At 40.1% G+C, this 72,089-nt stretch overlaps 2 protein-coding genes across 3 annotated transcripts in view; both read left to right on the top strand.

Moving 5' to 3' along the window:
* Window positions 1-7,789, top strand: part of EIF3B (eukaryotic translation initiation factor 3 subunit B) — a 13,304-nt gene extending 5,515 nt beyond the window's left edge. Inside the window, exons 6-19 of the mRNA XM_075179546.1 lie at window positions 1,514-1,671; window positions 1,825-1,956; window positions 2,041-2,107; window positions 2,746-2,792; window positions 2,877-3,087; window positions 3,211-3,283; window positions 3,867-3,989; window positions 4,115-4,193; window positions 4,302-4,440; window positions 5,238-5,363; window positions 5,757-5,834; window positions 6,134-6,242; window positions 6,574-6,686; window positions 7,341-7,789. Of these exons, the coding sequence (XP_075035647.1) occupies window positions 1,514-1,671; window positions 1,825-1,956; window positions 2,041-2,107; window positions 2,746-2,792; window positions 2,877-3,087; window positions 3,211-3,283; window positions 3,867-3,989; window positions 4,115-4,193; window positions 4,302-4,440; window positions 5,238-5,363; window positions 5,757-5,834; window positions 6,134-6,242; window positions 6,574-6,671 (1,440 nt within the window). The 3' untranslated portion in view covers window positions 6,672-6,686; window positions 7,341-7,789. The remainder of the gene's footprint in view (window positions 1-1,513; window positions 1,672-1,824; window positions 1,957-2,040; window positions 2,108-2,745; window positions 2,793-2,876; window positions 3,088-3,210; window positions 3,284-3,866; window positions 3,990-4,114; window positions 4,194-4,301; window positions 4,441-5,237; window positions 5,364-5,756; window positions 5,835-6,133; window positions 6,243-6,573; window positions 6,687-7,340) is intronic.
* Window positions 7,790-31,086: 23,297 nt separating this feature from the next.
* Window positions 31,087-45,614, top strand: CHST12 (carbohydrate sulfotransferase 12). 2 transcript variants are annotated; one of them, XM_075179545.1, is made up of 2 exons: window positions 31,087-31,225; window positions 43,257-45,614. In XM_075179545.1, exon 2 carries the CDS (start codon window positions 43,340-43,342, stop codon window positions 44,600-44,602), a length of 1,263 nt encoding a protein of 420 aa, XP_075035646.1. In that variant the 5' UTR covers window positions 31,087-31,225; window positions 43,257-43,339; the 3' UTR covers window positions 44,603-45,614. The 2 variants fall into 2 exon arrangements, with proteins under 2 accessions (XP_075035646.1, XP_075035645.1); XM_075179544.1 differs by having other exon boundaries at window positions 31,087-31,280.
* Window positions 45,615-72,089: the final 26,475 nt, after the last annotated feature.

The raw sequence follows: 72,089 nt of genomic DNA, 5'->3' as shown, positions 1-72,089 counted from the left end.
TTGACCTAAGTGAAGAGTAGGGCTGGCAATGGACAGCCTTGTCTTGTACCGTTTTAAATATTGAGACAGTGCATTAATGGTGCACTGGATCTTTTTATAGAGCTAGTTTGCCTCTTGGGAAATCTAAGATGTCAGCAGTTTTCAAAGTTTTGGTCCTAAATGTCCATGTGATTGCATCATATCAGGTTTTTTTTTGGGGGGGGGGGGGGGGGGTGATATATAGCAAATCTAGCCTGTTAAGTTGTTTGTCTGGCGTTTGCTCCTCTGCTGGGGTCACACAGCCTGTGCTTTGGCTGGTGTCTTTACTCAGTAGAATGTGATTTGGTGCCATATTAAGTTGAAAGAAGACTTTTAGGCTTCTTTAGGGTAACGGACACTGAGTTAGTGCGAGCAATTCTTTACAAATGTTTAAGAAACAGCCTTATTGAGAATTCTTTCCTTCTGTATAGTAAGCACTCTGTAGTTTCTTAAATGGCCACATGAGGGCAGCAGAGCTTTATTATTGGGAATTCAGGCACTGAGTATTGTGATCTAACTGAAAAGCTTGAACAGTGAGATTATCTTAAGAAATTCTACAGGACTACGTCTGCAGTAGTAACTCAGAAACTGGTAATTGGCGAGATGACAGTTTGTGGTTGTTTTGTTGTGCAGAAGCCCTCAGATTGTGCTTGCTGATCTCCGTTTGTATTGCCCTGTGGAGCTGTGAGCTGGTCGCACAGATCAGCTTTAGATTTCAGGAGCTGCATTTATACAAGTGAGCGTTTAGGAGGCGGCTATGGCCCTGATTTTTCTCACTTTTATTAACTGTTTTAAATCTTTGTGTGTAACTTATGCACATTACATATACAATAGTGGATTTTTTGTGGTTTGAAGTCCGTCCTGCATTTGATAAAGTTTCTGTATACGAACAGGGGTTCTTCTTGGAAACAAAAAATGATATGGTTTGAGTTCAAGCTGAAACCTCAGCATTTACATACCCTTCGTCTTCCTTGATAGAAATAAGCAGAAGCTGTACCATAGAAAGTAGGGTTTCTCTCATAGCCTTGTTAAGAGTAGTGGTGAGTAAGGAAAGATGGACGTATATAGAGGTTTTTCAGTTACACAAGAGACATTAGAAGTCTTTGCTTTAGATGATAGAGCTGCTCTCACAGAACACTGCTCAAGCTCGGGTAGGACAGGATTTATTAGCTATTTCCAGTGTATCCTAGTATCTTGCACTCTTGAACGTACACTCCCATGGCCTTGCTAATCGCCATGGGGGGGGGGGGATGTAGTTTAAACATTTACTTTCCTACTATATCAGTGCTTTCAAATAGATAGCATCCCCTGTTTGAAGGTGTATAAATTGTGTGTACCAAGATCACCTTGTTCATTTTGGCTATTGGGACACTAACAGTATTATATCTCATGGAATCTGAATAAAATAACTACCAGCTATAGAGAGCACTTCTCTAAAGGTTCTTCTCTAATACAGCGTTGGGAGTATTTGTAAACTGGTGATTTCTTTCTCTAGCGGTGGACTGAGACCTACGTTCGCTGGTCTCCAAGAGGAACATACTTGGCCACCTTTCATCAAAGAGGTATCGCTCTGTGGGGAGGGGAGAAATTCAAGCAAATCCAGAGGTTCAGCCATCAAGGGGTGCAACTCATTGACTTTTCTCCATGTGAAAGGTACGTACGAGCTTTATAAAACTTGCTTTTATTTTAAACCTGTGCGTTCCTGTTTTGAGTTAAATATCTAAACTTCAAGCTTTCCTGTATATATCCGAGTGTTTAATGAGATAATCTATTGTCTGACATTTCTTGGAATCTTTTCCTTGTTAGGTATCTTGTTACATTTAGCCCTCTTATGGACACTAAGGATGACCCCCAAGCCATTATCATCTGGGACACGCTGACTGGGCAGAAGAAGAGAGGATTCCATTGTGAGAGCTCAGCACACTGGCCAATCTTCAAGTATGTCGAGTAATTAATTTGTTTTGTTTTTTTAATGCGTTGTTTTTATTTGATTTTCATGGATGTTTATCCTATCTCTCTCAGGTGGAGTCACGATGGCAAATTCTTTGCCCGAATGACCTTAGATACACTCAGTATTTATGAAACTCCTGTAAGTATTTGTCTTTTGTCTACATTAACACACTTGTGTGCAGAGGTCTTGATAAGGTGGTTTGCTTAAAGTGGGACTAATATGATTTTATGAATACATAGTGCGACTGTGTTAATGTATGGGGTCATATTATGGATGGTTCCTACCTCCGGCGTTTGTGAAATCAGTGATGTCTAATGATATTGTGCAGTAAATGTTGAAGGAGAGTAGAATAGCAGTAAGTGATTGTAGCAACCTTCTTGTTGGGACTTTGTAGCAAAAGGTAATGAAGACTGCTCTCCAGTAGAGGAGTAAAAGTAAAGGAGTGGTAGATGTACCCTGTCCTGTAAAACTTACCTTCCTTGTGCCTCCAGTTTACCACTGTTTTCAGTGGTAGATAGGAGTAAAAGTGTTGAATATGGAGTTACCTGTGACCAAATCTGTCACCCCTTGTTTGCTTATTTCCAACATAAGGAGATTTGTATCTCTAGTGATTAGACCTAGAACTGTTCCTTTTCATTGTAGACCTGTGGCAAAAAGTACACCTGCTGCTTTGGCAGGAGGTAGTAAAACTAGTAGAGAAACAAATCTAAAAAGCAGTACAGTTGTCTACACTGGACCAGCAATGCAGTCTTATCTATTTGTTATTTGTCTTGTAGTCCATGGGCTTGTTGGATAAGAAGAGTTTGAAGATAACTGGAATAAAGTAAGTTTGTTCAGCAGTATTACTGTGTTATCACCCAGCTGTTTCTTTCACCAATATGAATTAAAACCGAGTGTTCTTATTTAGAGATTTCTCGTGGTCTCCCGGGGGTAACATCATAGCGTTTTGGGTACCAGAAGACAAAGACATCCCTGCCAGAGTGACCTTAATGCAGCTCCCATCCAGACAAGAGATCAGAGTCCGAAACCTGTTTAACGTTGTGGACTGCAAGCTGCACTGGCAGAAGAATGGGGACTACCTGTGTGTGAAGGTGGACAGGACGCCTAAAGGCACTCAGGTAAGTGCAGTTCAATATCGCAGACGTTATCTGATGCTTCTATGTTCATATATTGGCACTAAGTATATGCGAAGTATAGTGAGCAGTTCTTTCACAATGCTTACTCCTGTCTCTTATTCATAGGGTGTGGTAACCAATTTTGAGATCTTCAGAATGAGGGAGAAGCAAGTTCCAGTAGACGTGGTTGAAATGAAAGGTAAGATATATTCTTTTTTTTATTTTGTAGTTTACTGAGGCCGTTGCAAATATGTGACTTTTGCCAGTTCCCCTTTAACGTTTGCCCAAAATGCTATTATAACCGTCATGTTACCTGGTTGAAACACCAGTGACCTCTTTAAACCTCATAGTGATGATGAGGGGCTGTCTCCACTGCACAGCCCCTGTCCGCCTCACATGCAAGTCATTTCTGTTAGGTCTGTGCTTACATGGGGATGTCGGAGATCCATGTCCTTAATCCCCCAGACTCCTGACACCTGCAGAATACGGGCACCTAACGAAAGATAGTTTTCAATGGTCCTACTAGTTTGGGTGAGGTAAGGGCTTATGTTCTTTTTAATGAAGCGTGATTAGTCCAATAAGAAGTTAGCAGAGAGAGAATAGGGAGGAACCCCAGAAACACTTTGGTTTGCCCATAATTATAGAATGTTACAGGATAACTTGTGCATGTATGCATCTCGGCACTGGGTTTTCAGTCTATTTGGGAATCATGTTACATTCTAATAAAATTATTTCTCTGTGCTGGAAGTCTACAATTGTGTGTTTTACGTCCCTTTCTGCAGATGGCATTATTGCCTTCGCCTGGGAACCCAATGGAAGCAAGTTTGCTGTGCTTCATGGAGAAGTCCCTAGAATATCCGTCTCTTTCTACCATGTCAAGAACAATGGGAAAATCGAGTTGATAAGTAAGTCCTCTATTTGTGTTCATTGTGTTTGCTGCTCTAGATGTTTCTCCTAAGCACTTCAGTACATGTTCGTGTGTGATGTATATGCTCATGGTTTTATCCCTGGTTTGGGTTTTTTTCTCCAGAAACGTATGACAAGCAGCAAGCCAACACAATCTTCTGGAGTCCCCAGGGGCAGTTCTTAGTCCTGGCAGGTTTGAGAAGGTTAGTACAAGACCTGTGTTCTGTTGTATTAAGCTCCTAAAGTGTAAAGCAACATGAAGAGTGTAAAAGGCTGGTATGCTGATGCAACACCTGTTCCTTGTCTTACAGCATGAATGGAGCCCTTGCTTTTGTCGACACATCAGACTGCACAATAATGAACATTGCAGAACATTATACAGCCTCCGACGTGGAATGGGATCCAACAGGCCGTTATGTTGTCACTTCAGTGTCCTGGTGGAGCCACAAGGTAAGAGGTTTAACCCTTATTACCGTATGTTTGGACATTTAAGGATTTACTGGTCTATGACGCCTAAACATACTATTCTAATCCTACAATTGCACATTTTAAAGACTGGCTATGATGGTGCCTCTCAAGGTGGCTGGCACAACTGATTTTTTTAATTAACAAGGAGGAAATACTTAGTAGAATACAGTGCTGCTAATGGCAATTCTTCCAGAGCAATGAATGTGGACAAGGCTTTCTTGGAGTATGTATTCTACCACTTACACAGGAAGTTGCTCAGAGGAAGGCTTGAAGGCTTAGTCTAGTGATCAGTTGCCAGCTATGACCAGCACTGTAGCTGTACTCGCAGCCCATTTAACCACTATCACACAATTCTAATAGGTGTCTGTGTCAGTTTCCATATTTCAAAGGACTCCCACTCTCCAGGTAAAACGAATGGTTACCTCCGGTGCAGTTGGCTGGAATGTCTGTTACTTATACAGATCACTGATTTATCTATAGTGAATGTTGCTTGTGCACTCTCTGTAACACCAGCTGCACTTGGAACACGTCCGGTGCTCTAATGAGTTCACCTACGGCATAAAGATCAATGATCTCTGTAATTACGTATGTTCTAGTATGGCTTATGCAGCTTAATGCAAGAACAAGTCCTTGTCCAAATTTTTAGCCACCACAGAGAAGCAACCATTTGGGGTGGCGCTCTGAAGTACTCTTTGGAGACACTTTGTGCAGATGTCTATTTTTACATTTATTTGCTCTAAAATTTTTTAATTTTCCCCCTTTTTATTTTTTTTATTGAGGTTGATAACGCATACTGGCTGTGGACATTCCAAGGTCGCCTTCTCCAAAAAAATAGTAAAGACAGATTCTGCCAGCTTTTGTGGAGACCGAGACCCCCAACTTTGCTAAGTCAAGATGAAATAAAGGTACGTAAACACTTTTAAAGGCTAAATAACTTTTATTTACTGGGCTCTTTGGATCCGACAAACTCCAGCAGCACTTCTAGTGTCTCCTGTTCCTCAGTCCTACTTTGGTGTGCTTTTTAATTTGGAGGGGGGTATTAAGTGTCATTTTCATGTGCATAAGTTTGAAGCTCATATGAGGGAGTCTGACAGCCTAAACAAGGCCCGACGGCCAAGTTCATCTAATTCCAGACAAAACTACTTTTTTTTTTGTTTAGTTTGAGTTAGCCTTTAAGCTTCTTTGATGGGATTGGTGGAGGTTAATTGAGGAGATAAGTAAGTGTGTGTGTGTATGTGTCTATGTATATATGTATTCATTATTATATTTTTTAATGGGTATTTTTCTTTGTGTTACAGCTAATCAAAAAGGATTTGAAAAAGTACTCCAAGATATTTGAACAGAAAGATCGTTTAAGTCAATCCAAGGCTTCAAAGGTAAGATCAAATAAAGTGATTTCAATATTTCGTGTTTTTCATTAGTTGGCTATTGCTTGCTAACTATTAGACTTGTACTTTCTCATAGCATGTCCTATGACACACAGTATCTTCTGTTCATTATTGTTTCTGGACCTGGTATGCTCAGAGGTGCTTTTACTAGAGGTTTTACATTTGTAAGCGCATGTTATATTGGTAAACCTCTTTGCTGAAGAATATTACATCCACTCTTGTCATTCAGTTTCCAAACAAGGATTTTAAACTTTTCTCACTTTCCATTTCTCTTTTGTGTTTAAAAGGAACTGGTAGAACGCAGAAGAACAATGATGGAAGAATACAGGAAATACTGTGAGCTGGCGCAGAAGCTGTACATGGAACAGAAGGAAGCGCGTCTGGAGCTCAGAGGAGGTAAGTCCTTACCATGCCTGTACATTAGTAGGTGTCTTGTCGTAGTGACATGTTGCATTGTTTGCCAGCAGGACATACTATTAAGTGAAAGGCAGAGGCTCCTATGCATTGAGTGACTGAGAGCTGTTTGTTACCACACTGTCGTACAATTTGGAATTACAAGCCTTTGTTTAATGTTAATAGTTCTTGTGTAGATAATAGAATAGTAGCTATCTAGTACTTTCCTATTTGACTGAACTAAATTTTTTGCCATTATTGAGGTTTAAAAACATTTGATCCCTTTCAGTTCCTCATCTCAACTTGTTTTTCTCTCCCTACTTGATCATGTTAGGAGTGGACACAGACGAGCTGGACAGCAATGTGGATGACTGGGAGGAGGAGACCATTGAGTTCTTTGTCACTGAGGAAATTATACCACTTGAGGAGTAATCTGCTACAGCTCTGGTGGGTTATTCCTTGGTTTTGATACTCTGCTACTTTTTTGTTTCATATAAATTTGTATGGAGAGTAATGTTCTGATTCTCCTGGTTTGAATCCAACAAACAGTTTAATGCATTCTAAAAGCTTAGTGGCTTCAAAGATGAATCAGCCAAGCTGAATGTAACATATTAATGTTGCAGAATTATTCCCTTTTATGTACATGTTAGATGTCCCTCCAGTAGTCGTGATTGTAAACATGACCTCTCCTTTAACGCTGCAAAGTAGCTCAAGTTATTAAAGGCACTCAAACATACAGAAAATGCTTCATTTGATGTAGTACAATGGAAAATGCTAGACACATTTCTTATTCATCCATGGTGAAAACTGTGTGTACAAAGTGCGTGACGAGGTTGGGCACTAATTTACTGGAAAAAGCCTTAATTCCTCCCCTTGTGACCGCCATTTGCCACCTGTGTAACCTCAGTATTATTAAGAGGTGCGTGTTGCAAGCAGCCATGGTTGTATCTTCATGGAAGTAAGGGTAAGTCTTACATTAAACATATTATACAGTCATCTGTAAATATCTACAGTAAAGGTTTTAGAAAGACTAAGTTGGAATGTTAATTTATACATATAGGGATATATTTTATTAACTTTTTTTTTCTTCTCTTCATTCAGCGTTTATAGTTTCTGCATCAACAATTATCTACCAAAAGTCCAAAATTCAATCTTAGTCCTTCTCCTGCGACCTTGAATGGACATAATTCCTTTTTGAAGTTGTGCCTTTAATCTTCATTGGGGGATCGTATAAAGAGCGCTACTTTTTAATCTCTTAAATCTCTGTACCGCCATCTGATCCATCTCCTGTTCTGTTGCTGGTACACCCACCCTGCCTCACCATGACTTTGCCATCGGAAGATCGACGCACATTGCTTCTGCTTCTGAAGAGCCTTTTCTACTTCCCTACTGAATGGACAGACAACAGTTCTAACTGGCAGATGAATAGTAAAGATACACTTGTACTTATTACACAATTTAGTGTGTTGAACCAGCACTACAGTGGACTGTACCCGCCTCCATTCAGATTGCAACATTGCAGGATTAAAGATGGAATTTCAAGAAAATTATATTTAAAATGTGTGTTTTTCTGTCTCCATCTCTTATCACAACACACTATAACATAAAAGGGCACCACTGTCCTCATGTCCTTTAAAATGTAACTTTCATATCTCTGCATCTATATCAGAAAGACAATAATATGTGTAGCAGAGGTAGTAAATCTAATTCTCCAGCTGCTATAAAAGTGTACATTGCTGTCTGGCAGGGGGGGACAAGCACACCTACAGATTGCGCCAATGGTTGGTTTAGTCTCGTAGGTTAACAACTGGAGAGCCACAGGTAGTCTAAGCTTGGTGATATGGGGGAGGGAGGTGGCTGGCATCTATCCTATCCAAATCTACCTTTTCTTTTTTTGGTTTGGAAGATTCTTTTTAAAAATATAATAAAGTGCTGATCAATAAGTTCAATCATTGACATACAGAAAACACATGACAGGTAATTGTTTAAAATGCCCAAAGGCTGCTGGGCAGTGCACAAGTAGTTTTGGTAATGCCGTGCTCCCAGATTTCGGCCAAAACTCATTGACTTGTCGAATGATGGTAATGTTTGCATAGGAGCAGGGAGGGTTGAGCGAGGGGTTTCATTTCAAAGTGAAATAGTAGGTGCGCCTAGTTTTCTGGAGCAGTGCAAATAAAAAAACCAAAACTCCCTTTTTGGATTGTGATCATTGAAATGATAGCATTGGAGGTTGGATTTTGTTTTTAAGACCATTCTCTCCTGGGTGAGGGTGGAGCGTGGCCATCTGTAATCTGAATGAACTTAAATTTTGCACAACTTCATACCTGAGCCTAATTTTGTGCTTTTATTATGTAGAAACGTTTGTAAGTGCACTTGGAGCTTTAATTAAGTTCACACACAATTGCCATTTGTAATAAAGACTCCCGATGTTCCCTCACACTCATGAATATAAGTCATAAATAAAAGTACACAGTATTGTATTCGCTTTCTAAATGAGACCCATTGAAAGAGTGTCTTCTAAAAAGATCCAAATTGAAATAATTTGAGGCTGGAAATTGCATGCAAAGGAAATGAAAGTAATCAGCAAAAGAACAATATGGTTTTGGTTAATTTGGTTGACTGGCAGTTGACACATGTAGAATAGTTTGTCTACTAGAGTGATTCTATTAACTACACCCAGTGGAGACCTAATATTCATAAGAATGTAGCTTATCTGTGTTCTAGAACTCGGAACGTATGAGTATCGGGTAAGATGGATATTGGGCAATGCTTCAGTCATGTCACTGGCTCCTTGTAAATGAATAGGTTACATACGGTTTCATGCCACACAATGGCTGCCTTCACTCTGCAGGTGGCAGGTTCACTTTTAGATCCAAATTCAGACCCATTGTCAATTTAAAATCCCTGAATATACATCTGTGGGTGGACATATACAAGATGGAGGTGCTCAGGTCTGTAATCTGCATGGCGTGTGGAGGATGCCTACCGACATGTCCCAATCTGGGAGAGGCACCGGCACCTTCTCAGGTTTGCTGTACAGTCCCAGCACTTACAATTCTGGGCCCTACCCTTCACTCTATTCACGGCACCAAGTGAGCCACACTAGTGGTTTACAAAGCATTAAGTGCTCATGAATACTGTATGTAGTGAGGAGGATGGTGAGACAGCCGTTCCTTCACAAGGGAAATCTGTCAGCAGGGGGAAGTGACCGCATGGCAGTATGAAGTAAACGTCGCTGGCCGTCATGAATCTGGGGAACAGCATTGGAATGGCCATTTCAGCTAAGGGTAGTAATACATTTTTAGTTTTTATGGCTGAACAGCACCTGGAATCAGACAGACATTACCTCCTCCATGAAGGCAGCCAGTACTGGCCGGGCATAGATAAGGGGAGGGACTCCTCATTTTTGGCGGGCTTTAACGCAGGGAGTCAGTCTTATTACCCAGTGACTGGAAGGCAACATGCTCTGTAACCTCTCACTGTGCTCTTCCTATATTGTTTGGTTACTCACACAGGTATATCTGTTCCTATGCCTTTACCACTGGTTATTACAATATGATAGGCACTTTGTTTTCACACTTAGGGGACTACAAGTACTTTTGCTTAGAATTGGGGGTCTCGGTGAAATATAAATGTGATTGGGGACAATATAATACTGTAATCTCAGTATAGAGTGTCTCAGAGTGTAACAAACAGATTGAGACTTTATCTTACTGTTCTCAATATAGTGCATGTCAGTTTGTGACAGTACGTTTAAATCCTGTTTCTTTTTAAAAATAAATAATAAAATTAATTATTGGTGTGGGATCGGTGTCGGACTGGGGCATGAAGGGCCCACCGGAGGACTGCAACGCTAGGGGCCCACCAGAGGGGGTGTGGCCAGCCATCATAGAGGCGTGATCAGACACTAGTGGGGGGAGTGGTCAGCCCACGAAGGACAGCTAGCACCATAGTGAGTATATAAATAGTGCACAGTGTTGACCTGCCCCTTAGATTGGCAGAACAGTCACCAAAAATCGGGATTGTCCCACTAGACCAGACTTGTAGTTTCACAACACCTGGAGTGCAACAGGTTAGCCAAGCCTGCACTAGACTCAGAACATTTGACAGACTGTCCTACCTGTTCTTGTCACTTTTACCATCTGTGGCTGCTGGTTTCTTTAGTTGCGGCTTGTCTGTATCCTGGAATGTTGAGGGCCCTATTTCGAAAAAATAATGGGTACATTTAGAAAATTCCAACCAGCCTCGGCATTAAATTAATAGTATTCCCATTTAATAAATAACCTGATACTCTCCCTCCAAACAGTCCCAGCAATAAATTAATAGCATTTACATTTAATACATCCATTTCCCACAACCATTCCCAGCATTAAATAATATTCACATTTAATAGATAGCCCTCCTCCCCACACTCAGCCCCACATTCAATTATAGACCCAAAACACCTCAGCATTAAATTAAAGGTCCCATCACCCCCTCCCTATAGTTTAGCATAGGTAGCCCCCCTCTCTATAGTTTAGTATAGGCAGCCCCCCTCCCTATAGTTTAGTGTAGTCAGCCCCCCTATGCCACACAGTAGTGCCCCCAAACAATATTATGCCACACAAGAGTGCCCCCAATGTTATCCCACACAGTAGTGCCATGTTATGCCACACAGTAGTACCAAAAATTCACAAATGCCACACTATAGTGTCCCCAATTCATATTATACCTGCAATAGTGCCACCCAATATATATATATATATATATATATATATATATATATATATATACATATATATATATATATATATGCATACAATGTGTGTGTGTCATATATATATATATATGACACACAGTGATAGCACAAAAAATATATACAATTGGCTGAAAGCTACTTACCCACATGTTGAGTGTAGCAGCCTCCCTGCTCCTTGATGCTCCTGGCAGCCTCTCAGGCACCCATCAGGCAGGCAGTCAGCTGACAGGGGCCGGGTCACATGATCGCAGATGCGATCGCATTTAAAGCAACAGGGACGCGGGGGAGGACAGTGGGCTCCTTAGTGGGGACAACGGGTCCCCAGGGACAGATCCGCCCACTTTTGAAAGGGGGTGTGGCTGTGAGGCAGCAGGGCCCACTGGTGATTTTTCCGGTATCCCGGTGGGCCAGTCCGACGCTGTGTGGGATTAAATTTCAGGTTGTATCATTTACAATATCAATGTCTGAGAAAGGGACTTCCAAGATAGAGGGTTCTGCTGTAAAGTCTGTGCAAACATTATGCCATAGTTGCCTACTCTTCAGGAATGTCCGGGAGACTCCTGCATTTTTGGGAGTTCTCCCAGGATCCCAGGAGAGCAGGGCAACCTCCCGCATGCCTGTCCTCTTCGTTGGTGGGGCGGGGCTAAACGCATCATCTTGGCCCCGTGCCCTGCTGTGATAGGCCAATATTGGTACTGTTTGACAGTGGGTGGGGTCTAGCGGAGCAATTCGCGTGGCCATGCCCCCAGGACGGAGCACCCTCCCGGACATCATTCTGTTGGCAAATATGCATTATACTTGTGCCAAATGTAATGTAAAATTATCTTGTGGACTGGCTCATTTAATAGACACACACTGGGAAGTTGTTTGTGGTATAACTATTTATAATAAACTGTTTAGTTTTCAGGACAGGTTTTACATGAACAACAGCAACGTATTAGAAGATTCTCTGTACAATAGAGTACATTGATATAATACAGAGTGATAACACAGTCACGCATTGAGTACCAGCGCTACCTGCTGTCCCTCCAGTGTAATCACTCAAAATATCCTTCCTTTATTTTCTGGTGTGTAATTTGCTGCGCCAAGTCTGTAAACGGGACTTCCAAGACTATAGAGTCCGCAGGCAAGTCTGTACCACACTATACTTGTACCACATGTAATGCAAAATGATCTTGTAGCCTCTCATCTGGTACCAACCTTGCAGAGGCTGTAATTACGAAGAAGTGCCGTTACCACCTATGTCATACAGTGTAGTAGGTGCTAATTTATTTTTGGTGCCCAATTGTACTGTACTCAGTATTGGGTTTACCCAGAGTGCAACACACAAGTATACGCCTTGTATATCCTTGCCCTGTGTCTTTTTATATTTCCCATAGTTGTCTTATAGCTTGTTTTATAATTAAACATAGCAGATATGACTCCTTATTGTATACGGTTATTGTATACTGTATGACGCAGTTTAGATTATCCTTTTCTCTTTCCAAGACTGAAGGGCCGCTGGAAAGTTGATGCAACAATGTGTGATTGAACAGATGGGCAAGCACCACTGCTGTATATATCCTTCTTAGAACATTGAGCGATATGGCAAAGTGAAGAAGATGTTACGGCAGATTTGGGGTGAAGGAAAAACTTTAAATCTGTTCCTGAACCAAGTATGCAAAGCTACTGTCATTAAAATGTCCTTTCAGTCGTAAGTGCAAGTATAATGAAGTATATTTGTGTAATCAACAGAGTGTTGGTGCATCTATAGTCATTTGCTTCAGGCCATGCAGTTGATAAAGAAAGGAAACTCAAGAGCCAACTGCCGCCAACAAGACGTTTTTCCGCACCCATTCCATTTTACAGATTACTGTGAAGCAGAGGAGCTTGGGTAAAGTGCGGATGGGCAGGACATTCATGTTTTATTACATTGTACAAAGTGTGTCTGGAACCGGTCCCATTATAAGTCCAGGATGTGACTCAAAATGACCCGAAGAGCCTGCTCTGAGCTTGCACAAAATCCAAGTCTCATTGTGTTATGCAAAAGGCCGTGTGCATCTCCACACAGCAAGGAAGGCTTCCGAAAATAATCCCTCTCCACCGTTATCTCATCTCAATTATCTGGTTCTGCTATAGCAGATCTTGTTTCAGTGCTGCTCTGCATGTGAGGAGCGCTGGCATTTTGATAGGACCGCCTTCACTCCGCCCAACTCCCGCTCTTTTTATGCCCAGTTTTCTGCTCCTCTACAAATGCCGCCATCTTGTTCTGTAAAGTCACACACGGTGGAAATCTAGGTACACTTGTATGAAGGCAAGTCCAAAGCTGCTCTTATGCAGCGTATATATCCCCCATTATGTTTATCATTGACAGGGAGTCTTAAAACTCAGCAATATACATCTGCTGTTCACCAATCAAGGATATCACTGTATCTGCCAATTTTTGATTGCTATAAATGTTAACACTGTGCAATCCTTGTCAGGAGTCCTTTACTCTTATGTAAAGTGGTTCATCAGCTAAACGATTTATTTTCAAGATGTATTTCATGTGTGGAGTTAGGACTATATTACTCACTTACTATGTACACTCTGAGGGGAGACATGTTGGGGTTTCCTACACTAAGTGGTTTCTCTCACAAAATGTAATGTAATGTATAGTTAAACAACACAACATCTATCCATCTTTCTTCTCTTTCACCAACTGCTCTCACCCTCTCCTTATCTGATTCTCCCCTTATCTCATTGTAACTTCTGCTACACATCTGTTCAACTGTGATAAGTATGTACATCATCTACCACCTCTCCTAATCTGACTCTTCCCCATCTCATTATAACTTATCTGTGCAACTGTAGTTGTTTAACAATATGTACCCAGGGCCGGGGCTGAGGTATGTGATGCCCCCGTTGAATCTAAAAATATTGTAAATTAACATTTGTTCACATCTACAACCTGGGGAGGAAACTGTATGCCTGGACCCCCCTCCCCACCAAAAGGGCAGATTTATCTTCTCTGGGGGCATAACAATCTGTTATAACCAGTTAACAATCTGTATCCAGTTATCCAAGAAAACACAACTAGTAGCAATGCAGCCAATATTACTTATCTAAGCTCCCCTCACCCACAACCCCTCACCCATGTCCATACTGCCCAACATTTGTGAATCATGACTGTGTGCCCCACCGTGAGAACAGGGTGTGCTCCCGCTACGCGGGCCTTGGCCATGTCACATGGGGGGCATGCCCAGAACTCTGGGGCGCCCACAGCACCCTTCCCTAAAACACCCCTTCCATGCAGTAGCAATACATAGTGGGGCATACTTCCTAACTGTCCCTCAATTGGTACCAAAGCCTTTTTACATGGGACATTTACTTCAAATGGGGACTGTCATGCTTATATTGGGACGGTTTCATCACTTTGATGCTTGTATTTAACAAATATTGACTAATAATAATAATAAAGGTGAGCAATATTAATATTGCTCACCTCATCAATTTATACACTTTGATAGCTGGGTTAGTTACTTACGGTGGTGATGATGTTAATGGTGCAGATAACACCGACAGTGACTTCATAGACAAAATATGCCCGAACGTGACTTCAGTGACATTAAAAAAAATCTAGACTTCCCTTTTTAATGACAAGAGAACTATCCGTTCTCAAAGATCCAGATCAGAAGTAATAACGGCACTGCGTTTTTACCATTTGAAATGGCGACCGCCATTTGAGAAGTTTTTAAAGTGGCAATGCTGGCTGTGATGTAAGGTAAGTGAAACGGGTAGGGTCAGGGTTCGGTGAGGGATCGGGCTAGGGTTCGCGATCATCAGCTAGAATTGCTGCTTTAAAAACTTTTCATATGGTGGTCGCCATTTTCAATGATGTAAAAACGCAGTGCCGGTATAACTTCTGATCGGGATCTTTGACAAGACAGTCGAATATTTCTATTGTCACTAAAGAGGCAAGTCTGGATTTTTTTAATGTCACTGAAGTCACGTTCAGCATATGTTGTCTATAAACTTGTTGTCGGTGTTATCAGCACCGTTAATTAGTACCCCACCCGTTACTTCACGAACATACACATACAACAATTACATTCATCAACTACAATACAAAGCTCATGGGGACAAGTATTTACTCACTTTTGAGGAGGTGCAATAAAGCAATGAAACTATGACAAAACAATTTGTGATCTTCGGAGAGCAATGTCTGGGTTGAAGCTTGAAGGGGATCCTCTCGGGGACGTAGAGATTGCAGGGATTTCCAAAATCTGCCCTCATAGTGCTGAAGAGGTGAATATCATTAGACTCATGTCTACTGCCAGCTTGATGAGTACTTGCACTATCCTTATGCAGTGTTTATAATTCACCACTAGTCGTCGCTGTCTGCAAGGTAACCATTGTTAATGTTTGAATAAATTATCACAGTTCATACTTATGTGATCGCAGGTGTAGTGTCCCTGTTGTAGCTCTTACACACATCTTAGAAGGTATAGTGGAGTAATTCATTAGGTGCAGCATAGAGTAGAATTATATTCCTGTTTGTGTGCTGATGTGTGGCTACATCTAGCTTAGTCTTGTGCAGACCTACAATATGTGTAAAGACATAGGGCTTGATTCATAAAGGAAAGTTAAGCAAAAAATTTAGTAACTTTTCTTACTCAAGTTTTCTGGACAAAACCATGTTACAATGCAAGGGGTGTAAATTACGTTATTATTTTGAACATAAGTTCAATACTGGCTGTTTTTTTTTTATGTAGCACACAAATACTTGATAGCTTATTTGTACACTGAAATTTAGTATATGATACAAATGTTCAGTGACAATTCCTTTCGTGTAACTGAGTCAATCAGCTACTCTAGTTTATTATGTGGTCAGATTATATTGTCCAGAAACAAATGTACATAAAAATTTAATTCAGTAGTTCATTGAATATCCACGGATTTATTCAATTGGTATTTAGATAGCGATCCACTGCTTATATCTTAGGTTAGAAAGGTCCCACCAATGCAAAATTACGACTTGCTGTGTGATAGTACAAAGCACTAGTATGTACTGTCATTTATTAGTACACTTTAGAACATGAGGACAGCAAGGTGGAAGAGAGAACCCGGGAAGTTCATCACACAGAGGAATAAGTACGTCATCTACGCTGCAGCTTGCTGTGTTTCGGACATCATAATCAGCTCCAACATAGTTACAAGTGAATAACTTGAAACAAATGAAATGAGAGCACTGTTCACAAAACCCTAAAATCAAATATTAGAAAATATGTTATTAAAAATAGAAGACTATTATTATTTATGGGAAAATACACTTGGTACTATTTTATATGGATATTAGTCAGCAGAGTTCTATGAACACACATAACAGCAGCTTTTCTAGAGTAACCCTGAGCTGACTACAAATATCTATAGCAATCTATAGTCGGAAGGTGCATTATTCAATATCATACACAGGTTTTCCTAATGAACACTGAAGAGTTTATCTCACAACTAATCATTTATATATAGATAACAGAAATAATAAAATTCCCAGGCGCAAATGAAATAGATAAATATTATATATATGGTAAACAGAAAGTTTAAAATATTTATTAAAAACTACCAGAAATGAATGGTACCATAAAAACAATTAAATTAGGCCCGGACCTGGATATACAATCATATAATAACATCCACTGGAATATATCCAAACCACATGTGAATGTGATAAAACATAAGAAAAATGCCTTACATCCCTATGATGCAAATACACTGATACAATCAGCAACTCAGTAAAGCACACAATAAAAATATGACAGAGACTCGTATAACTGAGGCACTAGTTGTATGCCACAAAAAGAGCACAATCTATCACAGTAGGCACAGACCAGTGTACAAACAATGTCCAGGCAACTCGTAAGTGGCTTTAAGCCTATACAGAGTGTAATGGATGCTGAGAGTTTGTAAATGCTTTAAATGCGGGTAGTTTATACTTCATTCATTTACTATCCCTGAGGAAGCCCTGTCGGGTGAAACGCGTAGGTGTAAATGCTTTAAATGCGGGTAGTTTATACTTCATTCATTTACTATCCCTGAGGAAGCCCTGTCGGGTGAAACGCGTAGGAGATCCTGTTCATTTATAGACTATTTCATTCTATCCATCATCAGCTACATGCTGAACTTTGCCGTTCTGTTTTGCCAGTGTACTACAAATATCAGTTCATAGCTCCTGTGGCCGAAACGCCAATACTGTATCTCACCTGCAGCCCTCTCACATGGTGGTCTCCATTTCACCTACACCCCCTGACCGGGAGACAGACAAGGAGGGGGGGGGGGGTTTGGACTACTTCTCTCCCCACAGTGCACGTTCACAGTTCTACCAAATGTCCCATCACTCACGTTCACATCTTTTGAAGTACATGCTGTTAGGATTTTTAACCCTTTCTCTATGCGTGTTGCTGTCATCTATCGCCCCCCTGGTCCACAAATGAAATCTATTTAATTTGCGCCTGGGATTTTTTTTATTTCTGTTGTCTTTATCGCTTAGAGGTAGGGGTACTGCCTCTATTCACACTCCCTATTAGGCTGCATTTACATTTACACATCTTTAGGGAAGCGCAGTATTGTACTATTTTATTTATATATAGATATTTACAGGAGAATATTAACATCACAGTGTGTCATAATAATTATAATCTCTAAGTGGGAAACACTGTTTAGAGAACACTTCCACTTTTGGAGATTATACACCTGTATATTGATTGTGGGACCCCTGTAACAATGGATAATCCATAGAGAACCTGCAGAACTCTCCACAGGAGAGCACCTGCCTCCACTACTTCATGCTACCACCTCATTTCCCTGACATAATAACAATTGAAAGTCCCATTGTAGTTGCTATTTGTGCTGGGAGTTTTATATAACTAGTCCATGAAATACCTTCCTAAACAGAAACAAATGCTAAAGCCACATAATGCACCAAATGAGATTACCTGTAAAGATTGATGAATAATTAATTACAATAGTAAAACAAGTTACATTTGAAAGACACACATTTGTTTCTACGGGTGCTAAGCCCTCAGATTCTTACCTCATTCAACAAAGGATTTTCCAATATGCTTCCAATTATGTTATTGTTATCATCCTTAATTTTGTATTCTTGGTGGAAAAAGGATATGCTCATAATGACATAATACAATGCAATACACATGGAAACAGGCCATGAGACACAGTTCATTAAATATTTAAAAGGATTAAGAAACAGATTGCACTAATTATTTGGGTATGTGTACAAGACCATTCTTTGTGTAAGGCAGAGCAGACGTTTGAAATCGGCCCCAGTTCCTAAGGTTTGGCCGGATTCCAGATGGAGATCCAAGAAATTTACTTTTAATAACAATGTTTTTTTTATATATTGTGTCTCCTGCTTTGATGGATGTGTTGTGGTTTTGTGTCCCACATAACACCTACCTGGAGATGTCCTTTTGTCGATCTCTCAGCTGTAGTTCAGACTCCATTATCCTCATGCAGTTATGATATAGATGAGATATAGGGTAGAAAAAGTGGTGCACAAACACGGATAATGAGAATAATGGGTGCAAGGGCATCTTGTGAGGTGAATAATTGATTAGAAATATATTTACACAATAAATATACACAGGCTCCGGTTGAGCACAGCAACTTCCCACAGTAATATCTCTCAATTTGTCTGGGTAATTTGCTTGATGAAGATATCTAAATTCTCCTGTATAGATCTCACACAAGTCTATGAGAGCGTGCAGCCATGCTCTTGATTTCCGAATTTCACTGAGACCAGTTTCCGCTGCCCTTTGAGATTTACCCCTCTGGGAGTTGACACATGCGCCACCATAAGACTCGACTTCCTTCTTTCATCACCATCTCTCTAACCCTCTCTTGTTCCACCCTTGACTTGGCGCTCCTTTGCCCCTCCCAGTGGAAGGACATCTTCAAGACACCTTACGCCACAAGAGGGTGCTACATTAATGATAGTTTGATATTAAATGTAATATTGATCAAGCTGAATGTTCATATTGTCTAGCTGTGCATATGGAATAAGTGAACAGGAACAGTAAGGAATGAGCAGTTGGGGTAGGACAGGGAAAGTTCTGCATTACACTATATAAATAACTCCACCTGCTCATCCCGCTGGTGCCAATTGGAAGAGAACAGGCCAGGCAGTGGAGTCAGCGCAGCAGAGTGGAGTCAGTAGACCAAAAAAGGAGGCTGAGCAGCAAGCATAAGGATTCAGTAAGCAACATCATTGTGTGTGTGACTCACTGTGGCACATTGTTTTAACTTGTTTCATGGGCAGATATTGTGTGGGACAGATGCTGTGGGGCACTTAGTCAATAAGTGGTGCTGGGTTGACAGCAGGTGTGGGCAACTGAACAGTGGCACTGGCATCAGAGTGACTGTGAAGAGGAGTTCAGCATCAGCTCACAGTGGCAGCATTGATAAGTATCAGTGTGTGGCTTGGTGTGGCACATTTTTTGAACATGTTTCAGAGGTAGATATTGTGTGTGGCACTCAGTCAAATCTATAAGTGGTCTTGTGTTGACAGTCGGTGTGTGGAGCTAAACAGTGGCACTGGCATTAGAGTGACTGTGAAGAGGAGCTGAGCATCAGCAGCAGTGGCAGCATCAGCAGCAGAGGAACTGTCATCAGCAGCAGTGGAACTGTCATCAGCAGCAGAGGAACTGTCAGCATCAGCAGTAGTGGAACTGTCAGCTTCAGCAGCAGAGGAACTGTCATCAGCAGCAGTGGAACTATCAGCAGCAGTGGAACTGTCATCAGCAGCAGTGGAACTGTCATCAGCAGCAGTGGAACTATCAGCAGCAGAGGAACTGTCATCAGCAGCAGTGGAACTGTCATCAGCAGCAGAGGAACTGTCAGCATCAGCAGTAGTGGAACTGTCAGCTTCAGCAGCAGAGGAACTGTCATCAGCAGCAGTGGAACTATCAGCAGCAGAGGAACTGTCATCAGCAGCAGTGGAACTGTCATCAGCAGCAGTGGAACTGTCATCAGCAGTGGCAGCATCAGCAACAGTGACAGCATCAGCATGAGTGGAACTGTCAGCATCAGCAGCAGTGGCAGCATCAGTGGAACTGGCAGCATCACTAGCAGTGGTAGCATCAGCAGCCAAGAAAAGTGCTAGAAACCATTCCAAGAAGAACTTCAGGGTGAGTGTGATAATAACTGGGAGGAGAACATAGCTATCTCAGGTTGCAGTCAGTGTAAGTTGTTCTCCCAAGCGGGCTGGGGTGGGGATTGTGGAAACAGCTAAGCTGACAGAGCACCCCTGGGAGAGAGTGGCTGCTGGGGACTGGGGCTGAGTTAGGGTGGGCCCACAACAAAATACAATCAGTCAGCAGCACACACCTTATCCCAGCTCTCATTACTATATTTAATAATTGCCTATGTACCCATGTGCCCTGTAAACAAGGATACAGTGTAAATAATGTAATGTGTTCTATATGTATTAGACTGGGCTCCATAAGAAAAACACATCAGGCTTACTCTAAATAGCCCTTGCACTGATCAACTTTGTATATATTGAAAATGTGTATTGCTTGCAGACAGTGACTAGCAGAAGCTTAGTAGCAGTGGTGTTGGACAGGCAGTCAACAGCAGTATGTCACCACCTGTTACCCCAGATCCCCGAACCACAGGTGAGTAACTCATGGATAACAGCAAAAGAACTGACAGCCTCGTTGGTCAAAATGCTGAATCAAGCGGCATCCTGCAAAGCTTGTTAAAAGGACTTCAAAATAACTACAAGTAGCAAATCTGTCCTTCTAAAACATGCAAATGGCAATTTACATGCGGAAACTTTGGGCAGGTGTCAATCTGCTCGATAAGTCATACTTATGCAAGCAAGATTGGGTACAGATTCAGAGAGAATGTTCTTGAGAGCCAACATTTGTAGTTTTATGATGGAACAAGATATGTCTGTGGTTAAAGTAAATGTTTGTTTCTTAAGAGTCTACCAAGAAAAAGGTCACAGAAAAGGAAAGCTAAGAAAACAGAAGACAACAAATATTATACAGTATGGCCTTGCAAAGTATTGCAATGACATTATCTGTGACACTTTGAAAGATCAGGTATAGGCTAGATACATACTGGAGAAGTTTTCGACTGACGTGTTATCTACAACGATTGTACCTACAATGAAGGTCCGACCGGTCGGGCGATTCATGCGTGCACACTATACACGATTTACCTTCAGATCTGTGCTCTTCATCAGGTCATAGTCATTTAGAGAATGACAGCACAATATACATTCATTCATTCATTCCTGTCACACTAATTAACCGCCATGTTATAGCTATCCACATGTCATAACGAATTTCATTAGCTTCTGTGACTCTGAAACAAAATATTAATTCTCAGAACTAACAAACAAACTATTTCATCTACAGCATTCTCCACATTCTTCACTGGGACATGTTCATTGCCGGCAACGGCTGAAAAGACCATGACACTGTAAACTCTATGGAGATTGTGATTGTGAGTGCATATATACGACATGATCGTAAGGTGATTGATACAAGATTATTCAACAGTACGACCAACCAAATGAAACGACAATCGACACTTTGGAATGACTGTCGTTCATCGTGTATACACACTAAGGCAATATGTGGCTTAGCAGTTGTTTATCAGGTGATTGGCCCAATTATTGGCTGGAAAACCTCCAGTGTGTACCTAGCAATATTCTACTGAGAAAGACGAGACAACTGATGTTCCTGATGTAATACATCTTGCAGTTTGTTTTCCCTTTTATAAAGATAATTTTGGCTTTGAAAGTGATGTGTTAGATCTTGTGAGAAATCTGACGCAAACGCTAAATCTATATTTATGGCAGCGAAGAACAGTCTGTTCATAGTGCATAAGTTACATAGTGAAAACTTTATTGGCTTCTGCAGAGACACAACAAATTCCATGATTGGTTCACATGAAAGTGTAGAATCTATTGCATCTGAATTCCTTTGGGTGATTATTATCAAATGTGCATCTCAAATGAGTCATCTCACAGCCTCCCATGCCTGTAAACCTATGCCCAAGCCATTAGAGAATTTAACTAGATTAAACTAATTATTGCTGATGCGCATGTCCATAAAATGTTAAAAAGTGCAGACAGAGTACTGTTACAGTGAGAAGCATTATGGCTGTATGTTACTGAGATTGGGCCTGAGTCATTAAGGCACATATGTGCTGAACTGTCCGCAATTAAGCTCTGCTTACACCCGTAGTCAACAAGGAAGGACCTCAAGCCAGCCGGGGCTGGTGGCACTATGTTAGGGGAACTCGCAGCAGGGGGTCTCCCTGCCATAATGGCAAACCAGCCCCAGACTGTTCAGTACGGGCTGAATTCTCGTGGGAGTGGGGTCCACAAAAAATATGTGCGGTCCCCCCTCTAGGGACACCCAGCCCTGTGTTGAAAGCAACATGGTTTTGCCCAGGTGCAAAATTACTCCTTTTTATGCTTTGCTCTCCTTAATGATTCCGGGCCCTTTGATGATTTTGTTTATAATAAAATAATTTGGTCACAATTAAATAAAAATTGAGAAAAAATTAAAAATGATCATTTTTATTTGTTAGGATCTTGGGCATGACATAAAAGTAATTATAAAAGTGATGTGTCTAAAATTTTGGATGGTCCAGGAAAATAGCTTTCAAATATTGTATACTTTATGAATGCACACTTTTAAAGTTTTTTTTTTTCAGGCTTACAGAACTAAATGGAGATCACTTACATCTTCAGAAATTCTAGAAGAAGTGCAATCAAGTACGGAAAAGAATATTCATCAGCCTGGTCTTCTAGTAAAGGACAATCACCCACCACCCTTAATAATTCTTAACTAGATTTGCAAAGCAATATATTGAGTGGCCAGGAGTCTTTAACACTTTTGGTAGTATCCTGTGACAATCAAGATACAGAAATAACAAAAGATCAGGCACATAGTAGCAAAAATACAAGTGACCCTTACATGATGAGGAAAAAAAAATCTAGAAATTCTAGAAAGAAAAGTATTTAAAGAAACTAGTAAAGAAAAGATTTGAACATCAGTTCTTGGATATGTTTGCACTTTTAAAACAAAAATGTAATAATGTTACCATCTGGCATAAATGCAATTGAACAACCATATCAAGTTGTTGTCTGAATTCAACAAATTTACTTGAGGTATGCTATTGGCACTATCCATAAGTAATAATAAAGGTAGCTCAAACACAAGCACATCTTCAACCACATCACTAAACACCAAATTTGTGAATGTTGATAATGTTCATGCCAGGGCCCCCGGGCAAAGCAGTGCACCGGGGCCCCTATATATATTAAAAATAAATAAAAATGATTATATATATGGGCCCTGCAGCCCAGGGGCTCCTGTCAGAGGCAGCGAGAGAAAAAAGTTCCTGAAAAAAAGAAGAAGAAAATACTTACCTTGCTTTCAGCTGGCAATCCGGCTTCCTCCCTGGTCTCCTCCTCCGTACTGCGCTCCGAAATGGATGTAGGGCGGGTGTGATGACGTCACGCCCGACATGCACTGCGAGCGCCGCACGGAGGAGCAGACCAGGGAGGGAGCCGGATCGCCAGCTGAGAGCAAGGTAAGTATTTTCTTCTTCTTTTTTTCAGGAACTTTTTTTTTTAGCTGCCTCTGACGGGCCCCCTGGGCTGCAGGGCCCCCGAGCACCTGCCCATCGTGCCCTATGGAAGAGACGGCCCTGGTTCATGCCAATGATCATTAATATTACATTACATTGTAATTTACACATTATTATTTTTTTTTATAATATTTAGTATTTTTTCGTTTATTAAGGATGTTGTAATAACTGTATTTTTTTTGGTTTATAGAATTTATATATAACATATGAATTATTTTTTGTTTTTGCACTTTAAAAGAGAGTTCTAGTTTTGTTACTATTTTCCTGTTATTGAATTTATTTTTAAATATATTAAACATGTGAAAGTTTATATTCAAATTTTTGTAATATTTTTTTTTAAATTATTAAAATTATTAAACTAATGGTTTTCTAAACTTTTTACTGAAGCTAAATTTTATTTATTTATTCCAGTGTTCTTATACCAAAGCACATTGTAAAAATCAATATTAACTATGAAACAATGTCATGCAAATTCTGTATTGTGCATGCACTCAGGACTAGCAGTGTAGGCAGATCTCTATAGAGTGTGCAGAGTCTCGATCTTTTCAGCAGATGGTTATTAGAGATGAAGATTAGATCTGAAGGACATCATCAGGACATTCTGTTTTTGGTAAAATCGTTACAGATATCTCATCTGGAGAAATTTTCTTTAGTGTGCACTCAGTTTACCTTAGTAGACTCACAGAAACCAAATTTTTTTTTCAACAATGGTGTCAATTTGTGTGCGAACCATAAATATTTTACAGTGTTGTAATGATAAATTAAATTGTATAGGCTCAATTAAAAATGAATTATGTTTAAATAAAGGAGTAGTTATTGAACTCCAGTACCACATATTATATTCTTTAATATTATACTAAAAACTATTGATACATCAATATTTTAATGATAAATCTGATGCAAAATTTTAATAACATTTAAGATAAAAAAAAAAAATACCTTTAAAACATACAAATTAAGGGCCTGATTCATTACTGATCTTATCTGCCGTTTTTTGAGGATCTTAAGAAAATCTTCACTGAGCATACCCAGAAAAAGGAGATAAGAAGGAAATTCCACTGTGTAATTTAACATTTTCTTAAATTAAGATGAAAATCCTTCTTAACTGCACTTAAGAAGATTTTCTACACTTAAGAAAAAAGGGATGGGAATGGGAGGGGAATGGGCGGAGATCCAAAAGAATTTAAGAAGAGTAGACGTTATCTGTACTGAGATAAGAAGAGTAGACGTTACCTCCGGATCTGTCTGATAGTTAAGAATAAATGCTGTGAATTTTATCTTAACTCCTTCAATAAACTTAAGGAAGCTTAGGATCATGTTTAAATCCAAAGCAGCTAGCTAAATAACAACAATAAACTGTTCTAAAAGCATCGTTTGTTTAAAACACTCACAACTAAATATGAACAACATACATCTTAATACACTTCACATAAAATGTTGGGTTTTTTTTGGAAAATTTATTTTATATTTATATCAAACATTAAACATTTTGTATTTTTTTTTTAAAAAGAACCTCTATTTAATTACAATCACAATTGTAATAAATTGCAATGTAAAGTGGTTGATGTGTCAACAGTTAGGTGCTGATATTTGGGGATTAGGTTAAACCCGGAACTGCTGGAATGCCGGAATGAGTCAGTTTATAATAGCGCCCTCTGCTGCTTGGTGTCTTGAGTAAACCTTGCTGTGTTTTCTATGCCTGTATAGTGCATTTTGTTCTGCTACACAGATATGTTCTCTGTAACATGTGGAACAACTATTACACATATTATATTGTGCATATATTATATATCCCAACTATATATTGCAGTTATCCGTTCTACCTGCCTTAATGTATGTCAGAATGGATGGCTAAGACTGTCGTGGAGGTTTTATTAATTTGTTTCTACACTTAAATAATTTTGTAAAAGACAGTGAATACATACATAAAAATCCAAATAACCATATACACAGTTTTCATAGATTTCTAAAGTTATATATATATGAAAAACATAAAAATATATACTATATAGAATATAAAGACTTGCAAATGCAGTCTGTATTTATATATTTTATAAATTATATAGTAATACATATTTCATCTGCAAGTACAAAGCATAATAGTAGTGAACACAGGATTTCATAATTAATTGTTAATAAAAAATATAGAGGGGCCATGTAAGTTTTTAAGTGTTGCTGGTTAAACAAAAAGGTTACAACAGTACACACATACTTGCCAACTTTGGCAAGATTGAATCCGAGAGATCCGAACACAGGTGGGCGTGTTGCGGTGGGGCTTGGTGATTCGCGCCACTAAGCCCCGCTCCCTCCATTTAACTTACCGAACTGGCTGCTATCTGGGAGGTTGCCCTGCTCTGAGGACTCCCAGAAATTCGGGAGAGTAGGAAACTATGAGTACACATAAAATGCAAATGATTAAAATGTAATCATATATATCAGGGTAACTAATAAATATCATTGCCAAATGTTATTTATTTATTTTTTCGCTTTGTAAACAAGCCAATCATTTTAATATACATAAAACATCTCTGATCCACAGGTCATGCTCACATCAAAACATATTACTCATATGACTTAATTCCACACCTGAATGGGTAAATAAAAACAATTATTGTCTTACTCCTTGGATACAAAATATTGCCATTGATCCATACATCCAACCATGTACATGTTTTATATTATGAAATCCTGCTTCACATAAATATATAACACAGATTGGGATAGTAGCATGGTTCAAAACATCACAATGGCTTCTTACAATTTTCTAATTACATTTCTTCTTACGGTAATGGAGATTTAAAACATGCTCATATATTTATTTTTAAAACGAACAAGTAGCAAGCTATGGTTTTTTTTATAGCTATAAAATTCACTTTTTAGAACAACTGAACTATATTCATTAAATTTAATAATGAATGTGAGTAGACATTAAAATAACATGGGCCTGATTTATTAAGGACAGTAAAACAAAAAAAAAAAGATTAACTTTGCACCTTGGCAAAACCATGTTGCATTGGAGGGGGAGGTAAATTTAAAATGTGATAGCAGATTTATGGTTGGGATAGAGCATGTGCTAGATCAACTTTTTTAGTGTACAAATAAAGCTATCAAGTATTTGTGTACTACATGAAAAAACAGCCAGTATTTAACTTATCTGCAAAATAATAAACTAATCTGCACCCCTTGCATTTTAACAAGGTTTTGTCCAGGATAAAACATACTAATCTTTTTGCCTTACTTTCCTTAATGAATCAGGCCCAATGTGTTAGCGTTCACTTATATTACCTTAAAAAATATTAAGAAAGACCTTGTACTATGTGTCCCTGGGATAATTTGTAATTACAAATGCAAATAGCCGACTTTTTTTCTTATCTTGACTGCAATAACAAAATGTTTTCAAGGCTGTTTGAAAGACATCTCAAGACTACAAACCTTTACCCTTTTGAACTCATAGAATGTCTTGAGAAAATATTTAATTAACAGCATTGAAATAGCATCCTCTCATAAAGCAGAAACCAACAGAGTGTACATTTCGTTTTATATTCAATACCTTTATGTTAACTTACTGGATTTTTTGAAAGGCTTCTCTACAAAAACATAAAAGGTATAACTTGTCAGTGATAATATGACTAATCAAAACATTGTGTTCTTTATAAACAGAATTCCAAGTTTATGACATGGTTTATAAAAAAAAACTCTTCACTAGGTCCAGCTGGCCCAGTATGGAGTAGATTACTAAGCTATATAATACCCCATTCATACTGCACCAAAATCCCGGGATTTTGCCGGGGCAAGCTCAAATGACCCGGGTCTTGGTGCAGTATGAATGGTACAAGTCAAAAATCCCGGGTCTAAAAACCCGGGTCTTGAACCCGGGATTTATCGAGGGGTAATTCCCGGGTCGGACCCGGGTTGCCTGCACTATGAATGGTGCAACCCGGGTTTTTGAACCCGGGTTGCACAGAAAACAAGCTGATTGGCTGTCTGCCTGTCTCTGGAGGATGATGTCATCGGTGGGAGCCCGTGGAAGAAAAAAAAAACCAGTCACCTTTCAATGACATCACCATTTTTCAGCCAATGAAAACTGCTCTGGTGATGACTCCTACAAATTGCCAGGGCACAGACTTGTGCAGTATGAATGGGGTCAACCCGGGAAATTCCCGGGTCCGAGGTGCAGTATGAATGGTGTTTCTGAGCTGGGACGCTCCGAGCCACGGCAAAAACCCGGCTTGAAAAACCCGGGATATTGCCGGGGCGGCAGTATGAAAGCGGTATAAGTGTGTTGACTCACTCTGTCTCAGGAGCGGATCCTAACAGGGGCCAGTTCAAGTTTAACATTTTAGGCCACTCATCATCATCATCATGTTATTTTATATAGCGCCACTAATTCCGCAGCGCTGTACAGAGAACTCACTCACATCAGGCCCTGCCCCATTAGAGCTTACAGTCTAAATTCCCTAATATACACACACAGAGAATAGGATCAATTTTGATAGCAGCCAATTAACCCACCAGTATGTTTTTGGAGTGTGGGAGGAAACCGGAGCACCTGGAGGAAACCCACGCAAACACGGGGAGAACATACAAACTCCTCACAGATAAGGCCATGGTCGGGAATCAAACTCATGACCCCTGTGCTGTGAGGCAGAAGTGCTAACCACTAGGCCACTGTGCTGCCCACTCACTACAGATGATCCCGCTCCGTGTCATATTCTTTAGCAAACTGACTGGTGGATGATGCTGGCCATTCACCAAGTGGGAGGTCTTCACACTGACTGGTGAATGGCTGGAACTATCCATCAATCAGAGTGCAGAAAACAGAAATTAGGGGGAACTCAGCTAAAAAGCAAAGTCTAGATCAGCCAAAGATCTGTCTTACCCTCTGCTGATGTAAATACTGTTATAATGCATATAGTGCTTTCACTCCCTTCTTTAACCCTCCTCACTTATTTTCCAATATTACTTTGTTGGCAGTAATAAATTTGCTTATAAACTATATACCTGCCTCTGGAGCCCTAACTCTACCCCTGCCCTCCACAATGGAAATATACAGAATGAGAGGGAGACAGACTTCAGCAACAGGAGTTGTATCTGACACAAATATACCAATTACTCAGCATATAACTCTATTCTAATTTTACCCAATGCTGAAAAGGGTAGCGAAGAGATGACAGAGGACATTTCTAGGTGGAGGTCTAAAGTACAATTGAGGTCATCATCATCGTCAGCTATTTATATAGCGCCACTAATTCCGCAGCGTTGTACAGAGAACTCACATCAGTCCCTGCCCCATTGGAGCTTACAGTCTAAATTCCCTAACACACACACAGAGAGCGAGACTAAGGTCAATTTGATAGCAGCCAATTAACCTACTAGTATGTTTTTGGAGTGTGGGAGGAAACCGGAGCACTCGGAGAAAACCCACGCAAACACGGGGAGAAGATGCAACAGGCCATGGTCAGGAATTGAATTCATGACCCCAGTGCTGTGAGGCAGAAGTGCTAACCACTAAGCCACCGTGCTGCCCTTACCACCAACCGCCATATGCAAGTGGAAGATATAAGAATCAACCTGCCAAGATAATAATCAACCTGCTAAAACTAGGGAAATAATATACTATATATTAGAAAAAGTGAATATTCTATTATAAAATATCCTTTTGGAAAAGTGGTAAAGTTTGGATTAGTTGTGAATTGTCTCAGAGACACTTTGCGGCGGAGATTTCTACCGTAATTGCTGGCAATTGAATTCCCCCATAAGAATATAATTGCCATGTCATTGGAGTGTGAACTTGAAAAATAAGAGAGGAGAAAGCTGCTACTAAAAAAAATTTGTATCAGAATTTACCCAGGGAGAGTTTTTTTAACATTGCTTTTGTGTGTAGCGTGAGACACACTTAAGTGAAGAAATATTTGAAATTTGATATTCAGTTGTCCTGTGGGCAAGGTGGTAATTATCTGTCCCTCAGCAGGGACTTTATATGTTTAGGGAAAAAAGGAGAGGTAAAAGAAAAAAAGGGGTGAGGACCTTCATTTGATTTCTCATCTCTAATTTTGAGAAAGGTCAACCAATCAGTTGCAAGCAAGGGATTTAAATGTCCTCCAATGAACCAAAGTCATCACTTTTCGGAGGAATTGATTGAGATACTCACGAAACACGTAAAAAGCAGTGATGATGGAAAACGACAATCTTGCTACCAGAAGGATCGTCAACCTACAATCATTCATGTATCTGCAGAACAAATTGAGTTCCTATCTAATATATATAAGCTTAGCGGCGTGTGTTAGTGTGTGTGTGAGTGTGTGTGGAAAAAACTATTTTCTCAGAAAGGGCTCATCCAATTGACCTGAAATTTGGTATACTGACATTATTTGACAAAAAAATTATAATAGTGAAGTCAGCTAACTTCCATCATCCCCCCTTCCCCCCATGGGAGGGGTAGTAAAGGCTAAATTTACCAGTTGAGGGCTCAAACTCTTGACCGTGTGGTTATTTATTTACCAGAGCCTGTGTTTGGTCATGGACAATTGTATGTCGCATTTTCACGAGTACGGAGAAGCAGTGATGTGAAAGTGCAGGTTATGAATACTGGCCTTCAAGGAAGACTGATTGAGCACAGCGATAAGGTGTTTAGCAGAAACGTTGTGTATCGAGAGGTTTTAGAACAGTAAGACGATGGAGATTAAGGATGTGGCGATGAAGATGAAGTGATGGAGAAGAATGATGAGGTGGTGACATGTGGACAAAACCACATTAAAAAAGGGCGCTTACGTCGGGAAGTAACGCTCTTCCCCTGAGGAGGCCTGGCCTAGCCCCAAATGTATGACAAGAACCTTTTTAACACCTTAAGTAGCTTGATTTGACTAGAATGCATGAGTATCATGCACAGGTTAACTTGTGTAGTATATATGCTGTATCTCTGCCAGTATTGTGACTGCACCTTTTTTTACTTTATTATTTAACATATTCTATAAAAAAAAAACGTGCAAAAGAAAAATGAACATAAGCAAGAGAAAAACCCTAAAACAATGTATCAAGCATATGTCCTATCAAAAGGATTAGTAATATAATAATATTATATAACAGTAATATTTTCAATAAATAAACCCACCATGCCTTATAGTAACAGGTCCACTTTACGAGAGTACCAGACAGCACCTGCATATATTTCTCTCAATGTCTTGCAAATGCCAAAACAGTCAACCAAATGTCTGTAGTATGGTAATGTAAAACATACTATCAGTACACCATAATCCTAGCAGCAGCCCTGTGGTATCTGTCTCACTGTCAGGGACAGACTTATTGGGGAGGTATCCCATAACCTTTTGATATCCCACCATGTCACTTTCCACTTAATACTTTTAAAGAAAGAACATAATTACTACTTTCCTCCCTTACCGACCACATCAAAGATGGCGGTCCTCGTCCCCTCATCTTCCGTGACGTCACACGAGGCTGGCTCCACCTCTCCGGTCCCTTGCCGGGGCGGTGCTGCGGTCTCCGACTCAGCTAGAGGATGGGGGGTGACTGTAGAGAGCTGGAGATCCGCGGACAGCTGGCTGTGTGGCTTCATCCTCTGGCCTCATGTCGACGAGGAGCAGCAGTAAGTCGACATGGAGCTTTTGTCGCGATAGAAAGAAACACTGCCAACCAGTAAGGTACTGCACTTCGTAACAGAGGACCCTATTAATCGCGATTACAATGCCTTACAGGGGCCTGTTTAGCGCAGATCTGTAGCGACTTACCATGCAAGTGGCTTTGCCTAAATGTGCATGGACATCTGGATTGCAAAATAAATTGCCTTTGCAGCACTGCAGGGGTTAAATATAGCATCTGGAAAAATGTTGCAAGCTTAACACTAAAGAGTATAGCCTGTGTGACAATTGTGCTCAAAGCCTATATATGTTTGATGTAGGGGTGTCAATAATTATCTCAAAGAATACACTTATTGTATATCTGCAGATGTCAATCCATTCAGCATCCTAGGTGGAATGGGTTAATTAATATAACATTGCACAAGATGTTCTGTGATGTTCATAACAGACACAAGGGTTAAAATAACTACCATGGTAACTGAAATACATCATTCAGCATATACAGAATAGGATTTAGATAAGTGTTGCACATCAAGTGGTTTTTATTGTGTGTAAATTATTAGTAAAACTTCACTTTTAAATATCCTTAGAAGGGGGAGCCCGAACTTTAGTTTCTGGCCTAGTGCTACATGGACTTAAACCTGACAAGAATATTCTGTCAAGTTTTTGGAGGAGGGTGAACTGTTCCACGCTGCCTTTAGTTGTATATCAGAACACCCTGTCATATTTTGTTGAAAGTCTGTCTTCCCAAGGTGCTGTCCCTAATCAGTAAAGAACCCAGTTAGCGGCAGTTATGCTGGAGAATATTATTATTATTTTATTTGCTAAAATATCATGGTTTAAAAAATAGTCAATCATTAAATCTCCATTATCCTAGACTTTTCTTTAATCAAGAAACATAGAACACAGAAAAAGCTCGCTTTGAGAGTCTGATTGACTTGTGTAAATGATGTATTATTAACATTTACATAATGGCACATAATCTGCAGTGTTTTACAATTGTAATGTATCTCTTTTGTGTTGATGATATTTTAATAAGTGTATTCTTTTTGCCAGTTTAGTTCTACCTTAAAAGGCTTATGTCTGTAGTACACATGCTTGCCATGGTTTTGGAATAATGTAGGACTCTAAACTTCATGATTATTTTATTGAACTCTTTGCAGACTTTCATGACCTTCCCTACCTACCCTCCTAATGATAAAGTTTTTTTTACTTGTTTGGTGTGCCAAAATCAATGACTTAATACATTTAAATAAAAATATATATATATACCATTGTGTGCATCTAGGAGTATAGATCATACATGGATGCTGGACAAACCCTACATGTAACATGTTCTATTAGATCAATTGTTTTGTCCAGTGAGTATAGACAAACGTTCCACACTAGAGATCACTATTTTGAAGCCACTTTTTGGTGAATGCAGTGCAGAATGTCTTTGCATCCATGAGTTCAAGTTATTACAGTTCACAATTTTCTATCACAAACAAGACAGATTCATACAGGTAAGACAGGTTTGTGCCTACAGGCCACTATTGAACAAGAGTATGCAAGGCATGGTATACCAGTCCTCTCAGTAAAATGGAAAATCCAGTTATTCTTAGTCACCAATGTTATTTAACTAGAAACAAACTGATAACAGCACAATATCCTCTTTTCATTTTTTTCTTGAAATAATCTTAAGGTTGTGGTTAACCCCTGGACCTACAGTGTTTCTTTCCTACCTATCACACATATCCTTAGTAAATGGGTGAAAGACTGAGCTTCATTTAAATATGTTGCATAAAGTCCTGGGTGACATTTGAAGTTAATTTCCCTTGAAGCTTTTGGGTATTTTTGTTGAGTGTTTTGTTGTAATGTTGAGTGTTTTCAGTAAGTAGGATAGAACCAGTGGGTGCTTGGGGGTGTGACTACTACGGGACCCAGAAGAGGGTAAAGTGCCATTGCAGGGACCTCCACCCTAACTTTGGTGGAGCCTTCTCATAGACTTCATGTTTTACTATCTATTACTGCCTATGAAATTATTAAAAATAAAAGTAATATAACAGCATATACAGTAAATATGGCTTCACATAGGTATTTACCTTGAATGGATTATTCATCACTATGGCAAATATTTACTCACTGAAGTGCGCTGTTTGTGGGCAGCACGGTGGCTGAGTGGTTAGCACTTCTGCCTCACAGCGCTGGGGTCATGAGTTCAATTCCCAACCATGGCCTTATCTGTGTGATGTTTGTATGTTCTCCCTGTATTTGCGTGAGTTTCCTCCGGGTGCTCCGGTTTTCTCCCACACTCCAAAAACATACTGGTAGGTTAATTGGCTGTTATCAAAATTGACCCTAGTCTCTCTCTCTCTCTGTGTGTTAGGGGATTTAGACTGCAAGCTCCAATGGGGCACGGACTTATGTGAATGAGTTCTCTTGAAATTTGATCATTCACAAGTTGTTTACAGATCCGACATACTGCAATAATCTAATTCAATCAGACTGAAGTGTATTTGTCCAGCAATGAATTTTTTTGACACGCCAAATTGCCTAAAAAAATCTGAAAAATGTTCGCACCACACACCCTCTTTGATCTTAAACAGTCATATCCTATACAGTATTTTCACGAGAAGGTCTGCATGGACGAGTTGGTCCGTCATATTTCAAGAAAGCCACGTAATTTCTAAGAAAGTCACGTCATATAGAGTCACATGGTTTAAGGCTAAGAAAATCCTTTAGAGGCACAGTGTTGAGCTCCGTCAGGCAGTGAAAACCTTTACACACCTTTCTGCATACCTCTCCATATATCAAGCTGCCAAAGTAGACACAGATATAAAGATAATAAGAAAAAGCTGGAGGACGAGCTCAATATCCTTCGTGGATTGTTGTACTAAAGATCATGTCCACAGCTCCAAGGTGAGATGCTTTTATCAGGTGATAGAAACTAGAAGTAAATAATTGAATAGAGTGTAAATTGGAACACTGATGACATAATGTTAGAATTAACCAATCAAAGGGCAGTTATGCAGTTGGATAAGTTTAACACAAGCAAGGATAGGTCTAACTAGATGAAGTACTATTGTAGAACTACAAGAAAGCCCTTTGACCTTATCTTGAGGTGGCCACATTTATAAATGATGCAAGTTTGAGGCTGTAAGATTACTCCTATATTCGGGCTGCCAAATTCAGGCGCCTATATCTGCAAGGTGGTCATGGTAGGGCTTAACAATTCTCCATCAGTCCATCGCCAAAACGCCATACTCTCCATGATCTCTCCTAGCTATTTCATTTATTATATTATATGCTTTGTGGGAATGTTTAAGAGAAACAAGAGATGGGACTTTACCTTAGGACTTATGTGTCTATGTTTTTTTTTTTACGAGAACAGTATAATCATTTTATTGGTAATTTTCTTGAATGTGTTTTCATGAGTCCACAAGGAAAATTACTAGGCAGTTTGCTAGTGCTGACAGGCTTTCCATTGAACTTTTAGCAGGCTTGATGCAGACATGGAGCTAAACACATAAAAACAGACTAAATAAAGGACCACTAAACCCTAATATTAAAATGTTCAGCTATAAATCATGACGTTGTTTTGTGTGATGCTGATTTTCTACTGCAGCTCTGTTATAAATTATTACCTCCATGGACATTCGCATAAATATGTAATAATGTAGTCACCAACCTATTGTTTTGTGAGTAAACCGCTATACTATCATTCAGAAAAAAGCTGTACAGTTCATCTTCTTACACAGCACAGCCAACTGCTCAATTTTACACTTTTACCTCTGTGAAACACATCATCACCATTTATTTATATAGCGCCACTGATTCTACAGCGCTGTACAGAGAACTCATTCACGTCAGTCCCTGCCCCATTGGAGCTTACAGTCTAACTTCCCTAACACACACACACACACACACACACACATACATACATACATACACACAGACACAGACTAGGGTCAATTTGTTAGCAGCCAATTAACCTACCTGTATGTTTTTGGAGTGTGGGAGGAAACCGGAGCACCCGGAGGAAACCCACGCAAGCACGGGGAGAACATACAAACTCCTCACAGATAAGGCCATGGTCGGGCATTGAACTCATGATCCCAAGGCTGTGAGGCAGAAGTGCTAACCACTGAGCCACCAACACAGTTGTGTTTTGATTATCAGACCAAATTACCAAAATAAATAAAAAATACATAGATTTGGGTTTAACACTAAGCTCCAATTCTTGCTTTTTTTTATATCTACAAGCATGTTTGTAAAAAAAAAAAAAAGTGATTTATTGATTGTATATCTTTACACGTGATCTTTGCTTATGGCTGCTTATTTCTGTTTAATCTATCTTCACCTGTGTAAGCTTTCTCTTCAGGGTGTGCTTTATCTGTGGTCAAGAGTGACGTGTAAAACTTGCAGTTTTTACAACGGAACACAGAACACAAATTTAAAGTCAACTTTACCTTTAAATTAGTTGTTTTATAGGAGCAGATTCTGAGCATTCCATCCGTCATACGGAGCTCCAACTTTACAGGGTAAAAGAGAGACTCTTATAGACTTCTGATCTACATGGATAGTCCGGAAAATAAAATATCTACAATATGTGTAAAAATAAAGTCTCAAGAACACCCTGTGGAAAAAACAAACAAAATCCCACCCTCCAGAGAGAAGTTTCTTGGTTCTGGTAATTATCATGCTAATCAACCTGACTTGTATGCTAAACAGCCCTGCGAGTTACACCCTCGTCCAAACCTCCTTTTCCGGTTCGTGCTCTGCACCTGTGAGGAGCACTGGTGTGGAGCAGGGTGCTGGTGGGTAAGAGGCAGGTTTGTATTGTCGTATATTACCATACCAAATACGCTTTCAATCTGTTCCTCTCCTGGGCGGACAGTAAGAGGAAGGGGAGACTTTTTCTCTTTAAGGGCGGTTATAACATAAAATTGCAAAATAATAATTTGTCTCCATGCTTGGAGTATTGCTGTGTACCTCTTGTCTGGCATTTTCTATGTCATTCAAACCCTGTTGCGTGGTTCCACACTAACCCCTTTGAACAGTTGTGGAAAGCATGAATGATATTCTTGGTGTGTAGTTAAAGGATAATAATACGATACCATTGGCTGCAGAAGACTGCTGTCAATTAAATTTCACATTTGTTAAGCTGGGTACACACTACACGGTTTTCATCCAATAATCGGCTAAATCAGCCAACATACGACCGCTCGTTCAAAAGTCGGGTCAGTGTGTATTGACACGATGCTCGAAAGTCTGCCCAAATGGACGATTGTCGCCTCATTTGGTTGGTCGTACCGTTTAATATTTCCAATCTCGTTTCCGCTGTGTAGTGTGTATAAACTGCAGACCGATCCACAACAGTGAGTACGAAATTACAGTCATTGCTCACGACAACATGGCTGTAAAAAGTCGCTAAAGGGACGTCCGCACTTCCCTTCATCGTACTAAACAAGGCTAGTGTGTATGCAGTCCATGGACCGAGCGATCGGACCATCGGTCGAATGTAAAATCGCTCGGCATAAAAAGTTGGTGGAAAATTCTGTAGTGTGTACTCAGCTTTACTCTCTCTTCATCTGTCGTGAGTGCTGTTCTGAAGCACCGAATGATAGTTTGAAATGAGAATCAGTGGTAAACATTGGCTACCACGGGCAATGTTTATAAGTTAATCAGCCTGGAAATGAAAGAGTTAAGTTATTAATGGCTCTATTGTTCATTGCTACAAGCAAAGGATTTCAGTGTTTAACTCTAAATTCCAGATCACGTGGCTACGGGAACTGCTTTTGACTGTATCTTTATGTACAATAGATATAGATGCTTCAGTTTTTTTTATTCCTTTAATTTTTGAGATGTGATCATGGCTGTTGGACTCCCAGGATTTCCGCTAAACCTCCAGTGCTTCCTCTTTACGTTTCCATGAATCTGTCTTCCTTTCTGAAGCAATAAGTTATCTTTTCACTTGTAAGTTGCTTGAAGTATTTTCTTTACTTAACCCTATTAAACCAGCGGAATGTGTCAAATAGTGCATGTTTTTTCCCTATCCCTGCAGAATGGTTTGCTTTATGTCATTTTTGGTATCTAGCCATCTGCTAAGACGTCAACAGTATCTGTTGTCGATAAATCTGTGAGCCGTGGAAGGAAAAAGTCTTGGGGCTAGATTTACTAGACTGTGGGTTTGAAAAAGTGGAGATGTTGCCTATAGCAACCAATCAGATTCTAGCTGTCATTTTGTAGAATGCACTAAATAAATGACGGCTAGGATCTGATTGGTTGCTATAGGCAACATCTCCACTTTTCCAAACCCACAGTTTAGTAAATATACCCCTTGGACTATACACATTGATTCTGGGCATTGCACAACATACTAACAGTAACCAGCATATTGTGTGTCCTCACACTGTGCATTGTAGCCAGAGGTGCATTCCTGCAGCCAAATTCCAGTTGTCATTTGCAGTAATTGGTGCAGCTTTCTGTAAAGCTGAGTCTGAAGTCCATAGTAGTCATTTGTAATAATAGCACAGCAATATAGAACGCAATGGTTGAAAACAGGTTTATGTAGTTTTCTTTTGTTTCTACAGAAATGCGTAATGCCTGGGAGGGGGTGGAGGACAGAATGGGGTCATGCCAAGGTCCATTTCTCAGTCGCCCTAGTGTCTGGGATTTATCCAGCCTTGTTTTAAAACCATAAGTTCACCTGTAGCCTGATTCCGGGAGTCAGGCTACAGCATCTGTATGTCGTGCCCATACACACTGTGATTCTCAAGGCCAGGGGGATATTCTAGGAAGGATTGCCTGAAAATCGCAGTGTGTATGGATGTATTGTGATCTATCAAATGGTGGTTGGGATGGATGTTAAATCTAGTAAGACGATTAGACAAATTTGCTGTCATTGTCCAAACACACCAATGGCACCTTTTCGGACAGTCATTTTGCTTATTATTGATTTAATAAGCTTGTGAAAAGTATAGTTTAGCTTTTAAGTTTTGTTTTTTTTTTTGGTTTGTTTTTTTCAAACATCGCTTCCTCTTCTTTTTCTTTTTTTTTTCCTTTTTAACCTTTCCTCTCCAGTTTTGACTTATGTGTTTGTGCTTCTGTCCTGCACAGCTTATCTGATTTAGATTTGTATCTTGTTGCTACTTGCTCTCTTCTGTTTTAAGAATGTTTTGTAAAGTTTAGTATTTAATTCTCATACTATAACCTGTCTCTGAAAACTTTGCAACTTGTTAACATTCTTTATGTTCAAGACAGCAAGTGAGGTTTTTTCACTTGTGAAATGCAAACCCTCCCAAACTTTATAATGTGTGGGTGGAGTTTATTTTGCCCCTGCTTTCGGGATTCTGAATGTTGGAAGGTATGGAAATGTCATCTGAGAAGCAGAAATGACTATCTGAAGACAATATGTTTATAGATTATACTCTTTGAGAAATGAAAAACTCACAGCTTTGTATATTTAGCTGCAGCAGTGGAAGAAATTGTTGATTTTTGAACAGACTTTAGAAGATGTATTTGATGAAAACAAATTCCTAAAAGGCTTTCCATAACCAAATATCAAGAAACCCTTAATTACCCTAACGTTGCAGGTATCAGGATTATGTATCCGATTTTGTAGCTTTAGGGCCATTACCACTTGCGTTGTGATTGTGTAAAAAAACGCAAGTGGGAACCGCATTTGAAAACTCATATAAACACTGCATTTGTGAGTACGGATGATACACAAGAGCCCATTCCTTTCAAGTGGAGTTCAAGCCTCTGCACTGAATGTAGAAACTCTGTTGACATTTTCGTGACATTGGAATGAATGTGAAAGCTCAGGTATTGAATAAATAATTTTAACAGTGAATGTGTGGTTCCCCTATTGAAACCAGCCAACATTAGATAATGTCTAAATTCTAGGGTCTACAGTGTCTCTTTATGTGTGCCTAATTGTCCTTCTAGCGCAGGGGTCAGGGAACTTTTTTACCTTTTACCCCCAAATATATTTAGATACTCCGACGTTACCCCCTTGATTTGAAAGGAAGGAAAGCATATATTATTAATTATTGTAATTCAAAAGTTCTTTGAAAGCTTCAACTTCAAAACTTCAGGTTTTGGAGAAATGATGTTGCTTTATTTTTGATACGAGCGCATCAATATTGGGGCATTTTGATGTCAGAGCAATTTGGATACAGTCTTCAGCGTCCAATGGATTTCTCTGCTTTGTTTTTATGTTCGTTAGAGTGGAAAATCCTTGTTCGCAAAGGTAGGTTGTTGCAGAAGGCAGCAACTTTTTGACTGCCTCCTCATGTGCAATTTTGATGCCTTTGCAGCTGTTGACATCCAAAAATATGACAGATCTGCTTTGTTTTCAAATGTAATACGTGCTTCATTATTGCATCGAAGCTCAAGAAGTGCCTCTGCCAACCCTTGAGGCTCTTCTGGTACAACAGCAATTTCACATTTAAAGGGGTCTACAATCCAACTGACAGCATGTGAATCGGCAGCAATACCCCCAGGAATTTCATTTTTACCCCATTTGGGGTAATTTACCCCTGTTCCCGGACCACTGTTCTAGCACATTTCAAGATGATTGCTGATTTCACACCTAAAAGCAGTCTGCCCCTATTGTAGTGGGTTAACAGGTGCTGACTGGAAAGTGTTAAAGCATCACGTCAAAGTCCAACCCACTAACACTTTAAGACCACCCTGGTTTTATCAATTTCAACTTTGTAGTTTTCCTTGTAAAATATTGTTCCGTTTAACCACATTCAAGGCTTGCATTAATAGCGAGAGTCTGTGGATTTCGGGACTATCTTTTTTTTCTCTTGGGGCAGATTCAATTCCCTACGTTGTTCTTTAGATCAACGCGGGTGGCATGCATTTCATTACCCTTAGTACAGTAATTTTAATGCAGATTTTCGAGAGTAAAAATCACCATATCATTACCATACTAACGGTAATAGTGCGCATGTATTACAGTAGTAACGGTAATGATGCGCACCCCAGGTTGTTCAAAAAAACAACGCAGGGACTTGAATTTACCCCTATGTGTCGCATAAGTGTGTTTTGAATATTTTTATGACATCGGTTGAAGTGCTCCTATATATGTGCTTTCTCGAAGTACATCCGGGACCTCGGAGGTGGTTGAGAATTGAAGTTGTTTTGATATACGCGCAGGGAGTATTCGCGTAGACGTGCTCTCCATCACATTAGCTCATTTAAGTAATCCCATCTTGCAAAATGAAAGTTTTGTCTTTGCACTTCAGTGCAAAACTAGGCACCTAATCATTTAGGCACGGATGCCCTCGATCTACCCAGCCCTTAACGTATCAAAAAAAAACCCCCAAAACAACACTTGTGCTGCAGTATTGCTCTTTTGTGGCGCATACATTAACTTTTACGGCCTTTTTTTAGCATAGTCATGCATTCTTATTATAAGATTTTACCAACTTGCTGTAGACTTTGACAGGAAAATCTTTAAATCTTTTTTACTTTTTGAACGGCTTTAACACTGATTTGCATAATTGAGTTTATTTTCTTCGCTCCATTATAAATAAGACAAGTTTTATTGTCAAGTTCTCTGCAACACTAAAAAAAAAGCCCCTAGTGTCTGCAGGCTGTTAGATATTACTATAAAGGAAAACACAGGATGTAAGAGCTGTCCATTCAAAATCAATTGTTTTAGGTCAGCTGAAATCTCCAACTGAGGCTAGATACACATTGGAGTGGAGTTTTTTCAGCCAATCATCAGGCCAATCACCCGATAAACGACCGTTCGGCCACATATCACGTTACTGTGTATAATCACACGATGAACGACAGTCGTTCCAAAGTGCCGATTGTTGTTTCATTTGGTTGGTCGTACTGTTTAATAATCTCGTTTTAATCACCTTCGGATCCTGTAGTGTGTACGCACTCACGATCCCGATCTCCATAGAGTTTACAGAGTCATGGTCTTTTCAGCTGATGCCGGCAATGAACATGTCCTGCTGACTAAATATAGAGTGCTGTAGATGGAATAGTTTGTTTGTTCATTCTGAAACTGAATATTTTGTTTCAGAGTCACAGAAGCTAATGAAATTTGTTATGACATGTGGATAGCTATAACATGGCGGTTAATCAGTGTGACAGGAATGAATGAATGTATAATGTGCTGTCATTCTCGAAACGACTAGAGGACCAGATGAAGAGCACAGATCTGAAGGTAAATCATGTGTAGTGTGTACACATGAATCGGCCGACCGGTCGGACCTTCAGTCATAGGTACAATCGTTGTAGATTCGAGATTGGTCGGAAAATACAGTGTGTACCTAGCCTAAAAAAATGTATGAATTTTCTATAAAAGAATAAATGGGGTTCCCTTTTTAATTTTTTTTTTTTTGTATACACATATAATTTTAATAGTCAAATACAGATTTTAAAAATGTATTTTGTAATGGGAGCACACGGAGGAGATTGTATCAGCCAACGTTTTGGGGGAAATAGGGAGTAATTAGCATATCTGAGAGAGTATATGTTATTTACAAGAACACATTTACTGCATCTTATTTAAATTAACAGCTTCTATGTAATCTGATGCTGTAGAAATACATGTTTATAATGCACTAGAAGAAAGTATTTTGCTTGTGTAAGGAATAATGAGAGGATCGCCCTCATTAGGAGAAAATTAAAATCTGTTGGGTAAGCATCTTGCTGCAAAACAGGAACACTTATATTAAGGACACTAACAGACAGCAGGAAGTCAGAAAGAATGAGACGTTAGTCATCAACCATAGACAGAAGGCACAGGAATCTTGCAGAATGTATCTCACATTTCCTTTACCAGTGGTGGACAATATAATGTAGATCACATGAGAGGAGAATTGAAGTTAGGAGTGCTCCTCCAATGTCATGACTCTATGCATTATATCATACTTGCCTACTTTTGGCAAGTTGTATCCGGGAGAGGGGCGTGTCTAGAGGGAGGGAGGGGACGGGGCGCGGTCAAACGCGTCATTTTGGCCCCGACCCCGTGACAAATATGCAGTTTTGTCGTGGGGGGCGGGGCCAAAATGACGGGAATCGCGTCATTTTAGCCCCGCAGTTGCAGGATGCGGGAGTCTTGCCAGCTCTCCCGGGAGTCTGTGAGACTGACCAGAATTTCGGGAGTCTCCCGGACATTCCGGGAGAGTTGGCAAGTATGCATTATATGCTTTCTGAGTGTCACTTCAGTGTGTCAGCATGAGAGAGATTGAGCCCTATGACCGCTACCCTCCGTTGACTTTCAAATAGCCCATCTGACAACGCCCTTAACTTATAAAATGAAGGTTTGGTGCTACCGCCACCACCCCCACCAAAAAAAAAAAAAAAAAGAGTATTAAAAAAAAATAAAGAAGGGAGTGTGAAATAGTAATAGAAGTGTTCCTGGGTGTTCTAAAGAAAACCCCATGTAAATTTATTTATATCAAATTAAAAACCCTAAGACATATGTAGACTAGGCTTCTTTCCAAAGTACGTCGTCGTGACTGGACTTCTGGCAAATTTCCCTTTACCACTCCTTACTTGACCATCATTTATTTTCAGTTCTTGGCCCAGCTGTGCTGGCAGCTTGCAGAGGAGAGGGCCGTCTGTACAGCTGGGCAGGAGATTCCAACTCCCAGCTAGGGCATATACTGTATGTGAATAACTGAGAAGGGTTTAGTGTGCCTATGCAGAAGACTAGGAAGAAAATGCAGGAAATGATGGTAACAAACTATATCCTCTAGACAATCCCTTTACTTGGTCCTGAAAATGAAGGCCTGGAGAGATTTTAGTAATACATGTGTTTTATAAAATGTTCAGTGTGTTTATTGAGACACTTGAAGAATGTGATTTATTTCAACCTTGGTAAACACGTAAAATCTGTTAATCAGGATAGTATGTCAGGTTTGCCAAGTTGTCTCCCTTACTGCGTAGTTTAGTGCAAGTCATTGGCGCAGACAAAACCCTAAAATAGGAATAGTTGGAATCAAATTGTTAATAATTATATTTTATTTTAATTACACTGTATTTTCCTATAATGTGTCTTTTCTTTCTTTTTCTTTTCAGGCTCATTCTAGCAGGCTCGGAATGGAGTTCAGGAACCCTTGTTTGAGGTCTCTTTGAGCAGAAAATAGACGTTTTGGATAATAATGACCAAGTCACGTCTTTTCTGTTTGCTGGTGGTCCTTGGCTCTGTCTTTATGATCCTTTTTATCATAGTCTATTGGGACAATGTTGGAGTTGCCAATTTTAATCTTCATACTTCCTTTTCCAAGTCTCTTCCTCCTCACTCAAGTGGGGAACATCCAACGCCACTTCCCAGCACCGAGAACAGTGCTGTTTCGGACGTAGACAAGTTCTTAGATAGTTTTCTTAATTTTGGTGTGACAAAGAATGGGCTTCAAAGCACAAAGGAAGAAAAGTTGTCCACGCGAAAATCAACTAGCTTGGAGGAAAATGTAAGGGGCTATGACTGGTCCTCCAGGACTAAATTGGAGGATGGCATTCTAGACCAGGAGTTAATACAGCAGGAAAGAAAATTGAATATGCGCAATTTCTGTGACAATTCTAGCTTTAATTTTCCAACTAAGCACCTGGATTTTGATGACATTCCCAACAAGGACCTAGATCACCTAATAGTGGATGATCGTCATGGTATTATTTATTGTTACGTGCCGAAGGTGGCCTGCACCAATTGGAAACGGGTGATGATTGTCTTGAGTGAGAGTCTCTTGGATAAAAAGGGAGTCCCATACCAGGATCCTCTACAGATCCCTAGGGAAGATGTCCACAATACCAGCAGTCATCTAACATTCAATAAGTTCTGGCGGAGGTATGGAAAATTCTCCAGACACATGATGAAGATTAAGTTGAAAAAGTACACCAAATTCATCTTTGTTCGTGATCCTTTCGTCCGTCTCATCTCTGCCTTCCGCAGCAAGTTTGAACTAGAAAATGAGGACTTCTACCGAAGTTTTGCTATACCTATCTTAACCCGTTACTCTAACCGAACCAATGTTCCTCCTTCCGCAGGTGAAGCTCTCTCTTCAGGAACAAAGCCGTCATTTTCTCAATTTATACAGTATCTTTTGGATGTCCGGACTGAAGAACAGAGACCTTTCAATGAACATTGGCGTCAGGTTTACCGTCTTTGCCACCCATGCCAGATTGACTATGATTTTATAGGGAAGCTGGAGACCCTTGATGAGGATACATCTCAGCTTTTAAGACAATTAAATATAGATTCACTCTTCCAGTTTCCCCCTAGTTACAGGAACTTGACTGCAAGTAGCTGGGAGGAGGACTGGTTTTCGAAGATTCCCTTAGAATGGAGACAAAAACTATACAAATTATTTGAGGCTGATTTTGTTCTTTTTGGGTATCCCAAACCCGATATCCTATTAAACGTCTGAAATAGACAAAAAAAAAATCCACACAAAATACCAAAAAAACAACAATATTTTGCTGCCTTTTGTCAAGATTTACTGGAATGATTCAAATTTTCTATACATTTCTTTATTTCCCATTTCATGTGCAACAAGGGATGAAGCCCCTAGAGAAGATGAATTTAATTAGACGGCTGAGTTTTAAAGAATGATTGATTGATTTTTAAAATAAAATTAAAAAAAAAAAAAAACTTTTTTTTTTTTTTAATTCAGCATAGTAAAGCCAAATGGGAAAAACATCTTTGTGATGACACCTTCACGGGAGTTATCCTCAAAATGTTTTTACTGTTATTTTCTTAATTAATATATTTAATCTATTTAATAAAAGTGTGCATTCAGGACATGACTGATGACTAAAGGCTTGGCTGTTTAAAATGTGTGGTGTCTTGTAGATTTGGTCATAACCAGTTTCGGATATAAGCTATGGGGGTACGAAGTAATATGACAGTTGTTTTCTGTTGAGTGTATCAGTCATAACATGTTGATATGGTAAAATCTACTGATTCACCCTTATTATCAGAAGAAACCTGCTAAGTAATTTCATATGCCAGCTCTCATTTTCAAGTACATGTTAACATGACCCCTCTGAAGTTTATTTTGTGTAAGGCAGACTGTAACTGGATTGCATGTGGTCCTTCCTGTAAACTTTAATAACTTTTATATTTCATAAAAGGTTTTGGTCCGTTAGCATTTAATCAGAATTTAATAAGTTATTCCCTTAATAAAATAGGAGAGCACTGTTCAAATACACTGGTTCACTTAATACACTTGCACAGAATCTCAGGGTATGAAATTTTACCCCAAAAGTCATTTTACAGGTTTTCAATGGGATTGCGATCTGGGGGTAGATGTATCAAGCTGAGCGTTTTCTGGCGGGTTTGAAAAGTTGAGATGTTGCCTATAGCAACCAATCAGATTCTAGCTGTCATTTTGTAGAATGTACTAAATAAATGATAGCTAGAATCTGATTGTTTTTTTAAACCCGTCCGCTGGAAAACTCTCAGCTTGATACAGTTACCTTCCTGATCTCTGACTGCAATTCCTATACCTTTTTTTTTTTTTTTTTTATTCTGAAGCCATTCTTGGATGTGTGCTTTGGATCGTTATGTTGGAAGGTGAAAATCTTCTTCATCTTCAGCTTTGTGACAAAGGTGAGCAGGTTTTGTGCCAACATATCTTGATTTGTGGAGCTAATTTTTATGCCGCCTTTATCCTGACTATATCCTTTGTCCCAGCAGAAGAGAATCGGCCCCTAGTAAGATGCTGAGGCCAACATGCCTCACAGTAGGTATGGCGTTCATTGAGTGATGAGCTGTGTTGACTTTGTGCCAAAAGTATTTTTTAGAATTAAGGCCAAAAAGTTCAACCTTGGTCTCGTCAGATCGCAGGACATTTTCCCAACATGGTTGTGGTGATTGATTTGTATTTTTGTTTGCAAAATTTAGATGGGCTTTGGAAGTTATTTTTTGTGAGTAATGGCTTGGGGCTTTGCATCCCTGTCCTAAGACGTGTAGAATACAGGAAATTGTTGTCACATGCAGGGGGAGTGACCAGTTCTTGCCATAAAGTTCTGCAGAACTTTAATGTTGCCGTATGCCTCTTGGTAGCCTCCCGGATGAGTTTTCTCATTGTCCTTTGGAAGGATGCCCTGATCTTGACAATGTCTCCATTGTCCTACATTTTCTCCACTTATTGATGTTGGTATTCTTTATATTCCAGGGTAATGGCTTTGAAATTCTTTTATATCCCTCTCCTGACTGGTAACTTTTAATAGTGAGTTCCCACAGATGATTTGAAAGCTCCTTGCAGACCATGGCTATCCCAGTACGATGCAACCAACCAAGAACTAGAAAATCCTACAGGAACAGCTGATCTTTATTTGGGCTTAATCATAATCATTGGCATTGCTGGCAGATGTATGCTAATTACATTTGAAAATAATTTTGAATCTGATTGGTTAACCCTGAACACAGCTACAGCCCCATATGATGAAAGGCTCCGCACACTTCTGCAACCAGGCTATTATACAGTTTTTATTTTCACTCTTTTTATTTGCCAAAAATGCTCTGTTTGTTTTTCATTTGAATTTTGTTGGTTTTAAGGTGACATTAAAGGTGGAAAATGGTGTCTGACATGATTTATCTTGTTTCCAGGCTTTACATCACAAGCGCCTGCAATTTCAATAAGAGTGTGTAGAATTTTGACATCAGTTTATTCATATTTGCCAAACAGCAGGTTGCAGATATGAAGCCATTTAATATTTATATGCACGTTTTAAATATTCATAAAGTTTTTTGTTTTTGTTTTTTAGCAGTTAGTGACATTCATCATCATCATCATTTATTTATTTATATAGTGCCACTAATTCCGCAGCGCTGTACAGAGAACTCATTCACATCAATCCCTGCCCTATTGGAGCTTACAGTCTAAATTCCCGAATATAGACACACACAGACAGACAGAGAGGGAGACAGAGAGGGAGAGACTCAGGTCAATTTTGTTAGCAGCCAATTAACCTACCAGTATGTTTTTGGAGTGTGGGAGGAAACTGGAGCGCCCGGGGGAAACGCACACAAACACAGGGAGAACATGCAAACTCAACACAGATATGGTCGGGAGTCGAACTCATGACCCCAGTGCTGTGAGGCAGAAGTGCTAACCACTGAGCCACTGTGCTGCCCAAACTGAGTTTTTCCTTAGTTGTTAAGTCGCTGATTTAAGCTGAATTTGGAACAACCGTTCTAATACTATCCTCCATGGCACAACTCCGCCCGTATAGGTACATCTATCACCTTCACCCTTTGAAGCTCCAGTCATATTTCTAGAAAAACATGCTTTAGTGCCTAGAGCTGTATTGGCAGAAAAGATGTCAGAGATTACAGTGAGGCGCTAAACTTCCTTGTCTGGACTTCTATTGCAGATGTCTAATGCTCTGAGGCTACTGAGTTCCATCTCCTCTGGTATCACATTACTATGCTACATTTGGAGTGACCTACCCATAAAAGAAATGAAAACCATATTTAGTTTCAATTGAAAACAAATAAACCTCTGAGGTCTTTCCTACAGCACGCAGGATTGTTGAAATGTTTTCCTACAACCATCAGTGACAACCATTTGTACTAAAAATGTATATTGTTATTTAATTGCACAGGTCTTTTGTACAGATTGAGTACACTTCACTAAATTGCTAATCCATGTTCAGTTCAATATGAAAAGTATGTTAAAGATTTAATAGATCAAGTAAGTTACACCCTCCCCATATGTCTCCTTTATTGTATAACTCCCTTCGTCCTCTTCTACTCTCCCCAAACCATTTTTTTTCATGTTACACATTGCATGAAACATTACCCACCCTTTGTCATGCTGCAGATTCACTGTTTTGTTAACCACTCTCTTCCTTTTCCAAAGTGCCCCCCCCCCCTCCCATCTTCTTTGCAATAATTAAATCAAGAGTCTTCTCATCAAACCACAGGTAGCAAAAATGAAAGTATAGAAAGCCGTTTTAAAGCCTTTATTTAACAGCTGTGTGTCACCCCCTTTTAAGGGGTACATGATGGGAGAAAGTGTAAGGTTCTGAGCCTGTAAACTTTCAATCTGGCTGCTTAGTGTTAGTTTAGGGCAGGTCATTGTGTGAGACAATAATGTCATGTATTAAAGATCAGTTTTTAGGTTTAACATGTAACGATCTGCACATAGGGTTTGTAGCATTAAGATTCCTTTGTCTGCTAGGCAGATGAGACTAGGAACTTTCTAAGTGACTCATCAATTATTTAACAGTTTCTTCTGATCTCTGAAACGGCAGATGCTATGTGCTACCCACTGCGAGAAGCATCTTTCCTTTGCACGCCACACCGTCCACACGTGAATTCTTTGAAAGTCCCGATACAGTTTCATTAGCGTGGACTAGCTTGAGACAAACATGACTCAGACACATCAGTAACAACAGTTAACCACAGAAGGAAAAAAAAACCTAGAAAACTTTCTCACCTATGACCTTTAATAACATATCATGTCTCCCAAAATTTTATCACTCCCCTGTAAAATCAGCCATTAACTATATTGCTGTCTTTGCAATACTTTTCTGTTCTCCGTTGTTCCGAACAATATTCATGAACGGGAATCCTCTACTATATAATAACCAGTGGGTCTTTTTATGCAAAAGCTACTTATTTAAGAGAGTACTTTTATATGTTAACATTTGGCGTAATTTCACTATATGCTCAAGCTTTCTCATGTGCGAACTGCATTTATTAAATTTGTCTAACATATTTAATTAATGTTGACCGTTTCATTATAGATGCTCCTTGGTTTGGTCTTGATTGGACCTCTGCCAATTTTGCTTGCACAAGCCAGATTTTCAGCAGAATCACCTGAGGCCCATTTGCTTAATTTGAGGTATTGTTGTCTGTCGGCTTTACATTGCCTGAGTGCCATGCTGTCTATTAATAAATACAAGTGATAGGCTAGCATTTTCTTCGCCTTACTTTCTTTTTATAGCTCCTTGTGCTTACTCCGTTGCCCCACGGTCTTCTGCATGAGTCAGAGATGTTTATTGTTTTGGAAGGGTGGAAACCAAACAATAATGATAAAAGTAATAAGTAATACAAAGCTGGTTTGCTGAACACTAGATAGTATAGCCCCAAATCAGCAGGCAAGTGTAAAGCCAGATTCTGGCTATGTTGGCAGTGGGTCAGATAACAAAGTGCCAAAGAACGAGCCGAGGTCAGGATGTGCTGCTAAGAAAGGTCCAAGTCAGGCCAGTTGTCACACACACAGTGATGGGAATGTGAAATAGCTGGAGGGCTGCATGTGTGGCCCACCAGCTTTCAATGGGGCAGCACAGAGGGAGGGAGAACACCGTACACTCCCTCCTCCTCCTCCTCTTCCTCCAGGCATGCTGTATGACCTCCCTCTACTGTGCAGAAGAGGTTGCCTGATGAGGGTTCAGAGGAATAAGCAACTGAGGTTTTACAAACGGTTCCTTTCACAAGTATCTGCCAAATGCATGTGCTTAAATAGGCACCTCTTTTGTTCAGCCCATCAAGAATAGGTGCACCAATCCAATCACGCCAATCCCCAAATTCACGTTTAGTTATGCAGGTGCTCTAGACGTTTGGGGTGATAAGCCATGATTGAATGGATGCAAATTCATCCAGGACAGGAAGAGACTTATGTTACGCCTCTCTCCCTCCCAGAGGAAGGACCTCAAGGTCGAAAGACTCTTGTTTTGATGTCTGCAAAATGTTTTTCTTTCAACAATCTGTTCAATCTTAGAATGTTCTTGGCGCCATTCCTTTTCCGATGAACCCCTAGAATGTCCTTAGATTTCATGTCCAGGATGTCCATGAAATAAAACTGGGAGTGGGTTTGGATCCCCAAGATATGTGCAAACTGTTTTGGCAAGAAAAGAAGGTTAAAATATTTTATCGAACTTTATTAAAGACGGAAATTGTAATTTGAGACCTAAATTAGCAGAAGGGGAACAAAAAAATGTAATGTCTTTTACGTAGAGGCAGCCTTAAGGTCATGCCATAAATGCAGAATGCAGTTTTGAAAACAATTCTGGATCGATTTACTGTTTTCTATGGTGGCATTTTCCAAGTTAGGATTATACGCTTTCAGTCTCATGGGAAAATTGAGTGCTGGGAGTCTGTAAAATCAATCTATTGTACAATAAATTATTTCACATTTGGATGTTAAATTTGTAGCGAAGAATGCTGTGCACAGCTGGGATCCATACTCCTTAAGTAGAGCCTATAGTTATGTCACATCTGGGCCACTTCGCATTAACAAACACAAGTGACCAGAATGGCATTTTCCTTACATCTTTCTTTTAAATCTTAATGTGCGTTCTGGTAGTCTGAACCAGACAGTACTTGTAAAGGTAATTCCTAGTAAGAGTCTGAACCAATAAACACGGGATAGTAAGGCACCAATTCATTGGGCACGTCTAAGGTCAGATTCAGGCTGGGTTGGCAGAGGCTTAGACAAGTTATCCAATCACAAGAAGTCAGATCAGGCAAGTGGTAAATACAGAACAGGTCAAAGGAATAAACACTCCAAGGTATCCAAAACAGATGCTATCATGGCATATTCCAAATGCCAGTCTTGCCTTTAAATAGGCTCCAGGTAAATGTGCTCTATTATGGTTGGGTGCATCAACTTGGACAAGCTGACCTAGCACTCGTGTGTGTCCATGCAGATACTACACAATGCCACAACCATTTATTTTTAGTCTTTATTCCCTTTAGGAAGTATGTGTGGACAATTTTAAGGGTGCAAACACACAATGCAATCGTATTTGATGGCAGCTTACTTTTAACATTCCTTGTGTGGCACATGGAAGATATTAAATGATTCAACCTTAAGCATTACAAATTCTAATTGTCCAAGTTTGAAAACCGTTGTATCGCTGAGTTTCTGGGAAGCCTGATCAGTCAAAATTATGTGATCTCTTTTCTGCACCTCTTCAGTGTATCAAGTTTCAAATTTAGACTGTGTGCAAATCGCTCAATAAAAAGATTGTTAGTCAAAAGATTAACTTTCTTAAAACGGTTACATGTGTAGGTACAGTTTTAGAAATCAAATTTGGGGGGCTATTGTCACATAGGACAAAAAAATAATGCAATTATTATTGGGATTAATATATTTAGCAATAAGTGGGGGATGGCAAGGAAATAGGGGTTGCAATGTTATGTAAGTACTTGCAGCCTGTATGTTTGCACTTATAAATCTGTGTTTTTTATTATTTGTAGCAGCGCACTAAATGCAAAGGTCTTGAATTGTCTCTGTGTTTCCTGAGAACAAGCCCTCACCACACTTGTAAAATATACTTGGTCACCTACACACACAGGAGGTATAGGAGTTACTGTGTGCACTAAGTCAACATTGGTGGGACTACAGCCTATCAGTTCTTTAGGAATCTCTGACATCAGAGATATTAAATGGTTCATGACGGTTCCCAGTAATATATACATTTGACAATGGGTGCTCTTTAACCTATTCACTATGTTTACACCAAACGGACGCTCCTTAATTCGAACGATTCGTCTTTCTGAAGCCCTGCACACTTTACTGCAGAAAAAAACACAAACTTGGAATGAGGAAATATTTTTGGATTGTCCTATGGAAAAAATGGAATGTGTGTGTGTATGAGAGAGAAATAATTGTATCCCCCTTAAATAGAAAAGACAAAAAAAATGTTTAATGAAAGCCAGGATCAACATAACAAAAGCCAAATATCTGAATTCCACACAGCTGTGAAGCATCCGTGGAAAGGCTGCATTAGAAACCTACTTAGGCAGCCAAAGGCTGAGTAAAAAAAAATATTACAAATGTTCAAATTTAACCCGTCAACCTCCCTTGTGTTATTTAAACACAATATGCTAAATTTAAACTTCTGATGCCCATGTTTAATCACACTATGATAGGGCTGGACATGTTGATTGTCTTTTTCAAAGTGAACCTAAATCATGGGATTTCTTTTTGAACCCCTGGAACAGTCCTTTCAAGATGTACTAATTCCTGAAATATAGGCCTTTGAGTGTAGATAATCACAGTATTATCAGACATTCCCATTTGTTGGGGGCGATCCCTGTTTTTGTAAACTCTTCTTTCACTTTGTAACAATTTGTGGTGCTATCTGCCAATTGGGTAACAGTCTGTGCCAAATTTTCCTTAAACATGGTGTTCTGTAGGTAAGGTAAATAATGTAAATAGTTTTCTTGCTGTTGCACCCACAGAGTCTGTATAATCATATTTACTGTACTGTGTGAAGGGTGAAAACAGACCAGCGATATTGAAGAAACAGCAGTGAAGTCCAGGAGTGAGCTTAGTAGATCTGTACTTCCATTTAATAAAATGAATAGCAATGTTCTTTTTTGCTACAAAAAAACCCATTGACTATAGAGTTGTACCTCCATTTATTTAATGAAAAGGAACAAGAACTTCCCTTTGCTACAACAACTCCCCAGAGGACCTGTGCATGTAACGCTCCTAATGTCTGTACTATTGGTCCCACTCTTGAGTGCTGTATGTGGAAGACCTGTATGGCGTTGTTAACATCTAGCGCATGACTTTTAGCTCTAATATGTTACTGCGGCAGCCAATCAGAGCTCAATGTGCAAGCAGTTTCCTATTTGACGTCAGGAGTGGTATAGATAATAAGAAAAGCTTCTGCCTTCACCTCCCCTAACTAGAAGTAATGGCAGATATGAGGATCGGGGATTCTTGTCCAGTGTTCACATGAGTACATCAAGATGGGTTGTAGCGCTAGAGCCTGACTTTGCTCCAGTTTAGAGGCGTGCTTCATACGCTAGACACCAGACTTGGATCTGCTTTGTATTCAGTTTACCAGTAAGGACTCTGGCTTAGAATGGGCTCTTGATTGTATACATTTTTCACCCTCTTTTGAGGGTCCCTATGCTGCTGGCCCTTAAGGCAGTTACCTGCTCCGCAATGGGTAAAGTTATGCACTTGGTTCTTATCAAGGATTAGCCTAGTTGTCCTTCTGCCAGAGGTGGCAACTGATATGGTGCTCTTCTTATGCCTTAGAAACCACCACCAATATTTATATAATGTAGAGTACTCTATTTAAAACAATTAACGCCATTTTAATAATTACTACATCTGCCAACAATGTACAAATCATTAATTTATAAATGTCATTTTTTTTTTTTTTTACATTAAACCACTATTCAGTAGATTGGACTATTGGCTAATTAATTCCATACATTTTTCCTGCTGCCTGCCTCCTGTTCCATTAAGCATCCTATTCACCACTTACTGATTTAGGAAATTCGAAAGTCTCCCGGACATTCTGGAAGAGTGTACAGGTATGTTCTGGTGTCTGACAAACTGGAGGCTCACCACTCCTAGTTACACTTCTATACCATGTGTCCTTTGAATCTAACCTCTCTAATTTCATCTTTCCTTCAACCCCTCTACTCTCCATGAAGCCACTTGCTCTTATTACAACTACTGTATCGTTGCTTATTTAAAAACACGCTAATATGAATAATAATGAATGACAAAGAAAGACAGATGTTGGGGCGTACTGTGTTACAGTCAGTACTTATTTATAGATGAATTGAATGAAAACTGATGGTGTGAGCTAATAGTGCCGTGCAATAATACTGAAACACTCCCTGTTCCCATACACCGGGTTTGTATAATCTCATATTTGTCTTTACTGTGTATTTTCCTTTAGTGCTTGGAAGAAAAAGTAGCTCTTGTATGAGATTCTTAAAATTAGGTGTGTGCTCTACATAAATTGTGTTTCTACAGTTTGTGCATCGTGATGTTGTGCTGTACGTGTATTAGTGTTGCTAACAGTTCCATAGTATGTAATTATGTTAGGGCTATGTAAGAGCATTAGGGTAGCATTGAGTTTTTCTTCCCCCTTTATTTCCTTTATTTGACCAAGGCGATGTACTTATGCCTGTGGTCAAAAAACTTCAACAAAGTTGACTAATTTTAGGTAGAGAAAGTGAAAGTCCTGTCAATCAAAGTGGACATAAGGATATAAAACACTTAGGGCCTGATGTATATTTGGATGCATTTTACGTAATATACATAGAAGTAATATGCGCCTTAAATCAACAGCCACAATTACGGGGGGTACGCTGAGCGTATCCTAAGATACAGGAAAACTCAGCATTCTACGTGAACTTCGTATTTTGGTGGTAAATACGGTTCTAGTGTATTAGGTGGTAGAGAGATGCCATTCATCATTATTAATTTGATGATGATGACTGGAGTTAAAAAAAAAAGTGTGCCCCCTTCCTATCAAAAGCTCATAATCGATTCTGGTAGCAGCAATTTGGAAGGGACGAACAGCGCGGGGGCCCATCGAGAAAGCTGGAACCAGCATCGGGCAATGACAGGTTGTGCTGGTAACACTACAAATGGGAAACCTGCAGCATGGGGATGTAAAATGTGAATACTCAGCTATTCATGGTGAGAGAACCTCAAAACATCTGTGCTGTAGCGATTTGTGTTTGGTAATTCGTGGTAACTTGATGCTCTGTTTATTATAATGAAGAATACATATACATATGTTAAACCACACTGGTCTGGTGATGATGTACGATCACTTACTTGAGATGTTCTATTGTTGTGATGTTCCCCACTCTCTGTTACCCTCCTGTTCTGCTCCTGCTATGGTGTCGGCGTGGCATCCGCAACCAGGTGTTCTCCAGAATAATCAGGGATTTAACACAGGTGTGGTGTGAAATGGTCACTAGTGGCAATACAGTGCAATACGAAATAAATATCGGGCATCAGGCCATCTCAGTTTAAAAGAAAACTAAGGGTTATTTAACATCGCCTTCTCCAGGACATAAACATAATGGTTGCGTTAATTTTCGTTTTTTAATGACAACTCCTCCAGCACATATTTAGTACATGCACACACTCCTGTTATTGGGGCTCTTTTTGTACCCTTTTATGTCACAATTTACTCCCGTGGCAGCCGTTAACGCACTCCTCCCGTCTGGTGGCTTCTCTATTGGGAACTCTAGCTCTCCCTCCACATCACGCCCGGCATTCAGTGAGAAGCTAGGAAGGAGGAGGATGCTGGGCCCCGGGCACCGCCGGATTGGTAAGTAGTTTTTTTTTTTTTCTTTTTCCTTCCTCTTCTGCTTCCTGTCCACGGCACCCCTGTGACAGCGCCGCGGCACCCCTTAGAGCCACGGCGCACAGTTTGGGGACCTAGGAAATAGAGTGTGGAATTCCACCTTGTTGTTACCTCTTACTTCAGTTGGTGGCATAGCAAGGCATGATTTTTTGCTGCAATGATCTACATGTGGTCATAGAATGCCGATTATGTCGACCTCTCATTTTTTTATGAAATTCTGAGCAACCAAATTTATTGCGTGTACCATGTTTTGCACATGTCGAATTCACAGATCGACAGTGACGGTATGTTTCCTAGTGAAACCAGTGCTACAGAGAGTAGCTTGACTGTGTTTGACTCTGAGCAGCAGACCTAAATAAAAGAATATTTCTTGATCTAAAAATGCAAGTGTTTGACTGTGAAGGCAATTGTGCGAGAGGCATTATCACATCTGTACTAATAAGTGGCCAAAAGACAGAACATTTTTAAGGCCTTTTGTGATCCAAACAACAATACAGGTGGTGGTTCCCCTTATGTGGCTACACTTACAAGAGACACCCTCGTGTTATCACATCCCAATGTAAGATCTTATGGAAAAACACCTAACGTGTGCATCCCTTATAGGTATTTCACTTGCTAGACGTATTCTTGTATCTTTCATATAACTCAATCTTTAGAGGATTTGCTGGTGATCATCATACGGAGAAGCCACAACTGCTATTAGAAGTCTTTCTTTCATAAATCCCAATGTGTAAATCCCAAAAATAAAGATATATCAAGTGCAATATGTTGTGACACTCAAAAGTTTATTAGCCTACATAATCACAATAACAAAGGTAAAACACTATTGCAAATGCGAAGCACAGGTACTCCTACCAGATTAGAGAAAAGGCAATAGTAAAGAAAGATCTCCCAACGCATTTCGACCCAAGAATGAGTGGTCTTTATCAAGGTGGGTGCAGATTGGTGTAACATTGTAGATATTTGTAGACCAACATGTGGATCACATGATCCAAAAGTCAATCCAATGTGTAAATCATTATTCTTTCTATAATACAATATTAAGAATAAGAACACCTAACACTATAAAAAACATCAGGTTATACAGATACATAAAAAGACAATTTAAAAATGAATTAAACATTGTCATGAAACATAAGCCAGTGTTTATAATGTATAGATCAAAAAGTTAAAACAATACACATAAAATGTTGCTGAACAAATAAATGCCAGTTTTGCACTATTAAACACACCAGATGTGTAGAAAGGTTTAAGCAAATAATTCCGGGTACGGCTTGTGATGTGGTGTTTGTGGCTCAAGCCTGACTCTCATACTAAGGAACGGACATCAAACCTCCTTGTGGATCGCCTGTCACTAAGTGTCAAGCCTCGTTTTAGGAAGCACAGAAGCTAATCATCCGCGGAGCCAAGCCTCAATATCAATAACGGGATGCGCTTCAGGCTTATTGCATCCTTATTCATTTTTGTTCTATCAAATATTTACACAAATAACTGGCAGTAATTCAGGAAGTATATAATACAGTCCAAAATAAAAAAAGAATAATATAGGACCATATATGTGAGCATAAATCACAGAAAATAGAATACATCAGTTGTCATAATCATGATAATTCGTAGTTTGTATATCTCTTTCAAAAGTTGATGATCCATATATTTACATCTCCAGAAATACAGTGGAAAGAAATAAACAGCACATTTAGCCAAAATTATGCCAATGGAACTCATTCGAGAAAACATTTTGGTTCAAAATCCTTGTTTAAATTCTTAGGTAGTAATCAATCAAGCTTAAAAATTCATTGCATTTCTTTTCTGGTAAGTAGATTATTCAAATCCCTATTATCTGCAACTCTTATGGATGATGTCAATACCAATAAAAGTCTTTAAATCCTTATCTGAACAGTTGTTTAGTTTTTTTTAAATGTGCTTATACTGAGTGTAATTTATAACCCATTTTTATGTTTCGTAGATGTTCATATAATCTTTTCCTTAAAGGGTGTGATGGTTTTTCCTACGTAGAACATTCCACGCTTGCACTCCAAAAGATATATAACATTACTATAATTATAATTGCACGTAATAACATTGTTAATGTTATACACTTGATTATGGACATTACATTTTTTAATTCTTCTTTGATTACTTTTTATGGCTCTACATGCTATACAACAGCCACATCTGTGAAAATCTTGTTATGATCCTTGTTATCTTTGGATTATCTGAGGGCCTCTAACCTTTAGGTTCACAGATCGTCTATAAATGAAACTGGGTTTTGAAGGAAGTATTTGAAAAATTTTGGTCATTATTTAAAATCAACCAATGTTTATTAATGATCTTTTCAATGTTTTTTTTATAATGACTATTAAGTTCAGTGATAAACGCCAGATCGGAATAATCCTTTTGATTCTCCTCTTTCTTTTTTGGTTACAATTTATCCGATCTCTCTTCCACATTTTATCTTTAGCTTTTTCTAATTCTTCTGTTTTATAACCTTTAATCTCAAAATGCTTCTGCATTCTAATAGTTTGTTCTGAAAAAACAGAATTCTCTGTGCAATTTTTTCTTAAGTGGAGGAATTGTCCAAACGGAATACCCTTAAGCCAGTTATCATGATGCTCGCTATTGAATAAGATGTGTTTGTTTCTGTAGGTTTTTGATAACATTTAGTATGGATCCTCCTTGATCTCTCTGCAGCCTTCGACACCGTCGACCACACCCTCCAGTCCTTTGGCCTCTCCGGCCCAGGCCTGTCCTGGTTCATCTCTTACCTTGCTGACCGATCCTTCTCCGTCGCCACCTCTGGGTCTCTCTCCCCCCCGTCCACCCTTCCAGTCGGGGTCCCTTAGGGCTCTGTATTGGGACCCTTACTCTTCTCTCTATACACCTCTTCCCTGGGTGAACTCATCAGCTCCTACGGCCTCAACTACCACCTCTACGCTGACGACACTCAACTTTACCTCTCCTCTCCTGATCTCTCTCCCTCCCTCCTCTCTAGGGTGTCCGCCTGCCTCTCTGCCATCTCCTCCTGGATGTCCTCTCAATTCCTCAAACTTAACCTCGCCAAAACTGAACGCATAGTCTTTCCTCCCCCTCGCACCTCGCCCCCTTCTGACCTCTCTATCACTGTCGACAACACCTCTATCTCCCCTGTCCCCCAACTTCGCTGCCTCGGTGTCATCCTCGACTCCTCTCTCTCCTTTGGCCCCCACATTCTCTCTCTTGCTCAATCCTGCCGCTTCCAGCTTGGTAACATCGCTCGCATCACTTCCTCTCCCAAGATGCCACCCAATGTCTTATTCACTCTCTGATCATCTCCCGCTTGGACTACTGCAACCTCCTCCTTACTGGCCTCCCCCACTCTCATCTCGCTCCCCTTCGATCTGTACTTAACGCAGCCTCTAGGCTTATCTTCCTTTCTCGCCGCCCCTCTTCTGTCTCCCCCCTCTACCAATCCCCTTCCCCTATAGAATCCTGTTCAAGCTCGTCACTCTTACATACAAGGCCCTCGCCAACTCCACAGCACCCTACATCTCCACCCTCCTCTCAATTCATGCTCCATCCCGCCCTCTCCGATCTGCCAATGACCGTCGCCTCTCTTCCCCCCTGATCACCTCCTCCCACGCACATATCCAAGACTTCGCCCACGCTGCCCCCCTCCACTGGAACAAGCTCTCTTCCTCCATCAGAATTTACCCTAATCTGTCCAGTTTCGAACGGGCTTTAAAAACCCACCTTTTTCTTAAAGCCTTCCAGTCTCCCACTTAACTTCCTGCTTTTACTTCTGCCTCGTCCCCTTCATTCCCCTTCCCTTATCCTTCGTTCCTCCTTCTCTCCCCCGTGTCTCTCTGTCTGTCTACCCCACCCCATAGATTGTACGCTCCTTTGAGCAGGGTCATCTCCCCTCCTGTCTTCACCACTTTTAACTCTGCTCTCCAGCTACCTAGCCCTCCTCCTTGAGGACCCTCTTCCCCTCGTCCCCTCTCGCTCCCTCCTCTCCCCCCTGGGGGTCTCCCTGTCATCCGTGCCCTCCCTCTTGGGCTCCCTCATTTGCTGACCTTCCCCTCTCCCCTCCCCCGCCCCTCTAGCTGTGTTTTGAGCTCACAGAGTCACTGTGTTTACTGTACTGTGCTGTCTCACCTCGTATTGTAATTTTGTTTGTCCCTGTACGGCGCTACGGACACCTAGTGGCGCCCTATAAATAAAAATTAATAATAATAATGGATGATATTATCTTTAATATATACCTCTAGATCTAAAAAGTGTGTGGCGGTTTGCCTAATATCAAAAACAAGCTTGATATTCCAATTATTATCATTAAGACTGGAACAGAAGAGGTCTAATGAAAATCTGTCACCCTTCCAAAAAAAGATGGCGTCATCTATATAACGTCTCCTGGATACCAGGTTTGCCCCAAGCTGACTATCTATGTGGTGATGTGCCTAATATGCCATGAAAAGATTGGCATAGCTTGGGGTAAACCTGGTACCCATAATTGTTCCAGTCTTTTGGATGAAGTAATCACCCTTGAGATAGAATTAATTATTACTTGGAATAAACCAAATACATTCTAGTATAAAATCATTTAACTCACTCTTCATCTCAGCTTTATTTAAAAATATAATCTTATGGCTTCCAAAGCATTGTTTTTATAAACCAATTTTATTAATTTGAATGATATTGTGGAGCTGTGTCTGAATTGCACGGTAACAGTCCCTCCTTTCCCTATCTCATAGGGCGGTCACGTAGTGTGGTGGCAGCTACAAACGGCTCCAACTTCACAAAGCTCTACTCCTGTTGTCATTCATGGATTAGTCAATACAGTAGACTAGAAGCATTCCAGTACTAGTACTGGCAGTGGTAGCACTTTTTCAACCTCTACTATAAAAAAGATAATGTGGGAATAAAGTATGAGAAAGCGCTCTCCAAATCCAAACACTGTTTTTCAATTGCTCAGAAAACACCAGCTCTTGATGTAAGTATTATGGGAAAAGTTACTGAGGAATGTGGATGATTTGTCTAAAAACAGTAAAATAGCTAAGACTCCATACACCACCTGCAGTGGCAAGACAAGGCTCAGACCATGACAACGTTTTGCTCGTAGTGGTCCTGCTACTGCTCTTACACATACTAGACTGCCCTTTGCAAAAGCGAGTGCCCACCACGGTCATGCATCTTCTGTAATTTCCTATGTACCACCTTCTTGCTATGAGTGTAGGTCTGCCACCTCCAAAACAGCCACATCAGTGCATGAAAAGAACACTGAGGCTGAAGAACAAATTGGGTGTTCACAGAATCCTGCGGAGAGTCTAAGGGTGTCCATGAGTGCTGTATGTGAGTCTGACACTGTAATTATAGAGCAGCCTCCTTCCAAAATTTCTCAACCAATTGGAAATGTGTGGATGAGTGGTAATGAAGGTGATTTAAACATAGAAATTGAGGATGCTACTTTGGAATTTGCTAATGTGCAACAGAATGGGTGAGATAAATATCTATATAGCTAGCCATTCTGAATCATCATCTTTATCCTATAGTCAAGCGCTTCGATCTTGATAAAAGTAGAATGTTTTCAGGATGAAAGTGTTTCCATTCACATGCAAAATCATCAATGTAAAGCTTTCATTATCTTCCAAATAACTCGCCAAGGGAATGGGTCAAATAACAGCAAATAAAACCATTTATACTAGTATGTAACATAAATTTACAATTTTTCTTTATTATAGCACACAAGCAAACATTTCTAACAAAATGGTGCAATTAGTAGCAGCTCCTAAACGAAGGTTTATCATTGGCTGACCAGAAGAGGGCGAGGAGAACCGCAGGAATTAGGTGAACAATAAAATGGTAAAGGAAGGTATTGTGTGAGAAGTGTTTATAATAAAATATTTTTATCATGGTGTGTCTTCTTTTAAACCATTTTTCCAAGGTGCACTACAGTTCCCAGCAAGCCTTGGATGCTAGGGTATGCTGGCACCTGTAGTTCCAAACCACTTTAAAGTGGCCAGGGCATGCTGGGATCAGTAGCGCACCATGTACAAATGGTAGAATTTCACATTTTAACCTTTAACCTACAATACCAAGTGTGTGAGAATAGCCCCAGAGGTTTCAGCATGGGGTGGGTATTTTCTTTGGGAAGGGAGGGGGGGTTGGTTCCTGCTATAGTGCCATCGGGACTAGTTGCCATAACTCCTTCAGCCTCCAGTTTTGCCAATACCAGCCTGGACTGGCAGTGCTATAGCTGGTTATACTTTTGAGGAGGGGACGAGGGCACGTTTTTTTAAAAAAAAAAATACAAATATTTATTGTCACAAAACAAGACTGTATAGACGACGTGTTATCATTGCGTTGATGATGATGCCTGTTGTCTTTTCTGAGTGATACACGTGAATGTAAATTCTTACAACTTGGAAGGCAGTCATTCTGTATTTACTAGATTAATCGATAGTCTGGTGTGTCCCAGACTCTGATATTCAAACAATACTCGATATACATGCATGCGAATATACACAAGGTCCTTAGTTATACCCAGCCTTGTGGCGAGAAAAACTGGTATCTTACCAGACCAATACGAGCTAGCACATGAACGTATTCTCGTGGAGCCGTGTAAGCCGTGCCAGCTACCTCTGTAAGACTCGTGTAAGCTGGTGGTGCAGCGATGAATACGCTCCCTCTCAACACAATGCCAATGCCGGATGGTTCCGAGGACCTTTGCGACTAGTTTATCCGCTAGGAATGTCCTCCTGTGTGTGCACACAGACAGCTAGGGCAGACGTAAGGAAATGGATAGCCAAACAAACTTCCTTATCCGGAGTGGTGTAAAAGGACTCAGATAAAGCACGGTGGCTAAGTGGTTAGCACTTCTGCCTGGGGTCATGAGTTCAATTCCCAACCATGGCCTTATCTGTGTGGAGTTTGTATGTTCTCCCCGTGTTTGCGTGGGTTTCCTCCGGGTGCTCTGGTTTCCTCCCACACTACAAAAATATATACTAGTAGGTTAATTGGCTGCTATCAAAATTGACTCCTCTCTCTCTCTCTCTCTCTCTCTCTCTCTCTCTGTCTGTGTGTATGTTAGGGAATTTAGACTGCAAGCTCCAATGGGGCAGGGAATGATGTGAATGAGTTCTCTGTACAGCGCTGCGGAATCAGTGGCGCTATATAAATAAATGGTGATGATGATGGTATTTAAACCAGACTGACGCGTTTCATTGCCTCAGGGTCAATTTCCTCAAAGCAGTATACTGTTAATTACCTGTCAGCACAGGCAGTTGCAATTAGAAAATAAAGGAAGAAAAACAGGAGCAGTACATTGTTATATTGTTTCATTATTGTTGTCTCTGTTAATAAAATGTAAAAATATTCATGCTTGTTGTGATTAATTTAAGGCAATTATTAACAAAATACATCATAAAAGCTAACTTATACCTAACCTTTCCCACTTAAAAACATGGCACAATTAGGAAGCTACCAAAATTCAGCAAAAGGCTGATATGGTTTATTTATCCATTATATAGTGACAAGTTGTTATGTTCCCTTTTAGTCAACTCAGTTCCTGCCCCGGTGAAGCTCACAATCTAATTTCCTGACCAGGGGTCTGATTCATTAAGGATCTTAAATTAAGAGGTATTTTATTTCAGTCTCCTGGACAAAACCATGTTACAATGCAAGGGGTGCAAACTAGTTTTCTGTTTTGCACATAAGTTAAATACTGTCTGTTTTTTCATGTAGCACACAAATACTTGATAGCTTATTTGTACAGTGAAATTTAAAGTTGATATTTGTGTGCTACATGAAAAAACAGTCAGTATTTAACTTATGTGCAAAACAGAAAACTAGTTTGCACCCCTTGCTTTGTAACATGGTTTTGTCCAGGAGACTGAAATAAGATACCTCTTCATTTAAGATCCTTAATGAATCAGGCCTAAGATATGCAAAACAAACGCTCGTCGGAAGCCAATTAACATACCCGCATGTCTTTGCCAAGTGTGCGGAATCTGCTGCATGCGGGTTAATCCCACGTGAACATACAAACTCCACCCCGACTGCACCCTTGGTTGGAAGCAGATGCGGGGCCCCATGTCTGCAAGGCAGTGATGATAAGCTGTAATTTATTCACATGGAAAATAACTTTATGAGGAGAAAGTACACATATTTAGACCTAATTAAGACTAAATGATGTGCTTGGTTATAATTCCCCATTAAAGGTGAGCCACACTTAAAATGAAAAAAAAAAAAAAAGAGGCTGTGAGTGATTCCCCTATAAGCCACTTAATGAATGGAGGCCTCTTATTATCACCGGGCCCACACGACCGTGTGCTTTCTGTCAGTGTCTCTGGCGGGGAATAAGTTATTTCCACGTCTCACACTGACAGTTTGTGCGGGCCGTGCCTCACAATGAAAGTCTTTGGATATTGACGAAGGATGTCTCCCTTCATTACAACTTGTGAGAAAGTCCTCTCTGAATGGCCTCCAGTGTTCCTATCGCTGCAGCCTGGTCTGGCTTGAAGCTGAGGAATTCATGGAAAACTACAGTCAGTTTCTGCAGGGCTGCCTTCAACGTGCTGTGTGTTTAACTGTTTTCTTCCAGTTTTTGCAGGGCAAGAAAATAGAAGAGAGGTGGAAAAGTTTCCCAGTGTTGCCCGGACACCGCAGGCCTCTAACACTGGCTATCTAGGGTGTGCTTAGCATACAAAGCAATACTTGTACTAGTCACTCAAGCCGCTCCACACATGCAGTCTCGGGATTTATCCGAGGTGGGACCTGCCATCGCCAAGCGGCTTAAACTGAAGAAGGAAAATTATGTTTCATTCACTTAATGTTTGTAACAGCTACTTATCCAATGTGAAATAAATAGCTTAATAAATCGATTAGTGCTGCAGTCCCCTTAGATGGCTATGTGGATGGCTCTAGTAATGGGGGTAAGGTCGGAGAAATTGGTAACCCTTTGATAAATAGCAAAAAGAGCATTTTGCCGGAATTTACACCAGTATTTTAGCTCTGTCACTGCCTCTTAAATAGACCCATAAGTCTTAAAAATGCCCTAGGTAGGTAATTATTTAGAGCTCGGTATTCTGTTTTAACCCATTTCTAAGGTTTAATATTGTATTATGCAGAGCCACAACTAGGGCTGTGCGATAGGGGCGACTGCCCAGGGCGCAATTTAGTAATGTTTTAGGTTCATTTGGTTAAAATTGAGGGCTAGGGGGGCGGCATTTGTCTTTCTCGCCCCAGGCGCTAGAATTCTAAGTTACAGCTCTGGTATTATATACTGGTACACATATGCATGAATTATATTAATCACTTTCTAATATTTTAATATTCTGCAGAATATATATATATATATATATATATATATATATATATATATATATTCATATTTATGTTTTTATTATTATTTTTTAAGTATGGTACATTACACAGTAATATACTATACTATATTACACAGTATATTAATAGTATATTGCAAATCCAGTATTATATTTTTAGAAATTTGGTAGTATATTAGACATTTTAAAGTATATTACGGCATATATGAGACTGATATAATGTAATTAATTGGTTTCATTATAGATCACCTTTTATTTTGGATTAATGACTATAGCAATATGGTCTATAGTGAAGTAAATAGAATACCTTTAGAATATACACATATTCGTGCTAGCTGTTGCATGAGGTATAAAGGGACTGAGAACTTAATAATTAAAATGATTTGTGGTGTTCTAAAATATTTTCATCAAGCTGTTGAATTTCGATAATTTTATTGTGGATTTTGTACAATTATTTTGGGAGGTGTCTGCGAGGTCATTGTGGCAGCTAAATCTTATTTTTCTAACACATGGGGGGTATATTTACTAAACTGAGGGTTTGAAAAAGTGAAAATGTTGCCTATAGTAACCAATCAGATTATAGCTTTCATTTATTTAGTGTATTCTGCAAAATGACAGCTAGAATCTGATTGGTTGCTATAGGCAACATATCCAGTTTTTCAAACCCGCAGTTTAGTAAATATACCCCATGGACTTTTGGCTGTTTTTATTTTCTTTAAAAAGATATTAGCACTTTAATGGTTCTTTCTTTTCGGTTTTATAGAAAATAAACTGCTGTATTAAAAAGTATGGCTGTTATATAAGGAACGTTATATATACAAACAATGAGGCCCTTTTTCTAGTAGCTATCTCTAAACTCTCTTTTACAAAATGATTTAAAAGTAGCCATATGCACTGAATAAAAATATAACTTATGGTAATGTGGTAAATTCCCATTAAAAGCCATAATCCACGAGTGCTGATGACGTGTCGTTTTGACAGCTGTACGATCTCCATCTTGTCACGTGGTGCCTGAAAATGTTCTACTATGTTTACCGATTGGAATCTCGCTGTTCCCTGAGTGTTCTGTGTCTTGTCTTTTCTGCTCTTCGCACTGTGTGATTCATCCAAAACATGTGTCCCAGCACTGTGCCAGGGACTATATAATGAACTCAAGCTCTCTTCTGCTGCATTGTTTGTTTTGAATAAACCCGACTATATTTGGATCTGTACAACGTTACAATGCCTTTTCAGTCTTATTTTGCAGTGTTTTTTATTAATGTTACTCTTTGTTATTTTCACTGTGACATACAAAGTTAATCTATTTAGGTTATAGTGGGCTAAAATACAACAAAATTAGCTTCTTTAAACAGATATAATCTGGGGTCATAAGTTTGATTCCCGACTATGGCCTTATCTGTGTGGAGTTTGTATGTTCTCCCTGTGTTTGCGTGGGTTTCCTCCGGGTGCTACGGTTTCCTCCCACATTCCAAAAACATACTGGTAGGTTAATTGGCTGCTATAAAAATTGACCCTAGTCTCTCTCTGTGTGTGTGTTAGGGAATTTAGACTGTAAGCTCCAATGAGGCAGGGACTGATGTGAGTGAGTTCTCTGTGCAGTGCTGCGGAATTAGTTACGCTATATAAATAACTGGTGATGATGATGATACTCCACAATAACGCTTGATGACAAGCACTAACCATAGGACCATTGAATGAAGTGATCTTGGGTCTGATGCAGAGTGAGACAGATGCTAGTTTGCGTATCGTGTCTTGTGTGCTCAGAAAGTGGGCGCACACATACGCACTTGTGCAGACGAGCATGATTCTGGCACTTACGCTGCTCTGCACCTGAAGAGGCGGGCCGGGGGATGAAAGGGGCATTGGTCATATACAGTAAAGGTGTGTTTAAGCAAATCCAGCTTGTGCAGATCTGTAGAAACATTAATGTACACCTTTTAGGAGGTGTATATATTGCTGCTATACCTGCTATAGGACAAGTGAGTCTTGATTAGTTTACTTTAATAACTATAAGAACTGAGTGATTGAATGAGACCGAAGGCAATTTAAAAGCTGTGGCTGTATCTTTAACTGGATTATTCTCTGGAGTTTAATAGTTAACTATGGGAGTACGCCCATCTGGTGTCATAGGAGAGGGGGAGACAGAAGCTATAAGTGGGATGGGCGGAGAGTTAATCAGTCTCTGCAGTTCTGGATGTTGCCCACCCATCCACCCTCCCTAGTTGTTGGATCTTGGCATAAGGAAACGAGTGGATACTGATCAGGATGGGGCTCACTTATTGGCGGCTCACATGGCTGTCCGTGAACCTGGATGGAGAGTGGCCGGACAATGCAGTGCAGTCGATGGGCAGTAGTTTGGGTGCACATTTACGGTATTGGGCATGATGAACCCGCCTCTCTTCGAGCGAATTGGCTATAGTCTTGGTACAAGTACCGCCCTTGTGGGTTGCCATGTGGTTGCCGATCGCCGCCAAGATTCTCGGATGTGCTGAAAACTCTTTCCAAGTACACACTGGAGGGTGGGCAGCTTAGCTATTGCAAAGTAAGTTGGTACATGGGTCTCCAAATTGCCTTTTTTTCCTCCTAGTATGTATCGGGACTGTCTGACGTGTCTATTTCTGTGCTGTCGTTAAAATAATCCTCCATCAATCTTTGGATGTTGGTAGTAGGATCAGTTGGTGTTATGGCAGAGGTGCCACACTTTTTGGGCAATTCTTTTAGACCAGATCAGATGTCAAAATGTTCTGCATCACTATCTGCATCATCATTGGGTCTCTTAGAAAAGCTTGTTTTTTTCCTAGCAGCAGTAGCCGAAGAAACTGAAGGAGGGGATGCCGTTGTGCCAGGTACCACTTCAGCTGTCAATTTACTCACCAGGAGCTCATTGCATCTCTTGTGATCTGGGGCAGTTGGAAATAAAGAGAAGACATAGCTCTTAAACCTAGGATCAAGCATTGTCACCAAAAGGTAGTGATCCGATTTCCAGAAGTTGATAACTCTTCAATCCTGGCAAATCGATTAAAGTACTTCATCTACAAGTCTGACATACTTAGCGTAATTTCTTTGTTTTATCTCCTCCTTCAATTTTTGAATGTGGTTTTCCAAAAGTCTAATTAAGGGAATCACTTTGCTCAAGCTATCAGGGTCTGAACTCACTTCACAGGTGACTACTTTGAATGGTTTCAGCACCTTGCACAACATGGAAAGTTTTCTCCACTGCGCTGGACAAAAATACATCCCCCCTCCTTTCCCAATGTCATGGCTTGTGGATTAAGCGTGGATGACTTTCCGCTGTTCCTTCATCCTCACAAGCATATAAAGTGTGGAATTCCACCTTGTTACCACCTCTTGCTTCAGTTTGTGGCAGGGCAAAATAAATTGTTCTTGCATCTGCTGTAATTTCCTACATGTTGCTGCAGAATGCTGAAAATGTTCCCAAATTTTTCGGGGCCACAGACAGCATCTCCTGTCATTTTTCAAAATGCTCTGCACCACCAAGTAGATTGTGTGAACAAAACAGGGAATGTGATGGAATTCACCCAGCTGTAATGCTCTCACAATATTGGTGGCGTTATAATAAATGACATATCCTCAGGAGAGTCCAAATGGGATAAGCCATGTTGCAATGACATCCCTTAGTTTTTCAAACAGGTTATCATCGGTATGCTTCTTAGTGAAGCTTAGTGTTCTTGCAATTCCTTTATACATATGATGTTAAGGGTTTAGAAGTTCCGCTCTCCTTTATAATAGGTCAAAAGTTCCAATTTCCTATGTGTCTTATACTCCTATAGCAAACTGATAGAATATCTGTACTCACAATTGCTTCAGTTCTCCTGATCCATGTAAATGTTCTCAACGTGCACGTTTGTCCTTAGGAAGAGTGCCGTCCGATAACTGTTTCTATGTTGTTGAAGCTAGTTTTAGAAATAAATCCTCTCCACTTTTCTTGTTGGCTTATGGCTGCTGCTGCGGACAGCAGTATTGCTTGTTACTATTATTATTATTATTATTATTATTATTATTAATTTCTATTTATAGGGCGCCACAAAGTATCCGTAGCACAAGGACAAACAATGGCACAGTACAAGGTGAAACAGCACAGTACAAGTAACAGTAAGCACTATAACTCTGGGGCACTCAGGCACAGCATGAAAGAGAGGGAGGGAGGGGAAAAGTGAGTATAGGCAGGTAACTATGGCCCAAGAGGGTGGGCACGGATGACAGGTTGAGAGTCACTGAGGGGAGCGGAGAGAAGCGAGAGGAGACAGAGGGCAGAGGGACTGAGAGGAGGTGAGCTGAGTAGCTGGAGAGCGCAGTTAAAAGTGATGGAAACAGAAGGTAGGAGAGCCCTGCTCAAAGGAGCGAACAATCTAAAGGGAGGGGAAGACAGACAGACACATGGATGAGACGGAGAGACGGGAGAAACGGAGACGGAGTCAAGGAAGGGGGAGAAGGGAAGAAGGGATGAGAAAGAGAGGTAGCCGACCGGTGGGAGTTACGGCGATTAATCCTTGCAGGATGTTCTTAAATGCTTCTTATTGAATATGCTGCTAAACTGTCTTTAAACAATGCGTTTCACCTCCATTTGGCTTTCTCAGAGCAAACGAAACTACTTAGCCCTTCATTCATGTGCAAGAAAACATTCAGTGACATTTCAGTATCCTTCATCTTCATCCTCCTTTCATTTCTTAATGAATTCATGCTTCAACCACAACTCTTCCTAACTTTGGACTGGATTATCCAGCTCCACTAAAACTGGGTACACAGAGGGGCGCCGAGATGTGAGGAGAGGAGAGGCTGGGTGGGGAGAGGAGGGGCTGAGACTGGTACTAGCATTTAATAACTTTTTCTAAAAATTACAACTACTCCAATAGGCACGCCAGGGTACGCGGTGTGGGGGAAGGGGATGGGGACTGGTTGCACAGGTGGATTGGGGGCAGAGCTGATCCTCTCAAGAAGGAACAGTGCAGTAGTTGGTGGCTGGTCCCTCCTCCAGGACCACCCACCTTCATTTGGTTCATTTTTGATTCCGTATGTTAATGTGTGTGTGTGAGGGAAGGGAGGGGGGTTCTTAATATAATGTGTGAGTGAAGGGAGGTGGTGTCATCATGTCTCTGGGAAGAGGGTGTCGTGATGTGGAAGGGGAAAGGTGTGATGAATGTAATGCTTTATTATAATGTATGTATTGTATACTGCATGATCTTTATTATGTACTGTGTTCACTTATTCCTTAGTTTTCCATATTTCATGTACTTATACATTTTCCAAAGAGGTCCTAACATTCCAGGATCCAGACAAGAAGCCAGTACCAGGTTGTGAAAGCTGCAATAACAGGTAGGTGAGAGCAACACTGTTTTAACTTTTACTACATAATATGTCAAGTCCAAAGAGTCGCAGTCACACCCCGAGTCGGCGCACAGCCCCAACATGATGTGGTCACGCCCTCTGTGGCGGCCCACAGCCCTTTTCATATTCATCTACAGAGGGGAGCCCTGAAAATTTCCTATTCTAGGGCCCCAAATTTCTCTTGGCCACCTTGGGTACACACCTAAGCAATTATCGTACAGATCACACAATTCACCACCGCTTGGTCAGATATCACATTAGTGTGTACACTACCCACGGTCATGTTTTGTCGTACCAAAACACATCGCTTCTGTTGATTTGGTTTTATAAACTTGCTAAAATTCACGATCAATGAAGGAACAATGTCGGGTAAATGAGGAAGACTTTTTGACCCTAATGTTGTTTCTGGAGGAGCACAAATAGTCTCGTAAGTCCTTAATTAATTGTTTTCATTAATTGCGTTCTGGTACCATTTTCTAATGATGGCATCCTAATAAAATAGAAAATTTGCATGTATGTCCATAATCTGACATCTGTGCAATAACATTTATGTCCACAAACAAAATCAGGGTCCAAAAGTCTGTTTAATAATTAGTCAAATAATCTATGACCGTATTGCAGTCCAACTTGCAATAACGCTGCATAGATGTTGGAGATATATACATATATCTATGTAACTTTTTTGTGTATATATGGTCACTAATTATATCAAATGATATTTGAAGGAGGGAGTAAATTATAATATCAGGGGACTGCCATTAACACTGTATACTAATATCAGTTATACTCTACATTAATTCTGCAACAAGTGGAGTCAATGAAATACACACAAGTGTTTATTATTTAAAACAGTGAGACAGCAAAGCAGTTGCAGTGAAAACTGCAATTTTAAATCACAAAATACACTTTTTTTTTTTAACCACTATTTCGCTGCGTTCCTATGACCAGGTGAGTTATTTTAATGCATACCAATAAATTCTACAATTTTTAATTTAAACTGCATTCTGGGTGCAAATGTATCAAGCTGAGAGTGTTCCGGCGAGTTTGAAAAACCAATCAGATTCTAGCTATCATTTATTTAGTACATTCTATAAAATGATAACTAGAATGTGATTGGTGCTATAGGCAACATCTCCACTTTTCAAACCCGCCGGCAAACCCTCAGCTTGATACATTTACCCCCTGGAGTGCTCTGTTATGCACTTGTTTTTCTCCAGTCTCTTTATATGTCCATATGTGTTCAGGCAAATATCCTCCTGACCCCCCAAGCCCAGACTGCCCCTGGTGCTGGGGCTGGTGGTATTTAGTGGAAGGAGGGAAATTATTAGTTTACTTCTTTCATCTTTCTAAAAGCAATCTGCCCCGTGCTGCTGAGCCCAGGTTCCGGTTCCCATGGTCGGAGTAGAGCTCACACTGTTGGTCTCTCCAGAATCCTGCTAGTCAGTCCAAGTTATCTAGCTGATCTGGCCATTGACCCTATGGTACCTGCTTACATCACACAGCAGGAACAAAGGGAGACGGCCGAAGTTGTCAAGTATGACAACTGATTTATGAGGTATGTGGTGTCTCTTACTACACCTCTGCCTCCAGTTATGCCACTAATAATAAGAGATATGCAGTTTGGGGTTGTGCAAACTCGTGTTATGTGAAACAGAATCTATTGAGTCGTATACTTTAGTTTTATCAATTATTCCAGCAAGTGGCGACATCTACTGTTCGAAAGTGATAATAACCCCTAAAAACATATTGTATTTCTCTGCCAACATACAAAAGTACTACAGAAGTATTTTAGACAATGGTATCAAACTCTAATGACTTGTACATACAGAAATCCGGTTATTTCACCCGGACTCCCAGGAGAGCTGGCAATTCTCCCGCATCCTGCCCACTTGCTAGTGATTGCGTAGTTTTGGCCCCCCACGTCAAAATTACGTTTTCGTTGTGGGAGGGCAAAATCACCTGATTTGCCGTGTTGCGCCCCCTGACTGGGATCCAGGGGCTATCTGGATTGGGGGATAGGGGGGCATCTGGCCACTGGGCTGGTACCATACTGGACTACCTGGGCTGGGTCACTGGACCACATGCATTTTATTCCTTTTAAATAGGCTGCTGAACCGAGTCTTGTCCCTCAGGCTAAAGTTTGCCATCCCTCCCC

The sequence above is a fragment of the Mixophyes fleayi genome, chromosome 7 (assembly GCF_038048845.1).
Source record: "Mixophyes fleayi isolate aMixFle1 chromosome 7, aMixFle1.hap1, whole genome shotgun sequence".
Lineage (NCBI taxonomy): Eukaryota > Metazoa > Chordata > Amphibia > Anura > Limnodynastidae > Mixophyes > Mixophyes fleayi.
Note: the sequence above shows the minus strand (reverse complement) of the source record. Positions and strands in the feature narration are given on the sequence as shown.

Excerpts from the sequence above, each read along its gene's own strand:
- CHST12 (XM_075179545.1), top strand. The coding sequence starts at position 43,340 with ATGACCAAGTCACGTCTTTTCTGTTTGCTGGTGGTCCTTGGCTCTGTC.